Below are 72,089 nucleotides of genomic sequence, written 5' to 3'. Positions count from 1 at the left end.
GAAAACCACATCTCATTATCTATTTACCGTTTTTGTTATAGGCTGATCAACAGTAAAACTGAAAATAGTATATTTGAAGCACTTCCGATTTGAGTAGATAGTTGAGAAAATAACAAACTAGTCTCATAACTTTTGATCCTTTATATTTTGGCCAAAATTGTTTCTGATCCATGAGTTCTTGAGATTTTTGTCTCCCAGACGGACACACATACATACATACACACACGGACATAGTAAATATATAAATGAGTTACTTTTGTAAACCAAACTCATTAGAAATAAATTGCATTTCAATGGTGAACTTACTTTCAGTTACCCTAGTAATATTTCATAACTAACTCTAATACACAATATGGAAAAAGTTTTGGGACGGAAAATTTCCTCAAATGAAGTTCTGCACAAATATATTCTTTTATTCTATTTTCCAAATAAATGTTAAACATCTCCACAATATCACCACTTATTTTAAGAAATTGGAGCGAGGACGTTTAGTGTGGTGGTCCGTATACTTTATTAAAAATTTACCTCTTTGACAAAGAAAAGAAACGAACTATCAGATAACTGCACGAATTATTCTTATTGGAGCTTCAATTGGTTATGAGCAAAGTTTTAATATTGATCTGTTGAACCCGTTTGACTTATTTTTAATAATGTATCTTTCCACAAAAATATACTCTAATACTTTAAAAATTTCCAGTCATCTCTTGGGGAATCTACTTTAAACTCCCCTTAAAAGAACGTACCTGTACATTATTACAAATATCAGTATCTGAAAGAAGTGAGCAGCAATGCAGAATAACACATTATGGTGGATAGTAATCGCCTCAGGGTTCCTTTACTGGCTTTTCTTCAGAGGAATATAATGAGACAAAGGAATAAAGCGTCGGGTAAACTGATTACTGTCTCGAGGTGTTTAACTTAGCAGAGAACAACATTTCGAATATCACTTTATTTGATTACGTTTTGTGTGGCATAATTCGATCCCGGGACCAGGAAACCCAACTTCATTATTTCCTATGTTGATTACCGAATTTACTCTTCCGCATTGTTAGTATACATTTATGAGCACTAATGTTGGAGATATGCGTTAAAAGAACCCTTCACTAATCACGTTGATTTTTCCCTTGTGAGTGCTATTATGCCCCTTCTTGTTTGGGGGAGGGTTATAGTAAGAGAAAGGACTAAACCGGTGGACGAACTAATTACTGTTCTGAGGTATTTAACTTTATACGGAACAACGTTTCGAATATCACTTGATTTGCTTGTTTTTTTATATGGGGGTAATCTGATCCAGGGACACGATTACCCCCTTCATTACTTCTTATGTTTATTACTGAATTTAGTATTCCGACAGTTGTTAATATACAGTACCAATGCCAAATGATAGATACAATCACCAAATATCACTTGATTTCCTTGTTTTTTTAGGGGGGGTAATCTGATCCCGGGACACGATTACCCCCCTCCATTATTTCCTACGTTAATTGATGAATTTCGTGTTCTGACAATTGTTAGTATTGAGGTATATGTACTAATGTCTTAGATGTGCTTTAAGTGAAACCAGCATTAATAGCGTCGATTTTTCCTTTGTGAGTGCTATTTTGCCGCTTTTCTTGTGGGAGGGGTATAATTAGAGAAAGGACTAAAGTGGTGGGGCAACTAGTTAGTGTTGTAAGGTGTTTAACTTAAATATGGTACAATATTTCGAATATCACTTGATTTCCTTGTTTTTTTAGGGGGTGGGTAATCTGATCCCGGGACACGATTACCCCCCTCCATTATTTCCTATGTTAATTGATGAATTTCGTGTTCTGACAATTGTTAATATTGAGGTATATGTACTAATGCCGTAGATACGCTTTAAGTGAAACCAGCATTAATAGCGTAGATTTTTCCTTTGTGAGTGCTATTTTGCCGCTTTTCTTGTGGGAGGGGTATAATTAGAGAAAGGACTAAAGTGGTGGGGCAACTAGTTAGTGTTATAAGGTGTTTAACTTAAATATGGTACAATATTTCGAATATCACTTGATTTCCTTGTTTTTTTTAGGGGGGGTAATCTGATCCCGGGACACGATTACCCCCCTCCATTATTTCCTATGTTAATTGATGAATTTCGTGTTCTTACAATTGTTAGTATCGAGGTATATGTACTAATGCCGTAGATACGCTTTAAGTGAAACCAGCATTAATAGCGTCGATTTTTCCTTTGTGAGTGCTATTTTGCCGCTTTTCTTGTGGGAGGGGTATAATTAGAGAAAGGACTAAATTGGTGGGGCAACTAGTTAGTGTTGTAAGGTGGTTAACTTAAATATGTAACAACATTTCGAATATCACTTGATTTGTTTGTTTTTTTAGGGTGGGTAATCTGATCCCGGGACACGATTACCCCCCTCCATTATTTCCTATGTTAATTGATGAATTTCGTGTTCTGACAATTGTTAGTATTTAGGTATATGTACTAATGCCGTAGATACGCTTTAAGTGAAACCAGCATTAATAGCGTAGATTTTTCCTTTGTGAGTGCTATTTTGCCGCTTTTCTTGTGGGAGGGGTATAATTAGAGAAAGGACTAAAGTGGTGGAGCAAGTAATTAGTGTTGTAAGGTGTTTAACTTAAATATGGAACAACATTTCGAATATCACTTGATTTGTTTGTTTGATTTCCTTGTTTTTTTAGGGGGGGTAATCTGATCCCGGGACACGATTACCCCCCTCCATTATTTCCTATGTTAATTGATGAATTTCGTGTTCTGACAATTGTTAGTATTGAGGTATATGTACTAATGTCTTAGATGTGCTTTAAGTGAAACCAGCATTAATAGCGTCGATTTTTCCTTTGTGAGTGCTATTTTGCCGCTTTTCTTGTGGGAGGGGTATAATTAGAGAAAGGACTAAAGTGGTGGGGCAACTAGTTAGTGTTGTAAGGTGTTTAACTTAAATATGGTACAATATTTCGAATATCACTTGATTTCCTTGTTTTTTTAGGGGGTGGGTAATCTGATCCCGGGACACGATTACCCCCCTCCATTATTTCCTATGTTAATTGATGAATTTCGTGTTCTGACAATTGTTAATATTGAGGTATATGTACTAATGCCGTAGATACGCTTTAAGTGAAACCAGCATTAATAGCGTCGATTTTTCCTTTGTGAGTGCTATTTTGCCGCTTTTCTTGTGGGAGGGGTATAATTAGAGAAAGGACTAAAGTGGTGGGGCAACTAGTTAGTGTTATAAGGTGTTTAACTTAAATATGGTACAATATTTCGAATATCACTTGATTTCCTTGTTTTTTTAGGGGGGGTAATCTGATCCCGGGACACGATTACCCCCCTCCATTATTTCCTATGTTAATTGATGAACTTCGTGTTCTTACAATTGTTAGTATCGAGGTATATGTACTAATGCCGTAGATACGCTTTAAGTGAAACCAGCATTAATAGCGTCGATTTTTCCTTTGTGAGTGCTATTTTGCCGCTTTTCTTGTGGGAGGGGTATAATTAGAGAAAGGACTAAATTGGTGGGGCAACTAGTTAGTGTTGTAAGGTGGTTAACTTAAATATGTAACAACATTTCGAATATCACTTGATTTGTTTGTTTTTTTAGGGTGGGTAATCTGATCCCGGGACACGATTACCCCCCTCCATTATTTCCTATGTTAATTGATGAATTTCGTGTTCTGACAATTGTTAGTATTTAGGTATATGTACTAATGCCGTAGATACGCTTTAAGTGAAACCAGCATTAATAGCGTAGATTTTTCCTTTGTGAGTGCTATTTTGCCGCTTTTCTTGTGGGAGGGGTATAATTAGAGAAAGGACTAAAGTGGTGGAGCAAGTAATTAGTGTTGTAAGGTGTTTAACTTAAATATGGAACAACATTTCGAATATCACTTGATTTGTTTGTTTTTTTAGGGTGGGTAATGTGATCCCGGGACACGATTATCCCCCTCCATTATTTCCTATGTTAATTGCTGAATTTCGTGTTCTGACAATTGTTAGTATTGAGGTATGTGTACTAATGCCGTAGATACGCTTTATGTGAAACCAGCATTAATAGCGTCGATTTTTCCTTTGTGAGTGCTATTTTGCCGCTTTTCTTGTGGGAGGGGTGTAATTAGAGAAAGGACTAAATTGGTGGGGCAACTAGTTAGTGTTGTAAGGTGGTTAACTTAAGTATGGAACAACATTTCGAATATCACTTGATTTGTTTGTTTTTTAGGGGGGTAATCTGATCCCGGGACACGATTACCCCCCTCCATTATTTCCTATGTTAATTGATGAATTTCTTGTTCTTACAATTGTTAGTATTGAGGTATATGTACTACTGCCGTAGATACGCTTTAAGTGAAACCAGCATTAATAGCGTCGATTTTTCCTTTGTGAGTGCTATTTTGCCGCTTTTCTTGTGGGAGGGGTATAATTAGAGAAAGGACTAAAGTGGTGGGGCAACTAGTTAGTGTTGTAAGGTGTTTAACTTAAATATGGAACAACATTTCGAATATCACTTGATTTGTTTGTTTTTTAGGGTGGGTAATCTGATCCCGGGACACGATTACCCCCCTCCATTATTTCCTATGTTAATTGATGAATTTCTTGTTCTTACAATTGTTAGTATTGAGGTATATGTACTACTGCCGTAGATACGCTTTAAGTGAAACCAGCATTAATAGCGTCGATTTTTCCTTTGTGAGTGCTATTTTGCCGCTTTTCTTGTGGGAGGGGTGTAATTAGAGAAAGGACTAAATTGGTGGGGCAACTAGTTAGTGTTGTAAGGTGGTTAACTTAAGTATGGAACAACATTTCGAATATCACTTGATTTGTTTGTTTTTTTAGGGGGGTAATCTGATCCCGGGACACGATTACCCCCCTCCATTATTTCCTATGTTAATTGATGAATTTCTTGTTCTTACAATTGTTAGTATTGAGATATATGTTCTACTGCCGTAGATACGCTTTAAGTGAAACCAGCATTAATAGCGTCGATTTTTCCTTTGTGAGTGCTATTTTGCCGCTTTTCTTGTGGGAGGGGTGTAATTAGAGAAAGGACTAAATTGGTGGGGCAACTAGTTAGTGTTGTAAGGTGTTTAACTTAAATATGTAACAACATTTCGAATATCACTTGATTTGTTTGTTTTTTTAGGGTGGGTAATCTGATCCCGGGACACGATTACCCCCCTCCATTATTTCCTATGTTAATTGATGAATTTCGTGTTCTGACAATTGTTAGTAATCAGGTATATGTACTAATGTCTTTGATGTGCTTTAAGTGAAACCAGCATTAATAGCGTCGATTTTTCCTTTGTGAGTGCTATTTTGCCGCTTATCTTGTGGGAGGGGTATAATTAGAGAAAGGACTAAAGTGGTGGGGCAACTAGTTAGTGTTGTAAGGTGTTTAACTTAAATATGGTACAATATTTCGAATATCACTTGATTTGCTTGTTTTTTTAGGGGGGGTAATCTGATCCCGGGACACGATTACCCCCTCCATTATTTCCTATGTTAATTGCTGAATTTCGTGTTCTCACAATTGTTAGTATTGAGGTATATGTACTAATGTCTTAGATGTGCTTTAAGTGAAACCAGCATTAATAGCGTCGATTTTTCCTTTGTGAGTGCTATTTTGCCGCTTTTCTTGTGGGAGGGGTATAATTAGAGAAAGGACTAAAGTGGTGGGGCAACTAATTAGTGTTGTAAGGTGTTTAACTTAAATATGGTACAATATTTTGAATATCACTTGATTTTCTTGTTTTTTAGGGGGGGGTAATCTGATCCCGGGACACGATTACCCCCCTCCATTATTTCCTATGTTAATTGATGAATTTCGTGTTCTGACAATTGTTAATATTGAGGTATATGTACTAATGCCGTAGATACGCTTTAAGTGAAACCAGCATTAATAGCGTCGATTTTTCCTTTGTGAGTGCTATTTTGCCGCTTTTCTTGTGGGAGGGGTATAATTAGAGAAAGGACTAAAGTGGTGGGGCAACTAATTAGTGTTGTAAGGTGTTTAACTTAAATATGGTACAATATTTCGAATATCACTTGATTTCCTTGTTTTTTTAGGGGGGGGTAATCTGATCCCGGGACACGATTACCCCCCTCCATTATTTCCTATGTTAATTGATGAATTTCGTGTTCTGACAATTGTTAGTATTGAGGTATATGTACTAATGTCTTAGATGTGCTTTAAGTGAAACCAGCATTAATAGCGTCGATTTTTCCTTTGTGAGAGCTATTTTGTCGCTTTTCTTGTGGGAGGGGTATAATTAGAGAAAGGACTAAAGTGGTGGAGCAAGTAATTAGTGTTGTAAGGTGTTTAACTTAAATATGGAACAACATTTCGAATATCACTTGATTTGCTTGTTTTTTTAGGGGGGTAATGTGATCCCGGGACACGATTACCCCCCTCCATTATTTCCTATGTTAATTGATGAATTTCGTGTTCTGACAATTGTTAGTATTGAGGTATATGTACTAATGTCTTAGATGTGCTTTAAGTGAAACCAGCATTAATACCGTCGATTTTTCCTTTGTGAGTGCTATTTTGCCGCTTTTCTTGTGGGAGGGGTATAATTAGAGAAAGGACTAAAGTGGTGGGGCAACTAGTTAGTGTTGTAAGGTGTTTAACTTAAATATGGTACAATATTTCGAATATCACTTGATTTGCTTGTTTTTTTAGGGGGGTAATCTGATCCCGGGACACGATTACCCCCCTCCATTATTTCCTATGTTAATTGATGAATTTCGTGTTCTGACAATTGTTAGTATTGAGGTATATGTACTAATGCCGTAGGTACGCTTTAAGTGAAACCAGCATTAATAGCGTCGATTTTTCCTTTGTGAGTGCTATTTTGCCGCTTTTCTTGTGGGAGGGGTATAATTAGAGAAAGGACTAAAGTGGTGGAGCAACTAGTTGGTGTTGTAAGGTGTTTAACTTAAATATGGTACAATATTTCGAGTATTACTTCATTTTCTTGTGTTTTATTTGGGGGGTAATCTGATCCCGGGGGTAATCTGGTCCCGCGTTATAGCCGGGATATCTTTACCCCCTAGTACAGTTTTACCGGGGGTAAATCTGTCCCGGGGGTAAAATGATACCGTTACAGCGGCGCTTGTGGATTCGACAACATTATACTTAAGTTTGTATAACTTTTTGATTTTGCAAATACGTTGCAACATTGAAAACAATTTCTCTGGCTTGCCCTCTAAGAGGTTTTCCAAAGCACATTGTGGATTTGGACGGACCCGACATGATTTGATTTTCACAGTCAATAATCACGTAATGCGCCTCACACACTCACTACTGCTCAGAAACGCAAACACATGAAAGAAATACACTACTTCAAAAACGGAGAAACACCTCCGAGAACAACAACTTCTTCGACACGAATCAATCGGGTAGATGGGTGCCACACAAATGTCAGCAGTTTTAACAGATCACTGATTCCTCGCCTGAACTTCGATAGTGTGCTTTTCTTTCTCAACCCTTAAGTGTGGTCATTGAACCAAGCACACATTTTGTCTTTTACAGGGCGGAGCACCCTTGATCTATTTAGGAGCTGGATTTTTTTTTTCTGTGACAATGCCGCCCAATGTATTACCAACTGGTCCATTTCTGTTTCAAAGATATAGACTATTCGGCAATGACATCCTGAAGGCAGGTCGCGGAAGGATTGTTGGGGGAGAAATGAAGAGTTCGTTACTTTTGTATTTTGTGTATATGGTGAGATTATGGAAAGAATGCCGCCGTCTTCAGTCGCATTGCCGCACCGTATTGTCGCAAATTATTGGTTTAATAAATTGGAAAAATTCTCTTGCCGGTTCGTACCAATGAAAAAATAATAAAAAAAAGAGAAATGTTCCCTTCAGAAGGCGTGAAGGGATCGCCTCGTTGGAAAGCGTCACTGCTTACAGTGTATCCATGAGGTAGTCTGCACGGGCCCGGCCCGTAAATTAATAATATGAGGCTCGACCAGAGAGAGATATGTTTTAGCATTTGGGCCCGATCCCATGTGATAATCAAATGAGCCCGAAATAAGCCCGAATTACAAAAACTTAACAATTAGGGCAAAATTGTATTTTTTATTTGCAACAATTACATGTTTAATTTTGCAGTTTAAAAGCTTTCATGATTCAGAGACAACAAGGAAATAAAGGTTATCCTTGACATTTATATGAATTCTATTTTTAAAAAAAGTCATTATATAAATTCTCATATAATAGGCCCTATAAACTGACATTGTCTTGAAGAAAAAAACAAGACAGGTTGTTCCCAACGCTCTGGTTCCTTTACAGGTAATTCAGTGTAAGAAGCAGTATTTTCCCTCAGACCAGGTAAGCATATTTATTTCTGTTACTTTTAGTTTCTTTTTTTTTCTCTATTACACAACTTTTCTCACAATTGCACAGTGATTTTTAAGTGTGGGCGTCTCAAGTTACAAATTTAGGTGTGCGTTAAAAGTTCTCCAGAAAATATCGTTGTATTATGCCCGAAAAGGTCCCGAGAAATATGATTGTTTATTTACAAATTTACGGGCCAAGCCCGGCCCTAGGCCTGAGCTCGTGCAGACCTCTACCATGAGGTTGCTTACCTACTAAAAAAAAGTAAGATTCGGACTTTAAACATTCCCAATTATGACAGAGCTACAAGGGGCCGTGGTGGCTCAGTGGTAGAGCGTTCACCTTTGGTGCGTGGGGTCCCTGGTTCGATCCCAGTTCGCGCCAAGTGGGCTTTGTGGTGGACAAACACCGTGTGCGTGGGTTTTCTCGGGGTTCTCCTGTTTACTCTCACTTTCTTCATTCCACCATTTCACTCATTCCGCATCACACCGTCCCCCTTAGCCTCGATGCATAATCGTGGGATGTTAAACTGAATATTTCACTCCATTTTATTATTACAGAGCTATGGTTAGAAGGAAACATCTTTATATAGGCCTATACAGAATGATGATTATGATGACGTGTTCTGCCTGAAGGCAGGTCTTTGACCTGCAGCAGCTCCCTGTGAAAGGTTAACCCATGGTGGTTTGCTATTGCCTTCCATGAGATGAAAATGATGTCCTAAAGACGAGGTCTACAGTTTAAAGTGAGATCCGAACCACTCGTATCCCCATCGAACCTGGGATGCCTTGATTACAAGACGACGAGCTTACACATTTATCCACCGTGAACACCCTGCTTTATAGAATAATAAACTTAAATTTATATTTTTACTGAATTGATTAGTAATGCGCACGACACAAATTTTGAAGTTGTCTCGACTCGAAACTATTTTGTAAAAGTGATATCTCGTCTCGAAAAATGTATGTTTCTATTGCAAGAATTTTGTATCGTCTCGAATCTTTTCGTAAAAATTATGTCTCGTCTCGTCTCGATCGTATACCTAGGGTGATGATTAAATCAAATATTTTAATTGTAACTGTGCCAAATATTTTGATAAGCACTTCTGGAAGAGGAACTAGCTGAAATAAAAGAAATCGCTGAACAAAATTTTCTCTACTAGTTATCATTGTTATCGTTTTTTTTTGCACAAGTATCTTCAGCCTTGGAAGGAGAATAATTATTCATTCTTACTGAGAAGGATGGGGGCGCAAAATGTTAAATATTATAACACTTGAGACATAGTTTGTACTAACAATAGACTGAAAGCAGCTTATTTGTTGTCTTATATTGACAAAAATACTTTTGTCAACTCGTCTCATTGAAGTAAGACAGAAATATTTCCCTTTCAGAAAGATGCGCCCCCGTTCTAGTATTCGCCCCTGGTTCAGTATCGTAATGTTCTAGTAGGCTCGGCTGTCAGGTCAGTCTTTAATGTGGCATCTAGAAAATTAAGTCATTCGCCTTTTGGTTTCTCTTCGTTATAAAGCTTAATAACGAACATACGTGAATATACTACCATAGAATACGAAGAGCTACCACCGCAACGCATTTTCAAAAGCGGGATTAAATGAAATGGACCACTGATATGAGAATTACGAGTCGGTACTCTAACGCTACATGGTAATATTTATTTTAGCAGGTGATATTTGTTGTAACATAAGTTTGCTGAGTTAGTATCACTGGAACTTTCAAAGCTAGACCAGTGGATGGAAGAGTAGTGGGGAGGATGGCGGAATACGAAGTGCTCCGTAGCGATCTGCGCATCTTGGTTTGAAACTTGTCGAGTTATATCTTTGATTTTCCTTATAGCGTATTCCAGGACAAAGTTGAATAATAATGGCAACAACGTATCTCCTTGATTCAGGCCATTCTCGACCTGAAAGCTCGTGGGCAAGAATTTTCCTACCCGGACTTTACTTTAGGATTTGTTTAAACATATCTTAATTAATCCAACTAGCTTTTCCGGTATTCCAAATTCTCTAAGAATGTTGTACAATGTTTCTGCTCTAACTTAGTCATGGGCCTTTCTAAAATCAATAAATAATTGATATACTGGGGTATCATATTTCCATTTCTTTTCGAGCATTTGACAAATGGTAAATGTCTGCTCCATTTCCCCTAAACCCGCGCTGATAATCTAATATAAATAAAATAAAGAGTTTGTTATTGTGTCTGTCTATCTCTCTGTCTGTGTGCGGCATGGAAACCAGACGAGGGGACCGAGAATTACCAAATTTTGGTCAGGGGTACCCTGGTCCAGGACCCAGATCGAAACGAAGATTTTTTTTTTTAAATTTCGTACTAGGAGGTCTCAGGTGGGAGGCGTTTACCGAGACCGGCCTGGGGACTAGGCAAGTTGACCAAGAGTTACCAAATTTTGGTCACGAATACCTTGGTCCAGGCCCCAGATCAAAACGAAGCGATTTTGTTAAAATTCGAACCAACAGGGTCTAAGGAGAACGTTTTCCGGGACATGTAAAAATAGTAGAAAATGTCCGATATTAGTGTCGAATTCATAGTTTTTGCGGTCGCTGAGATTAATGGTGACACTCCTACAGGCGTTGACTTCCATATACAACCCCCATTAGGAGAATGGGTACTCTAATATAAATAAAATACGGAATAGATTTCGTTTGTGTGTTTGTCTGTCTGTGTGCAGCCTGACGATCATACGAGCAGGTGTGCCCACAGGAGGGTTTTATCATGCAAACTGCACCATCCACCAAATTGGAGGGGCAACAAAAATTTTACAGCAGCAGTGAAGTCAATTTTAAAATTATGCACAGCTACGTCTCTAACCTAAAATGCCACAATTCCTCCCTTCTCCTATAGGTGCTCCCCCCTCAGTTTAGCCTGATCACGTAACTGCATTCCTTACAAGGGTCTTCTGCTTAGAGGAAAATAGTAGTGCTACTGCGATTTCGGTTAGTTCTCTCTCTTTGTTTTGGTGCGGAAGCTCAAAACATCAAGGAAAATACCAAAAGGTAAATTATATATACAAGTACAAATGCCTGGAATTCATGTGTGGCGCTGTTATCCAAAGTAACAAGTGGTTAATGCGCATAAAATCAGAGCACGTTTACAAATATAAAAATGGGAAGATTGTAAAACGAGAAATAATTTTGTTCAGAGAGGAAAACAGCAATGAATGAAGACGCAACAAGTAAGTTGAATCGCATATACATCTCTCTACAGTATTAATAACAATCATAACATTAACAATCTGAAAATAATCAATATTAACAATATTAACAATATAATCAATATCATATGATGATAGAACGGACATGCCTTAATAATTATATCAATCAGTTTTATCTCCTTTCTTGTGAATTGAGACAATAATTGATTCTTTCCATTCTTGTGGCAATTCTTCCTTGTCCCAGATGAGGAGAATGAGTATGTGTAGCTGCCTCCTCCGTTTCTACATTGCAGCTATAATTAAGTTAGCCAGAGTTTAGTCTACACCCAGAGATTTGTGTTTCTTTATTTTATATATACCAGGTTATCATAAAATAAGTATCGCTGTTCAGAGAACTCTGGAGACATAACCACTTGACAGAATGCAACCAAACAATGACAGAACAACGCTATGAACTGACAAAACAAAGTATGAAATTCGATATGATTGGACATCTTCATTGTGACATTTTTAATCAAGATATTTTTTTAATTCATGGAGTGGAATTACGTGTGAAACTTATTCCTGCAAAACCAAACTTTTGTCTCATGGCCAGCGAAAGTGGTGTCAATGCAAAAATCAATATTCTAGGTGCATCGTTGCAAGTGAAAAAAGTCAGCATTAGCCTTAGTGTCAAATTGGCACACAATAAAATTGTACAATCTACACCGGCAAGGTATCCTCTGACAAGGGTTCAAATGAAATCATTTACCATCCCGAAGGATATACAATCCAAAGCTATTGATAACCTGTTTATGGGAGCATTGCCAAACCGTATTATTGTAGGATTTACATCGAATGAAGCATCCAGTGGAACTATTACCAGCAATCCATTTGAATTTCAACATCTAAACATTAATTTCTTTACATTGTATGTGGATGGAAAAGCTGTACCTTCAAAACCATTGCAACCCAGCTTTGAAGAAAATCTCTACATTTCATCGTACCACACATTGTTCTCAGGCTCTGGCATACATTTTACCAATACAGTAGAGCGTCGATTATCCGAAGTAATTGGGGGACATGGGTGTTCGGAAAACTGGTTTGTTCGGATAATCGAACTGTACATGTTTATTTGCCAAAAAGAAGTACTGTACAGTAAATTTATTCATAAAAAGAAATGTGCTGATTGTTGAAACACAGCGACTGGCGGCTTGGCCGGTCAGCAGCGCCTTATGAAGGCCCCATTAGAAGCAATGTTCCGCCAGCGGTGGCTCAGTGCGGCGACTACTGTGGAAAACTTGGTTTGGGAGTGAGGGGGATGATGGACGGTAGGGTGGGAGAGTAACAGGTGCGAGCGAGTACACAGTTCGGTTAAGCGGTCGTTCGGTTGACCGACGTTCGGATAATCGACGCTCTACTGTACTGGAAATACAATTTCAAGAGCCGACTACAAGAATGGATATACACTGTTTGTATTTGATCTAACTCCCGATTCTTCTGCTGGATATTGTCACTATTGGAATTTACAACGACATGGAGCCATCTGATTGGTAGTTCATTTCCAAGAGAAATTTGCAGCACCTGCAAACTGTATTGTATATTGGGAGTTTTCCTTACTCCTAGAGATCGACCACCAGTGCAACATTATCCTGGACTTTTAAATTACAAGGTACGTATACGTTATGCATCATTTCCATTCACGATGTTGAATACATTACAATTAGCTAGTGCTTTAAACGGTAGTCCATTATTCAGAAATCATTTTACCTTGGTATTTGCAAGCGATGAGTTGCCCTCACGAATTTCTCTTCCTCTGGCAATCATTGTAAATACAGGTCCATCCACAAAATTAGGACTTCATTCCACCATTTCATTCATTACTCATTATCATCGTCTCCTTTAGCCTAACCGGCATAACCAGGGACGTAAAACTCAAAATTTCATTTCATTTTTCACAAAATTAGGAAGCCATTGGATTGCAATTTATATTGATAATCGCGGTGTTCGAGAATATTTTGACAGCTATGGCCTTCCTCCTTATGTACCATAACATGTTGCATTCTTAAAACTTCATTGTATGTACTATAAATATAATAATAGCCAAATGCAAAGTCTTGGTTCATCCGTATGTGGCTATTATGCTTATTTTTATTTGTGCTGTAAAGCCCAAGGAAAATCTCTGCGTGAAATTCAATACTTATTCACAACAGTACCCATGGTTAATGATCGTAGACTACTACACTATACATTCCAGGTAATTTTATCATATTTATCATTGAGAGTGTATTTGTTTTATCATCATCTATTTTTATACTAATCATCTTTTTCCTCGTTCTTTTTTACAGAATTCACAATACGAAGCTTTGCAAACCGGTGCTATGCTGCAAAACATGGAAACAAATCATTACAATCAAGAAGAGGAGGCAGTCTAATGAAGAAACCCAGCTCAATATACAAACATTGTCAATAAGAAAGAAAAAGAAGAAACCAGAAAAATGAATAAAATACAATTTATGCTTATTTATGTGTTTTTATTGTCCATTCCATATACAACGTTATCAGATTCTCCTAAAGAACTGTGCGATATAAGACGAGAACCCTGGACAAAGTTTCCACCTAATTCCTAGAGAACATTGACCCGTCGTGCATCAAAACAAATCATCGATCACGTGACCGTACTAGCATTTGACACCCTAAGGGTCCTACCAAATTGAAAGGGGATACCCGTCCATACCTTATAACTTCATTAAAGAGGATAAATTGAGTCAATAACCGAACCCGTGGTTGTACTATTTTGTACGCATGAAAGGACCACCAAAATTTATCATGATACATATTGAGGTCCTGCACTATGCTTAAATTGGACAATTTCCAAAATTGAAGGGGTGGACCCCTCTGACAAATTTTAAAAGGGGTGCATCAATATACCCATGTCTTATGATAGGAAATGGACCCCTGTAATCATATAAGGTAATAGGAGCTCATCAAAGGGGATAACTTAGGTCAAAAACCAAACACGTGGTACAACGTATTGCTTACGTTTATATTTTGGCAATTTTGTACGCCTAAAAGGGAACGAGGTGGACCATCCAAATTTATAGTGATCTATATTAGGGTCCTACACTATTATACCAAATGTATAAATTTGGCAATTTCCAAAATTGAAGGGGTGGGCCAAGGTATCCCTCCAAAAATTTTAAAAGGGTGCACAAATGTACCTATGTCTTATGATAGGGAATGGACCCCTGGATTCGCCCATATAAACATATAAGGTAATATGACCTCATCAAAGGGGATAAAATGGGCCAAAAACCAAACACGTGGCTGTACTAAAATTTTGCAATTTTGTACCCATGAAAGAGAACAACATAGACCCCCAATACTCCTAGAGGTACATACAATGTTCCTAGGCTACCACACCAAATTTCCAAAATTTAAGGGGGGTGGTCCTATGTACCCCTGCCAAAATTTAGGGGGTGGGCCATGGTACCCCTGCCAAATTTTAGAAGGGGTGGTCCTAAGTAACTCTAGGTCATTGACCTCGGGCCAAGGTCATTGACCTTTGACCTATGACGTCACAAAGGTCGGGGTCAAAGTCCAAACTTTGATCAGGTGGGGCAAGTACTATTGGCTTAATATAATGAACACAAAATGTTGTTTCTTTTTGTTTTGCTTTTATGTAAATATGTTTATCACTGAGGTCGCAAAATGACCCCAAGGTAATACCCATGTAAGTAGCCAATTATATTTTTTTGTTTGTTTGTTTGTTTGCTTGTTTCTTCTTAAAAAACGAGTAGAATTAGTACCTTACATAATGCTCAATATATTGCAGAAACTACTACATTAACATATTGTTTCCATTATAGATATAATAAAGTAAGTTGCGTGTGCAGCGAAAATAAGATTTTCTTGCAATATTGTGCACTGTTTGTGACCTTGTATCTCTCTTCCTAAAGTTGCTATTTGAAGCGATAGATAACTTGACACCTGATCCATTTTTCAACAGCTTTAAGCATCAAAGTTTCTAGTTTCAAAGGGCTGAATAGCAAGCATGAATAAATAAATCCAGGACACAACTCAAAGTCCTTATTTACTAGTAATTTGATGCCACTGGCCCAAGAGAAGACGTAATCTTCTGCGGTCCGTTCATCTTAGGATGAGAATGAAGCTGCACTTAAAGAAGAAAGAAAAAAAGAAAAAAAGAAAACTTAAGACCGTTGCTTCAAGCAATAATCCCAAGACGACATGACTATTCAGGGTTGTAGTTACATCTGTCATCTGGTGACGATGCCATCGAGTATTACTTTTCTGTTTTCGGTGTCGATAATGTCAGTGATGTTGAAGATGACAATCTGAGTTAAAGTGCAATGCAAATATTGTTTTAAAAAATATATCTATAAATTCCTGTACGAAACACTAATTATTTTTTTTTTCGAGGGGTCGGTCTTTAAGGGTATGCGCTGTGCTATATTTTTTCTCGGTACACAAGGGTTAATGGAAATGCGTCATATGGTGGTCATTGTATTCGACACTAAGATACTTTCGATAAACATTGACACATCTGCGTCACTTTCGATTTCGTATGTCTGTCACACTATAGTGTCCTTAGTTTGTAACGCTAAACGATAAACCCGGGTTCGATTCCCGGCGGGAGCTTATAAGTTTCGGTTCCACGTTAATCACAAGGTCCCGTCTCACACAGCCTAGCTACTGAAAGGAATGTTGAACTCAAAATCAACTTAACTGAATAATGAATTTGGCATTGTAAGTTCTTGTTTAACATGTAGATTCTAAATGTGTAACAATCTGGCGTAACATCTTAGCTATACATAAAACTACTCTCTGTGCCACCCTAGGAGGAATATAAAAAAGGAAATGACGTTCAACGAGACGTCTTACAAGCAACGTTGCTACTTGTTAAGAGTAGAACGCGGCCAATTTAAGAAAATTAAGAAAAAATGAAGAACATAAACCAAACAGTGCAGATGTAAGCAACTCAATAATAATAATAATAATAATAATAATAATAATAATAATAATAATAATAATAATAATAATAATAATAATAATAATAATAATAATAATAATAATAATAGAAGAGCAAGTGTAATTACTTCCCACATGTAATCTAGTCCTAGAGGCAAGAAACACCAAAATCTTTACTTCACACAAGTTCAGTTGGAGAGAGTTCACATGATAAGGGGGAGACGAAGAACTTCACGTCCGGCTTCCTTTGCAATGCGGTCTATTCTGTAGAAGACTTCTATGTTAAAAGCAACTTAATTTAACATTTTTATTGCTTAAAATTTGTTCCAGCTTGAATCACATTCAATCACTCTACAATTTCTTTTTTAGTGCATGATTTTGTAGGGATTTCTCCGTCTTTTACTGCCCCTTTTACGGACACAAGTAAAAGACAAGAAGACTCTCAAAGGGAATAAATTGCTACAGTCAAACATATAAATGTAGTGTTTTAATATATAGAATGTTGGGGGGAGTTTGTGGGAAACTTGAATAAGTAATAGATGATACCAAATGCATTTTGTTTCTTATAATTCCATATCTGAGCACACCTCATTGTGGGTCCAGAAGATTTCGAGGGTGCAAGCTTGCAATATGTTTCGACATTCGCATTAAAGTAAAGTGCCTGAAATGTTCTCTACTGGTTGTCTTTCACAAGGGTATCAACATTAACGTCCTAGTGGTAATACTAAGAAAAAGGAAAAAAAAAGAAAAGAAATTAAATCTGCAAATTTTACGCCCCACGGTTATGCTGGCTAGGCTAAAGGAGACAGTGATGATGAGAAATGAAGAAAGTGGGAGGAAACGAGAGAACCCCGAGGAAACTCACGCACACTGTGTTTGCCCACCATAATGTTCACTTGGTGCTAGCTAGGATCGAACCAAGTGCCCCATGCACCACAGGTGAGCGCTCTACCACTGAGATCACCACGTTTACGCAATATTAAACTAATATGATCAAACCGACCCCTAAAATGTGGAATAGAAAAATAAGGATATTAGAAAAAAATTGAATGAGAAGTGGACAATCTACACAAAATTTGGAATCGACCAGTGAAAATGGCACATTTCTAGCTCTTGTGGTTTACGAGATCTCATTGTCGAAAGGATTGGAGACTAACGTATAAACTTTTCCTAGGAGACAAACATACAAACCTAGCATTTTTAATATATAAATTTAACACATCTAATGCGTAAAATTTCTGCTGTATGAACTCGTACATTAAATTTTGTATATCCGAGTCATGTTGTAACAACGTTTAGCTAGCAATTTTATGGTACGCATTTTGATATTACGTTCCATTAAAAGGTAGTGAACGTGCTGGATTTGAACAAACTATCGTATAAATATTATTCCAGCAAAAATAACAACGATTGCAAATATTTACATTCCACTACATGTGAAGCACGCTTATTGTGTCAACATCATGAAAACGGAATTTCTATTTCTGCATCTCGGAGGGAGATGCAACAAGGTGACATTTGCAATGAAAGTGAGAAAATTGTAACTGCAGATTTTTTTTTTTTTTAATTAGCTTAATTTGAAATAAAGTGTTGTTTGAAGACCTGTTAGCAAAAGAAAGTAAAACTGACGTAGATAAAATATAAGGTGCCGAGTAAGAGTTAAGAATGATATGGATAAACTTTTAGTACAAATTACCATCCAATTTAGAGATTGATTATCATTCTGATCCACAATTCTTTCGTGGGTACCTTCAATCCTCTAAAGCGTATATCCTTGGAGTGCAATCTTCGACCCTATCGTCTGAGCTAAAGCCAAAAAAATCAAAGTATATTATCAGGTGTTCTAAAAATGCCGCCCACGGACCACAGAGCATTACTCTCCAAGTCATAATAAAGCAATATATATATATATATGTGTGTGTGTGTGTGTGTATGTGTGTGTGTGTGTGTGTGTGTGTGTGTCTGTGCGTCTGTATGCAAACGTCGCAAGTGATCTATCGTGACCTTGTCTGAAGACACGATTTGTACTATGTGGCAACGTCGGAAGTAAAGAGCCATAGAGTAAATCTACTAATTTATCAAATAGTTGCATCGATTCTTTCCAGATGGCAGCTAAAGTCGATATTGATTGATACTAGCATCATTTATTAGTGTAGCAGTTGATTCAACTGCTTGTTGTACTCGTAGAATAATGCTAATGGCTCCAAGTTAATCTGCGACGTTGCCACATTGTGAAACTTTGATTCCCCATAGCGGCTGAAGGAAGGAGGCACCAGAGAATAAAACATCATATAATATTTTCGCTTTATTTTGACCTCTAGAATAGTACTCTGTGGTTCGTGGGCCCCATTTTTAGAACACCCGATACAAACTCTTAGAGCCGGCATTACTTTTATTTAGTGACTCACGTTTGACTTATTTATTTTATATAAACGAGGGGCGATCAGGTTGATCCGAGTGCAACATAGAATGAGTGATATATTTTTTTTCCAGCAAATTCTCCTGCAACACTAATGCATTTCTGCATTCCGTACTCCAATGTCTGAATGTCTTTATAAAAGGAAAGAAAGAAATAAAAAAAAAAACTTCCAACTACAAGTATACTCTGGTATAGCATCATGGATTACGTGTTGTTGGTCGCTGTGTCGTTTGCCACGACTCGACTTTCTTCTTGTTTGCCACGGTATTGTTCTTGCTGATTTATCTCATATCATAATCGTGAAGATTTGCACAAAATCGACTCATAAGTTAAATGTTGCAAAATTATTATATTACTAGCATCAATTAACCGCTTCGCTGGGTTAATTTAAGCAAAAATAGTAATATGTTTCGTAAGTCAGTCACTTTTTACTATTATTAAAGCGTCGTTGATATTGATCATTTTCGATGTTTTTTGTGTGTCCCTTCTCCTCACCATGTAGCGGGATACGGCATCGGAAGTGTCATTGTTCATCTCAGTGACCTCAAACACTATAGATTTGACACTAATATCGGTCATTTTCGATCATTTGTAAACGTCTTTCCCCTCCTTAAAGTTACATCGTCAATGTTTCATGACAAAAAATCAACTCATGTTCGAACTTCATCTAGGTTGATCGAGATCGGTCAGCTGGTTATATATATACCCCCCCTACCTCCGCCCCTAAGTTCTATCGTCAAAGTGAATAGATACATAACATCCCTGGTCCGAACCTCATCTAGGTTGAAAATTTGATCTAGATCGGTCAGGTGGTTCAAGAGTGAAGTCATATAGACAGTCACTTTCATCTATATATATATCCGCCTCCCCTCCCCTCCCCTACCTTGAACCGTCAAAGTTAAATAATGAAAATTATCCCAAGCCCGATCGTCATCGATGCTGAAAACTTGATCGAGATCGGTTGCGTGGCTCAAGAGTTATTAAGTTTTATTTTTATCCTTCTTCTTTCTACTTCTCGCTTTCCTTCTATCTCTCTTTCTATGATGGTATGAAGATGACGTTCTTTCTTCTGCGAGAATGTCCAATCCAATTGGAATTTCTACGAAGATTGGTGGCTAGAAGCGTCCTCTTCTCTCCTATCCGTTTTAAAACGTCTTCGTTTATTACTCTTTCTGTCCATTTTATCTTCTCCATCTTCCTCCAACACTACATTTCGAAGCTCTCTAAATATTTTTATAACTTTTGTAATCACCAAGTCTCTGCGCCATAAAGTCCAATGCTCCAAATATACCACTTGACTAATTTCTTTCTTAGTCCAATATTAAGGCTGCTACTTAAGAGTGACCTTACCTTGTCGAATGCTTTTCTGGCTATGACAAGTCTCGAACTGATCTATTTGGTGTAGTACACGTATTTTGTCAAAATACTTTCCAGATATTTGAAATGTCAACATCTTCAAGTTCTCTTTCTTCTATTCTGACACGTAAGAGCGAATTTCCACATGATATTCTCATGTCTTTCGATTTTTCGATGTTGGTTTCCATTCCATATAGTTTCCCAGTGTCAGCTATTTTATCAATCATCTCCTGTAGTCCTTCTTCGGTTCTAGCTATAATAATCGTATCATCTTCATACCTGATGTTGTAAATGATCTGCCCTCCATTCTTGAAATCTCCAATTCCCATTATTGCTTTCTTCATTAACCATTAACTACTCATGTCCGCATATGTGCAACTAATTTGTCGGATTTGAGAAAGACACAGAAAATAGAGGGTTTTCATTTCTTCTTTTCAATGGAATTTGTAAATTGAATTTGCGAATATTAGAAACAAGTCAAAATTAGCAGAGGAGCTATATGAGAATAGCTTTGAGCTTCGTAAGTTAACGTGTGCACTTGTGTTACAATTGACACTTTCTAACTTTTCCTATTCTTGCGACTATCCGAACTATTATATATACACATTTCTTATGTGTATATAGCAGCCACGATGGTTCAGTTGCAGAGCGTTTACATATAATAATAAGTACCCATTCATAAACAAATGCTCCAGTTCATTCGTATATGAAATCACTTCTGATGTTCTTCTAGGCATTCGACTTGTCAATAACTATTCTGAAGTTTAGTTTTTACAATTTTCTATGTTGATACTATAGCAAATGTACTGAGACTATTTTGAGCTACGGCACTCCTTTGAATGTTTAACTATATTATTTAATGTGGTAAAAAAAACTTTCAGTTTCTGAAGTCAACATCGAGTTATTTACTATGATTTTCATTAACTTTGTTGTATACCATTCGCTTTCTACAGGTTCACCACCAATTTCACGACAACATACTAAACGGAATCTCCATTACACTGCAAAGGTCTGCTATCTTGTATATACATTTGAATTGCTAAGTATGCTCTTTTGTGAACTGTTAACAGTATACACGAAACATACAATGTATCAAATTATTGCATAGTTGCACAGGCACCTTTAATTACGAACGCTTTGTCCAAGTAGTTTTGCATTGTTGTCTCAAGACACTTCATGACTTTATTTTGTATTTACGTTCTCTGTTAGATGTTAGACTATATAAGACGAGATTTGCAGTTGAAAAAGGAGATTATTGTAATGTGTTTCGTACTGTCGCACCTGGAATTGAAACCGGAGCCTGTCCACCAAAGACATCCACTAGTCACTATAGAAATGAGGAGGACAGGGCTACATGAAATCAACCAATCCACGGAAAACACCAGAGCTACTAGAATCTTTGGACTCCTAATAGACATACACTATATTCGAACATCCCAAAACCTGATGCAATCAATCAAAATGTGACTTATGTGTTTTCAAGATTATTATGAGTCGGAACAGAAATGACCATGCGAACGAATCGTGATAGAATATTTGACGTACTTACCAGGCAAGCATTCAGAAAATTTTGTTGGATGAGTGCAAAGTTTGTGAGGGGAGTCCAGTGCTATATGAAACTACATCTATGTACGATTGAGCCAATGTAATTCTACACCCGAGAAACAAAGTGTAATTGTTAAGTTCTGCCATCTATACTCTAAGAAAATTTAAGTTAAGTTAAGAGGTTTTGAGGGGGATCTGAACCCGGTAGATTCTCCGTGTGGGTGGGCCCTTGGTGTTCGCACTAGTTAAATTCAGCATAGTTTTAATGTGTTTTTTACAGTTCTCATACTTCTTTGCTTTTCAATCAGATGTCCCAAATATATTATCATACACAATTCAGGTCCACTTTTAATTATTTTCATACAAGACGCGGGAAAAGCAAAACAATGATATTTTCATTTCATAATCTATCAACCATCTATTGTTTTAAATTAGCGTTGAACTTTCGACACAGTTGAGTTTTCACTTCCAGATCAGGAGTAAAAGTGAGGGGGACGTCATCCACCCACTGCCATAAAATATCTATGACGTCCGCCACTTCCAAAAAATACAATGAGCAACGATAGGCAAGGGGGACGGCATGACGTCATGTGTTCCCCTACCTTTCCAGACTCACTTTTACCCCTGCTCCAGATGATAGTTAACTTTGGCTGATATGTTCTAACTTCTTTCTAAACTCTCACAATCCGTGAGTGAATTAGAATTAAAATATATACTGTAGTTTGTAATCCCTCAACAGAATCCTCTGCAAAATAGAGCAATGATAAGGCTTTTCTTCCAAGAAAACTTCTGAAAAATGCTTCCGAATCGAACATGCTTTAGTTTAACTAGTACTGAAAAGGTATTTTAAGAAAAACCAACACTACAAACATATCGAGAGGGTATACGGGAGTATACCGAATATACTCACCTAATTCTTTATAATTCGGCATATATTTACTTAATTTAGAGATGTAATGGATGTATAACGATGGATATAAGCTATAGTTTTGAAAACGGTCTAGTGCAAACCTAACAAAAATTCCAGCAGTACGTAGCTGATGGAAATCATGGAAAAGAAATCATAAATACTAACGAACATATTTAGAAATCAATAATTATACCACCACAGCACACGTTTTCACTTTTGCAACTTTGAAATACACTGAGAGAATATTGTTTCTGCACATAAAATACAATCTCCGAAGTACATTCCAACCCCACTCCGAAAAAAAAAAAAAAACTTTCCGTATTTTGTTCTTCTTTTATAAGTGTTACAGCTGATCGTACATTACTCCAAATACCAATAGTCATCTTCTTCTATTTTGTATGTGTTAAATATGAATGTTGAAATAGAAAAATCAGTTCCAAAATTTCTTTCAGGTTTCCACAATACAGAAGGTGAGAATTTACAATTGCAGCAATGTTACCAAGTAACAGTACGTTTTGATAAGCTACTCGCTATTCTAACAAACATTTAATTTATTTTGACAAGAAAACCGTACCCCAAAGAAAAATCTGAGATTATATATACTTAAAAATAAGTCTTGGAAGTCAATTAAAATGTAATTTTGTTCTGCGTTAACTTAAGAATCTCTGGGGAAGGGTTCTAAACCTCCCATTCCCCTCCGTACGACCTCGGAAAGCCGTGATTTTTTTTTATTTTATTAGATTAGTTTATTTTCATTACAAAAAAATGAGATAAAAAAATGAGATAAAAAAATGAAGATAACTGATTGAAGGAATGAGTTATACACTACTATATTCTTATATTTTAAATTGCAGTTCAGTCTTTGTTTCTGTTTACTGAAAATTAGTCAACAATAGCTGTCAACGCTCCTCGTTCAAATCTTGATTTAAACGTCACGAGACCGCAGTTCCTCTCCTCAGCTACCCGCGCTTCCCTACTTTACCACACTAGTGATGGGTAAATTCCAGGGAAGATATTTTTCGGGAATATTCCCTGGGAAGATTCCCCAAAATGGGAATTTTCCGGGAATTTATGTACAATCACAAAAAATTGCATTTTATTACTATATTCCGATTTCAAAGTTAAATTCGTTTCTATATCACCGTATGCTATTACTGTTGTCCCCAGAGGAGTCTTTAAAATGTATATTCTGAACGGTATTATGTTATTTTATTAATATTTTATTATATTTAGAGAATAACCATAAATGTATATTTATTTGCAATATTTTCTATGCAAGTAAATATGTGGAAAAATGGTATAGTAAGTCCACATACTTTTAAACCGCTAAACAGTTTAAATTTATATGTAAGTGAATTTTCTAAACTTGACCCTACTATTGACATTATAAACATATTAAATTTTTAAATGTTATAAACAAATAAGTTTGGGTAACTGCCAGAAGACTTATGTACCACCATTTTATCAAAATTTGCACATAAATATTTATTTTCACAATATTTGCAAGATTCTGACTTTTTTTTAAAAATTTTGCACGTAACCTTGCCACACAGGACTTTTCCTCCTACCCATTTCTCAAAATTTTCATGTGCTAATTCACATGTAAGAGAAGTTTAAGTACCTCTTCAGAAATTCGAGTCAGAGAGAGGAGACAGAGCGACGTATATTACTAACGATGGTTCGGGGTTTATTAATAGTACTTTATATCTATTTCTACATAATTTCTACATTACTTTACAAAATGATTCCTTTTCATCATTTATAAATGAGTACTTTGCTACTATTTAGTGCAAATGGAAATGGAACGTAAAAAATATTATTATTAGTTATATAAAGTACAGGCAACGAATTTTAAATTTTTTAACCTCCAAATTATTTAAAATCTAGAAGTAAATCATAATAAATGAAAATGAAGTAACTAGTCGTATGGTTCTTATAATTTGGAAGATAAAAGTAAAGAAATGAAAATAAATTCCTTCCCGGGAATTTATATGCCAGGGGAAAAAAAACCGGGAAAATTCCCATTTTTTAATTTCCTTCCCACAGGGAATATTTGTACTGCCCATCAATATACTACACAAGGAGCAGTCTATCACGCTATCTGTTCTCTTGTGAACGTGGTGTGATGATGGAATGCATATACGCTAGGCGTAAAACAAGCTGAGAGTAGAAATGAAACGACGATATAATAATATTCTAAATATTATTAAATATCTTAAGGAGCAACAAACAGCACGCGATATTTGGTGGTTCACATGCTCTTGCGAACTGCACAAGGCGACGCCACTGTATCAACTCGTATATAACGGTACAATACAGGGTGAGTCAAAAGTCCTTGGACACCTGCATAAGTTTGAAAATATACGACAAAAGTAAAAAGTGATGATGGGAACAGAGGTTTGATGAGGGGCCGCATGTATGTCATTCATGGCCGCCATCTTAAAATCCGCCATTTTGGATTCAAGTATTTTTTTTTAATTGGAAGCGGGTGTATGACACATCAAATAACATTAGCTTGAGCTCAGGAATTTAGTGGTGTAATTTGTTTTTTTTTTTTTTTTTTTCATCTTGTACAGTTTAGAAGTTATTAATGTTCAAAGGTGGGAAATTACCTTGAAACTGAATGCTACAACACATGTTCTACGTGTTGTCCATCCCGTGTAATGCACAACTGTAGTCGCCGCAACCACTCTGACTGCACACGGAGGAGAATGTCTCCTGAAATTTGGTCACAGACTTGTTGGATGCGTTCCTCCAGGTGTCTCAAATTACGGATTGTCTCAGCATACACTATCTGCTTAAGGTGTCCACATAGATAAAAATCAAGGGGCGTTAAGTCAGGGGATCTGGGCGGCCACTCCACGGGACCACGGCGACCAATCCACTTTCCTGGTAGTTGTTCATCCAACCATTCACGGACACCATAGTGTGGAGCGGCTCCATCGTGCTGAAAATGAGATGGGAAAATGCCGTCAGCGTTCAGTGTGGCAGGAACACAAGGTCCTGCAGTTAAGGTGTTGTAAATGAAAAATGGCCCAATGATGCGGGTGCCTCATATGCCACACCACACCATCACCTTCGCTGGACTATGTTCTCGACACGAGTCAACCCAGTTCGGATTTGCGTCACACCAGTACCAACAATTGTGTCGATTAACCTCCCCGTTCAAAAGGAAATACGCCTCGTCGGTGAACAGTATGTCCTTGTCAACCGCAGGATCCTGTTCGTGTTGTTCAGTAGCCCACATGCAGAACTCCAACCGGCGATCAGGGTCATACTCGTTCAGTTTATGTTGCATGTGGGGGCGCGGTGGCTCAGTGGTAGAGCGTTCACCTCTGGCGCGTGGGGTCCCGGGTTCAAACCCTGCTCCCGCCAAGTGAACTTTGTGGTGGACAAACACCGTGCGCGTGGGTTTTCTCGGGATTCTCCCGTTTCCTCCCACTTTCTTCATTCCACCATTTCATTCATTTCTCATAATCACCGTCTCCTTTAGCCTAACCGGCATAACCGTGGGACGTAAAACTCAAAGATTTCATTTCATTTTTTTTATGTTGCATGTGCAGCTTGTAAGGATGGCACTGATTGGCGTGCAATATCCGAACAACGAATGATTTCCTTATTGGACATGCTAGGGACTTCTGTCTGGGTGCCGTCTGTTGTAGTCAGCTGCTATTGTTCGGTAGCTGCGTTTCCCTGATATAAGGATGATTTGGATCTTCTGTTCACGTGTCAGACCCGTTTTAGATCACCTGGAACAGAGAGAACTGGGTCAGTATCAAGGTAATTTCCCACCTTTGAACATTAATCACTTTTAAACTGTACAAGATAGGAAAAAAAAAAAACAACAAATTACACCACTAAATTCCTGAGCTCAAACTAGTGTTATTTGATGGGTCATATACCACTTCCCATTTTAAAAAAATGACTTGAATCCAAAGTGGCTGATTTCAAGATGGCGGTCATGAATGACATACACTCCAAAAGTTGCGGCTTCTCATCAAACCTCTGTTCCCATCATCACTTTTTACTTTTCCATCGATTTTCAAACTTATGCTGGTGTCCAAGGACTTTTGATTCACCCTGTATTTAATACAAAATTTAACAAAATTATGATCCGCAATGGTACAACATAATTAGTTTATACGCAAAATATCTGGCACGTAAAAATATTTTATTATACACAAATCTGCCAACCGGTCTTACGTTACGAGTGAGTTAAAGGTTAAACACAGCTCCATTTGAACACAGCTGAATTCGCTTTGATGGAGTTCGCTTAAGATTTGGTAAGCCAATAGTAAACGAAACCATGCCTCAAACCCTTTGGCTCGGTTTGACGTCAGTTTCGTTCGTTTTCTGAAAGGTACGGGTTGAGAACGGTACGGTTCGGTTTGAGAACGGTTCGGCTCGGTTTGGGATCAGTTCGGTTCGATTCGGTTTCGGTTAACAGTTCCAAACCGGTTTAAGTAGCAAACCGAAACCGCGGTTTACGTTTTCAGGAAGCGTCCAACCCTAATCAGGACGAACGGACGAACAGATGGACGGAAGTCGAAAGATCACATTTTTCCGAATTTATGGGCTATGAAACGTGTAAGTTCCTTGAAATTTCGAATTCGATTTTTTTTCACGATCATCAACCTGTATTCTCTCCTGCCCCCGCCAAGCGAACTTTGTGATGGACAAATACCGTGTGCGTGGGTTTTCTCGAGGTTCTCCCGTTTCCTCCCACTTTCTTCATTCCACCATTTCACTCATTTCTCATTATCACCGTCTCCTTTAGCCTAACTGGCATAAACGTGGGACGTTAAACTTAAAGATTTCATTTCATTTTTTTATTCTCTCCTATCATCGCTCGAAAGTAAAGATGATTGGTTTGACATTTTACCTAACATATGCTACATGAGGTTCTTTGGAGAGAATTCAAAACCTCAAAGATTAATTGGGTACCACATGGAACACTGCAAGAAATTTATTGTGAAATATGCATATATTTATTCGTGTATTATTAGGTACGAAATTAGAGTAGGATAAGGTGAAGACATAAGTTACGAAATGAATGTTAAGGAAAATAAAGGAAACAGAAAAAACATGAAAATAACGGGTAATATGTATAGGAAGAAGATTAACGCTTTGGGAAGGATAATATGACAAAAGCCGGAGAAATGAAGAAAAGAGGTAAATGTGATAGCATGCAATAATAAAGAACAATATTAAAATGTGAGTTAGTGTATGGAGAGGTAACATCAGTGGAAATATTATGGCAGTTACAAAGGATACAATCAGTGTGGAATTCAGAATTTGTACGAGAGGGGAGCAATAACTATTTAAGGGGTACATTAAAAGAAAACACTTCCAGATTTGGTCCAGCAAGGCCATTTTTAACTCATTTTTTTTTTCAAAAGAAAAAATCCTTAGTCCCATCAGGAGAATACCGGAATACAAAGAAAAATGTAAGAAGTTACTAAAAATAAAGAAATCTTTCTTTAAAAACCAGTGTGGAAAACCCTCCCATTACACTTCCATGTGAAAGACTTTTTTTTTTCGAATTTTGCCTTCCTCCTTTGCTCTCAAGAAGGCTTCTAAAACAACACATCTGAAAACCTACGCAGTACATATGTGAAGAATGAGTCAGGAGGATGAAGGCTAGTTTGAACCTTGTTCAGGGCTGTTTTATTTTGTTTACCAAGTCCTTACTATAGTGCTTCCTCTCCAACTTTATATATCTGGTCGGTTGCATTAACCAATATATTGCCATTTTCCCCCACCTAACGTTGTAAAGCATTTGTGTGCGTTTGCATCTAATATACAAGTTTTAATTTAATTTCAACTTAATACGAGAACGCGGTTCGTTAATTAGAAGAATTAGGTTGTGCAAAATAAGAAACTAACTTTCTTTAAAAAGCAAAAATCTTTGCTTTTAATTCTCTTTTATTTGAAAAAAAAAAAACAACAACAGAAAAACAAATATTTCAATGGATATGTAATATATATTGTACAGGGGGGCGCATATATATTGATAAAAAAAATATATATGAAACTAAGATTGGATTGTGCAGTCAAGGTATTGGAAGGCAAAATAAAGAAAGTGATAATTCGTAAAAACTTTTAAAAACTTTTAGCGGAATGTAAAACAGCAAGACTATGAGTACAGTATGTGACAAAACCAACAGTACTGAAATCACATACATGCTTCACATTTATTTTTTTGTTTGTTGTGTAACATAATGAAACATAAGAAATATTGTCAAATGGATATAAGCTAAGTGTTATTCATCACATATTGAAAATTTAAGAGGAATCTCGCCTGTTCATCATGTGTTCAACATGCTGACCATTGCGTAGCACAAATTCTTAATAGTGGTCCTGTAGATCGATGAACATATTAGTGAACACAGGTTTGCTGGAACGACAAAACAAATGACCGAATCTTCTCTCTTAACTCCGGTATAGTGATGGGGGGTTATCTGTTTGGAAAATTCCATCCTTCAGCATACAACATATATAAGCATCTGGAGCCGTGAGACCAGGGGAGGAGGGAAGATATGGAAATTATATTCCACGGGTAATCAAGCGATGTCCAATCTCTCGTGGGCAAAAGGGCAAGTGACTCAGTTGCAGTGTGAGCAGTATCTCAGTCTTACTGCATCCATTGTTGTAAAGGCAGATTTTTGGTACGGCAAAAAAAAAAAAAACGCAAATCTTGCAAGAATAGGTCCATAATCAACTGTCGATTGATGTATTGATCAAGGTACACATGACTCTCATCACTGAACCATATATTGCTGACGAATTCTTTATGTTTACATGCCATAGCTCCAGAGCAGTACAGTAGACGTGCGCGCTTTTCTGCTACAGTGAGATGCTGTCCCACACCGTATTAGCAGAAATAATGTTGAGCAATAAACATCTTCTTCCCTGCTGTCAGTAGCATTATTTTCACGCCAACTATCGACACACAAGTAAGCACACACGGCACTCACAGCTCATATCACATTGCATCTGAGCGCCATCCGTACGCGAATTTCAGTACTGTTTGTTTCAGGATTGTATATAAACACTACGTCATTAGGTTGGTATAAATAAAATACTTTTATCACAGCACCATAACACAGGAATGGACTAAGCCCACAAATTCAGTATATGTCCAGAAAACAGTCTGGGGTCCCAGACAGGAAGAGATGTGTTTGTTGTTTGTTTGTCAAATGTATTTCCGGTGACACAGCGTTACAAAATGAGACACCGATCAATGAGGGTACACCTCTTAACCACTATATTGCACTTTGGCTCTTTAAAAATAATGCACAACACTACATAATTCCATAATTCTTTTTACTTAAAACAATAAACTAGTATCTAACAATAAAAAAAAATCCATAATTAGATTATCTTAACGTTTTGCAGATTACTATTTCTAATCAACAACCTAAGAGTTTTGGTTATCCGTAGACAAACATTTATGTCTCCTTATTAAAGATAATCATTCTCAGAAATATTAGAAAAAAATATGAAATGTACAAGGCGTTAAAATAATGTGAAAATGTGGCGGAAAGAAGGAATATTACGATGAAAATTAAAAATAAAAATGGAAAAGTGGTCAGTGAGTAGAACAAAGTCATAGGAAGATATACATAACTTACTGATTACTTGTATGGAGTAGGGGTAAGCTGTGCAGTCTATAAATGCTGAAGAGAAAAATACAGTAAGTGAGGATGATGGAATGTTTACTGTATATCGCGACATGTATAAAAGGCATGCATGTATATCCCAAATTATGAATGGAAAGGAAATCCAGGTTGATAATATTCCAATGAAATTCACTAATAATATGGGTAAAAGTGCAAGGAAAAATGTTTTGACTGCAATACGAAATGGAAGAATGTCTGAAATATTCTTTGAAGATACGAATGAAACTTTTGGCTTATAAATCACACCCACAGAAATGTGAACACTACAGAATCATTTGTATTAGTATCATAACTCATGCTGCAGAAAGTGCTACTTCAATACTAAACAGAAGTCTGTATGTAAGAGCAAATGTTAAAATTAAGGAGAGACAATTTGGTTTAGGAACGATAAGGGTAAAAGTTCGGTTTAGGAAAGAAGGGAAGAGAAGAAACATGCTGTTGGTGTATTCGGAGTGATAGGTGAAATGCTCATTGAAAAGATGTGCACTGTGTGTCTATAAATCTAGAAAGTATTTTAGACCGATTGAATCGGGAACTGTTGAAGGGAGTTCTAAAATTGTAAAGGTGGAATGTAATTGTCAGGACCTCATAAGAGACTTACTCGTGTGTTTGAATCAAAAATTGACTGTTAGACTAGAGGAAGAAATGACAAAATCAAAATGCAAAGGGAGATCGACGGAATTTCCCTCTCGCTTACGCTTTTGAATGTTTATCTAGTCGTAGAAGATATAATGAAGAAAGCTCTGCTTAAGGAAGATGGCATATTGGAAGAAATTGCAGTATCTCGAGAAGGAAATTAAATTATATATTAAAGTGCTAGATTTATGTGTTTGTCCGTAATACTTTTTATAAAATCTCGAAAACCAAAAGTGCAAGAAACGTGCCGTTTTCGCTTATCGATTCCAAATTTTGTGCAGATTGTACAGTTCTAATTGAATAATTAGAAAAGGCGACCGTTATTTCTTTATTACATTTTTTTAGGGTTACACCGGAATGTTTTAAATTTTAAAAATAGTGAATCTTCATATCATACAAGTTATACATTCAAACACCGCAAGGTTGTATTCAGGGGTTGCATTACTCCCAGGAGTTTGTTTCATGGCCAAATTATAATTAAAAACGATGGATAACCATGTTTCTAGGCTAAGACGAAATTTTAATGTTTGGAGTGCTTTGTCCAATGAACACCATATATCATTGCCTTTATAATTAATTGTGTATGTAATGCATTTGCTTAGTACATACTGCATGCAAGAAGAAAGAAAACACTGACTATACATACATTAGAAACTCCAACCGGAATTAGGCTCAAATCTTGCAAACGGTGCGAGATATCGAAAAAAAAAAAAATCTCCCCTTTATAGCATCCTTTGCCAATTTTTATCACGACGTCCTTATCTTTTGTCTATAAAGGGACATGTACAGATGTGAGGAATGACAAGGAGATTCATGCTCATATGTGAATGATGCGCTGTGTAGAGAGCACAGGTTCAGCTAGTAAAATGTTTAAAAAAGTTTGATGATAGCTGCTAATACCATATGGAATAAAAATAAATGGAGGTTTTGGTTTTGCACTCAGAAATGTTAACTATTGCATACACGTCTAAAATTCCATGCATTATTTGTAAATTATTTCTGACGCGTGATCCGTCTTTTCTGGAAAAGAACGCAATTTTGTACGAGAAATATATGCCGTTTCGATTACAAATTCAATATTGGTATTTCGTGAGATATAAATAAACTTTTTGCTCCTACGATTAATATGAGCATTTATATGAATGAGGCATAATTTATATTTTAAATAGAAGTTTATATATAACTACTTCAGTTTAAGTTTGTCATTTAAAAACAAAACTGATAATTAAATATCTAACTAATTAACTGCTGTGCGGCTATTTACCTGACTGGACGACAAGGACATATTGCAGTTGAGTAAACTGCAAAATTAATGAAGTAAACTAGTGATTGTTTCTGTTGTGTTGACTTTAGTTGATAGAGAACCAGAACCACGAATTAATACTACTGGCTCTTGCACAATATAGACTTCTCTGTTTCGGAATTTCGCAACACAGGGCATGACCCTTGTGTGTGTGTGCTCAACTATATATAGGGGAAAATGTTTAAGAAGACCATGCAAAAGGGATGCAATTCAGCATAGAAAGGCAGCTGCAACTGAATTATAGATATTTTATTCCAAACATACTGTACTTCCATATTAGAGACGTGAAGATAACACACCTTAGAATGATGGTATTGCTAAAGTGCTAATATAGCCCAGGAAAACTAGATAGAAAATGAACGAAACACCCCAAAAAATTCTGAGCAAGCTAGGTTCTTATGGAGATACATATTTTCATTTTTGCAGCATATCCTGAAGAATTATCTTGATTGAGCAGTTTTTCTTGAGTTTTATTTCTTCTTAGGTGAAAGTCAGAACTGTATTGTTTGAATCAAAAGATCTAATAGAGCGTATTTCAGGCAAAAAAAAAAAAAAAAAAATCTTGCAGGCGTTTTATCTGGAGAACTACATACAATGTAGCCAAACCCAGATTATCACTTAACTGAGTATGATATGCTTATTCCGTAAAAGAAAAAGGGAAACTTGATTTAGGGGTCGTTCAAAAATTGTTCACCCCTGATCCAAAAACTAATTATTGGGCAACAAGAGTTGGTGGCCAATTATTGTCCTATTGTCCTAATTCTTGGACAGAACAACGTAAAGTAACATAAAATCAATTTTTTAATTTTTTCTGGAAGCGTACAAAATTGAAATTATTTTAAGTTTAAAGTGCTAAGGCATAAAATATAATAATTTTCATTTAGTTAGTTTTTCGCTGGTCATAGATCTGCGTCGGATACTGAATCTAGAAAGTAACTGCACCATCTTTACTTTTTTTTTTTAAATATAAAAATATTTTTGCTAAAACTGTTACCTTAAGTGTCCATAATTATGACGTTGAGCTATACGGTACTCAATGTTCGACCCATAAATATGGGTTCACAAACTAAACAAAATTTTGTCAACAGTAAAATAATTTCGAATTTGTACGCTTCCAAAAAAAGGGGGAATTGGACTTTACGTTACTTTATGTTGTTGTATCCAACAATTAGGACAATAATGGGCCACTAATTTTTGTTGGTCAATAATTAGTTTTTGTAAGCTTTCCGTAAGAAAAATAAACACTATATAAGTCAAGCTCTCCTCAACACACAACCAAATTCACAAACATGATTATATAATAATTGTTTTTAACATTTTACAATTTTTTAAACACAAAATTATGTGCAATAATACTTCTCTAGTTTTCTTTTATTTTTCCATTAACACAAATAATAATATGGAAAATTAAAAAAAATAACATTTAAATAAATTAAAAATCAATTACAAAATGCATCAGAGGTTTAAATTTAAACCAAGTTGATTTCACTGAATTACACTTTTTTATTTTTTTTTCTTCCCCAGCTGTGAGTTGGACAATAGCAAGTATTCACTTGACAACGCAATGTTGACAGTTTTAATGATGCACTACCCCAACATTTACTATTCGATTAATAATTCAATTTTACTAACAGCTTTGGAGGGAAATATGGTCGGTGAAATGTTACATTTTACCGCTACAAATTGTTAGACAATACCACTTATCAATATTTGCATCGTTCAACAGTTTATCGTGTATCATGAATTAGTTTAAAGTTTTCAAGAGCGATTCAATATAAGGGACCACCCAATGTATGCTCTTTTAGACTTTTGTAACAATGCTCATAAATAAAACAGTCTATGATTATAAATAAGCAACCTTCAAAAGACAGAAATCTTTATATGTATTATATGAGTGAATTGCATCACTCACCTATGTTCTTCGGTTTGAGCCAATCAATGTTTGCACAAATATCATTTAGGATAAATATGATTTCAGGAGGACATCATTCTTCTTTTTTTTTTCATACCTGTCCACCAGCTGTTACTTCCAGCTCGAGTCAGTTCCGTCCCTCTGATCTTATCTGATCTTGTCCCAAGCAGTAAGACTAATACGTTCCGACATCATAATACATCATACATCATCCGACAGGAGACATCATAATCAAAACATGAAATCATATGTATCCACCATTTAGTTACTCTGCCAAATAATTATGTTACGTTGGTTGAGGAAAGTATTCAATTGTACAACTTGAAAGAAAAATATTGTCATTACTCTCAATTTGTTGTTAGCAATATGGCAGGTTATGATCGTACTATAGAATTTTGACAATATATGTTCTTAAAACTGTAAATAACTTATAACAGTATAACAAGAAGAATAACCTAATGCTATTTCAAATTAGAGACCGTACACTGCTTGGAAAGTACATTTAGTATAGATAGTGATATGCAAAGGTACATCCAACCAACGTGCAGCAGATGATTCCTCGAAAGGCAGTACCCCCCTCCAAAATAAAAAAAAATAAAAAAATAAAAGAGTATCAATATGTGAGTGACAACACACTTTCGTTGATATGACAACGAGTAACATTTAATTAACGAAATCCTGCAAATTACACAAGCCTCTTGGGAGGAGTCAGACATAGTACCGCAATGTTATTAAAATAAATGTGCGAAAGGATCACCATCTGCACGGGGACAAGTACAAACACGACAATCATCTATGCATAGATGCACACTGCCACCTAGCGACCGTATCTTCTACACCTTGTATCTCTGGAACAGTGTTGTATCACATACATTGTGAAGTATATACTCAGGGACAGAAAAAAATATCTGAGTTTTAATCTAGAAAATCCAGAGAGGCGATATTTAGTAGGATTATATATCATGTACAAGATTTACTGTACTAGGTTACGTACAGGTTTGCTGCTTAGCTAGGACCAATTTATACAGTAAAAACAAAAAATGAATCCGTAATTATAATAGCGTGGAAAAATTTCATATTCGGATACTAATGAAGGGGCAATAGTGAAAAAAAAATCCATAGTTAATTATCAGTTAGTGCAAAAGGCTTAAAGTCAAAAAAGATACGTCCATTATTACCGATTATTGTTTTAACGCTCAAGTTTTAAACATTGCATTTATTATATTTCTACCAGCATGAAGTCACTATTGTTATAACTAGAAAACAGATGTTAGGCAAAATGTCTATTCTTTAATATTATATATATGAACAAAAATATCATTTTAAAGTCTATATGGGGGATTATAGTTTCAATTTAAGCCAATTTCATTTTGCCTATTTTGCCTATTTCGCCCCTTCCTTCCTAAATATTTGCTTTAGTGTCTAATGTTGCCTATTCTGTTAATTTTCTTCAAAACAAGACTTTATTGAGAATATAATTTAGTGTTTCAAGAAAGGATTCTACCTCTTCCGAGAAATATAAGTGCTGTATAGAATGTATTTACCAAATATACATGAAATACATGTAAAACTTCGTTTTTCTATATACAGTAGAAGAAGACGTTAACAAACAGGCATGTTTCAACATTCTTTGAACATTATCTATTTCTTGAATTTATTTTTTAATTGTTTATCTTCATTATTTGGAGTTATTTTAGTGCCTATTTTACTGCTTATTTTTTTTAAAATAAGTGCCTATTTGCCTGCCTATTTTCCAGGTTTTTAAATGCCTAAACATCCTGTCTATAATTATAACAAATATTTGCATTAATATTTATTAGAAAGTGTTTTACGATTTTTTATTTTAGGTTATCACAGTAATCCTATTGGTGGTATGCATATTATGCTAGTTATATATTAAAATTCATAAGTGATATGATTTATGAAAATAGGCCTATAACACATTTTAAATAATGCACGTACATTATACCGGGACTTTGTGCTTACAAATATCTCATAGATCTGTATGTTTTTGCTTGGATAAATAGTTTGAACGGAGATTGAATGCAAAAACACTAGAAGCGATTCTCCATGACAGAAGCACTAAATCAGAATCATGCACTTTTTTTGATAAGGATATATGATCCCAAGCTATAAATATACATGTCCATGTGCCAACATGCTTCATAGTAAAAGCGAATAAGACGAAAGGTAAACATGTACGTGACAAGTTGAGTTTGCTCAATTTGTTTGAAGATGATAAGTCTTGGAACAAATGGACGTGTCACGAACTTCGTGAAAGTGTGTATTCTCTGAAAAACGTGCGACTGAAAGTAGTTCAATAGATTTAATTGAAATCATCGAAGCATCGACTGCGAGGGAGAAACTGTAAGAGCCTGATGAAGCTGACCTTTTACCATATCGTTCTCATCAAAAAAAAAAAAAAAAAAAAAGTATTATTCCCACGATTTTCAATTCAGCTTAAATGTAAAACTGCCTGAGAAAAAAAACAATACACCTACACAATTAAATACTTGTTACAACTGCAGCAGGTGCAGCGCAGAATTTATCAATACAATTTCGTTTTCACTAAAAATGGAATAAAGTATGTATATAGTAAGGAAGCGACAGTTACAAATTAAAATGTAATTTGCACTTAATTATTATTTGCGAAAAGAAACAAAAGAAGAAGAAGAAAGGAAAAAATGTGATCGATAAAAAATATTTTAGTTTTACGTCCCACGAAATGATGTATAGGATGCAGGAAATAATGATGAGAATGAATGAAATGGTGGGAAGGAGAAAGTGGAAGAACGCCGAGGAAACCCATGCACACGTTGTTTGTCCACTATATCGAACCTAGTATCGAACCTAGAAACCCTGCTCCAGAAGTGGGGCCGTGGTGGCTCAGTGATAGAGCGTTCACCTCTGGTGCTTGGGGTCCCAGGTTCAATCCCATCTCCCGCCAAGTGAACTTTGTGGTGGACAAACACCGTGTGCATAGGTTTCATCAGGGTTCTCCCGTTTCTTCCCACTTTTTAAATTCCACCATTTCATTCATTACTCATCATCGCCATCTCCTTTAGCCTCACCACACCAGCATAACTGCGGGACGTAAAACTCAAAGCTTTCATTTCCTTTTCCTGCTCCAGAAGTGAACCCTCTACCACTGATCCCCCTCCCATATTGTGATTAAGAACTTGAAAATATATTTTTATTCTCAGAATCGTTCGAAAGTATTAAAAACGAGTTCAATATGACTCGATTTAAAAGGCTAAGTTCACAGAACAAATATATATATATATATATATATATATATATATATATATATATATATATATATATATATATATATATATATATATAGTTGAAGTTATTACGGGACGTTTTACCGCCCCCGAAAACTATTAATTCCAGACAAACCTCAGTCCTCTTTGACATTTAATTTTCCGCTTTCCCCCATCGTCTGCCGAGATGGGATAGAAGTTAGACTTAAACAGTATTGGAAGAGTTAATATACATTTCTGCGACCCCGAAAACTATGAATTACACACTTGTATAAGTAGTTTTGCACCATTTTTACATGCAACACCTTCCCACTGTCCTAGAAGTGCTAATAAGGATTGAACACAAATTACATGGTATATATAGTGTCATTTTTCATCTCAGATTCCACAAAAACTATGAATTTCATACTAATATATATATATATATATATATATATTAGTTGTTTTTACATCTTCCCTACTTCTTATGCCCATTTGGACACTAGAGTGTTTTACCCTCCACTGGGGACTAAACTCGGACTTAGAGGGCATTGAAACTATCACTAATGTATTCCACACTAATATCGTTCATTTTGAATTATATTTAAGCCACAATTCCCCCATCAGGGGTACTAATGGAGGCTGAATTTGGATTTGAACGGCAACACGAGAATTGCTATTCATCTCAGAGACCCAAAACTATGGACTCTACACTAATATCTGTCATTTTCGATTAGTTTGTACGCTACCCCTAAACCTCTTCCCCTAGGCCTATGCTAGGGGTCTTGGTCTTACTGGAGGCTGACGTTGAATATAAAGGGCGTCGGAACTGTCACAATTAACTTTGTTACCCGAAAAACTATGGATTCGACACTAACATTAGTCATTTGGTCACTGGCGGATCCACGGGGAGGGCGGAGGGGGCGACCGCCCCCTCCAAAGGGTTTTTTGAACTTTCAGCATTTATCATTGGGAAATAAAACATGGTCTTTTGCCCGACCGATCCAATATGTGTGACAAGCGTAGCAGAGTCTAATCAAAATGTGTGGTACTTAATAGTACTTAATACAGACATATTTGAATTGTGAATACGTTTCTCCCTATTTCCTTGGGGCGGTCATCATATGCCCCAAAGGAGCGAGAATATGATTCATTCGTTGGACAAACAGCTGTAAGAAGGAGGGTAAGACGGCTCACTCTTTGAACTAAAAACGTATATTTTAAAATTGTGTCCTAGAAAAAGGATATGGGAATGGAATTCGGGTCCTGAAACTTCAAGTACCTTTACCTTGAATAAAGAGAAATGTAGAATCTTCAGCGCTCCTTACCGGGAAGCTCTCTGAAACTGAGACTTTTCAGTTGGTTGATTGATTAATATGTATTTACGTCGTTTGCCAAAAGCGATGCTTTACAGAACGAGGATTAGAGTTTAAAGTTGGATCTGAACCACTGTAGTGCGTTCGATGCTCACTCACCGGGAATCAAACTACAAAACCCCTTGCATCAAAGATCAAAGGTACGTTCGCTAGCTACTAGATCAACAAAGAGAGCCGTGACTTTTTGGTTCAACACGGAAACATTAGGAAGGGACCAGGGATTTATTATGACTTCAAATGGCATTTCATATTTTCTTGAGAAATAACACAAGTTTGTTATTGTAATTCATACATAAAAGACGAAATCCTGAGTGAGTAACTTCGTACAGGCCAAACCACTTAAGCTAGAAACTTGAAATTAGGACAGTATATAAGATTTGTTACGTAGGGTATTACTAAGGAAGGATATTTTTTTTTTTAAATTCGAGGAAAGGAAGGCAGAATGGGGTGGAAATTACTTTAATAAGATGGCCATCTCTTCGAATCCGTTACGACTAGAGACTTGAAATTTGGCATTTGGATTTCTCATTTAAGATAATTTGACACGCGTTTCAACTTTTTTTTTTTTTTTGATATTATAGTAAAACGGAGAAAAAAGAGATGGAAAGAAAAAGTGGCGGCGATTGCAAATATTATAATAAGATATCAATATCTAAGAATCTTTGAAGGTTACAAACATGAAATTTCGTATATGGACTTTCCACTTAAAATAATTCAATACGTATAGCAGCATTTTTTATATTTTACCTAGAAGGGAAGAAAAGGGGTGGGATTATTATTATTATTATTATTATTATTATTATTATTATTATTATTATTATTATTATTATTATTATTATTATTATTATAAGATGCCATATCTCGGGATCCCTTGCGGCTAGAAACATGAAAGTTGGTAGTTTGATTTTTCATTTAAAATAATTCAATATTTATTTGAACGTTTTTTTTTTCACTTAACGTAGAAGAGAAGGAAAAAAGGTGGGGCTGGTTCATTAAAATGCCTTACGAGGTGTTTGAATTTCGTGACACAGTCTTAGCTCAATCCAATTCTATATGAAAGGCAGAAGGAAGAACGCGAAATATTGTGCCACAGCACAACGTAGGAACATGTGCTACGGCCGTATGTCGACCAGATTGGCAATCTGGGGCGAGCCCTACCTAGACGAAGGCTAGTATAATATACCTAGGTAATTTTATTGTTGTTGTAAGCATAACTATAATTATACTATGTTTCGTGGACCCCACACAATTATAGAAATAGATTAATTTTGTATTAATTTTTCTAACTGCTGTCCCGCAAGTAACTCAAAATATAAATGATTACAGCAAATTGTACACTCTTTCGTTAAAATGAATGATATCGTCAATACAGTATTTTCTTTTGTGCAAGTACTGTGCCAGACAGTGCATCTCATATGTTGCGGTGACTGTGTGTGAGTGAATCATGACACCGTCACGTCTCCGAAACGGAAGTACGTATTTAATTTAAATCTACAGAAAAAAATACTCCCATTACAAAAAAAAAAAAAAAAAAAAAATCGGGTCCCAAAGTGGAATCTGTGAATCTTTTTTTTTCCCCAACCCCTTCCAGCCCCGGATTCATATGAGTCTTATTCTTGCAAATTAAATACTGGTCACCTTGAAGCTACGCTCATCTTCGACAAAGCGAACCGCCCCTCCCAAACGATCCTTCTGGATCCGCTAGTGCATTTGGTAGGGGACAGGAGCTTGAAGAGTAACTATGCTACCAGTTTCATTTTAAGAGTTAGGTGCATATTTTCATCTCCCCCTATTTTTCGCAATAATTTTTAACTCATTTCTCCTTTATGACTGAAGACTCGCTCAAAGTAGATATGAAATAAGTTTGTAAATTTATTTCAAAGTGTTGAGCCATTTTCTGAAACGACAGTTAACGCTTTGAGTGCGAAAGGAAAAATGGAATAGAAAATGTCTGTTTCCTCTGAAAATAGTACTTTTTATTAAAGATCCTCGGTCGTGTGCCCGCTCATTTTTTTAATGGGGAAGTTATATGTCCAGTTTTATTAGCAAACACCATGTATATATGTAGTACTCTATTCTGGGCAAACGTTTTGAATCCGCTGTACCTCCCTTAGCATATGTGTTTTAAAATACTCATGTCTTATGCATTGTTCTCGTAGCAAAGGAATTTTTTTTTTCCAAATCTCACTTTTCTGTATATATTAATACGTATCTTGAATTTCCAGTGAACCATTTTCATTCTTACAATATAGGCTAATCATACATATTGTCTCCCTCTTCTAGAAGTGGAATTTTCGAAAATGCTGAAATATATACTGTCTTATTTTAGTTAAGGATTTATTTACCGAGTGAAGTAGCTCAGGTGGTAGAACGTTGGCCTTGCATTCGGGAAGTCGTGAGTTCTGTTCCCGCTGCAGACCATCCTGACTGCGGTTTCCCAGGATTTCCCTCAGTCCTACGAAGGCAAATGTCCGGATGGTACCTACTAAACAGGGCAATACCTTCCCAAATTCTTTCCATTGTTCTTGTTGTTGTTAGATATCCAGTGCAAAATGGTCTCTGAACTGTATCTGCTGATTGTTAAATAAATAAATAAATAAATAAATAAACAGAATTTTACATCTTCAACTTAAGCGAATTCTCAGACTAGACGCTTTCTTAGTAAAGAAAGGTAAATTTGAATGTTATAGAATCGACTCCAGTTTACCCTTTTACTAGCGAAATTTTCAAAAATACTGAAATAGAAACATGATCATTACGAAAAAAAAAATGATAATAAACAATTGGAAGCATTCGAAATGTGGGTGTGCAGAAAAAATATGGGATGAGTTAGTTATAACGAGCGTAAAACAAATGAGAGTTTCTTAGAAATGGTGAGGGAGAAAATAACAGTTTTAGTTACTATTAAGAACAGGAATAGGTACTGGCTGAGCATTGACGGTTAAGGAGCTGTATCATGAAGAACGTGCTGGAAGGTCTGATGCCACGAAAGAGAAACATGGGCAAAGGAGGTTACAATTGATGGATGATATCAAAACAGAAAATCGTACGTGAAGACTAAGAGGTTGGTAGAAGGTCGTGCAGCATGGTAGTTTTTCAGTTGCGGCAAATGATTTTCCAATAATGGCAATATACCTATCATTATATTATTATTATTATTATTATTATTATTATTATTATTATTATTATTATTATTATTATTATTATTTTATATAAGACTTACCGAATATCTCATCTCCAAGTTAACCAAATCCCCATATTCGGCATGTTGTAAATAAATAAATAAATAAATAATATTAAGGAAATTATCCCCCTTCCCCGTACAAGCGATTACTTTAATGCCACAGTAATTCTACCTAAAAATTGTTTATAATAGCAACATAGAATAGAATAGAATATTTTATTAGTCATTAGACAACATAGTTGTAATAGACTTCGTCAAGAATAGTATTTAAGTTGTAAAAGTTATTGCAATGAAAATTATAACGAAATACTTTAGTTTGTATAATATTTACCTGTACCGTGGGCAAAAAGTGCTCATAAATATGTAATATACTTAGTAGAATGTTCATTTTAAATTAACAGAAAAGAAGAATGTTTTTGATATATGTAAGAGATTATTATGGGATAGTTGTGGCTATGTACAGGTTATGTGTTGACCTAGTCAAGTGAATTTATGTATTTTACGGTCTTAAAAAGAATATTTAAGACATATCAAGCAATAAAGGTGAGACTAATGATCTTTGAATATCTGAGTTGATTCTTGCATAAAGAAAAGTTATTATCGCTTCGTAACATATATTTTACCAGACGGACCAGGTTGACGACGCTTTTCTATAGAGTCGTTATAAAAATTTGGTGCCGGAACCCGGGACCCTTAAAAATTCAGTTCCCGAATAAGGAAAGTAGGGCTGAATTTACTTGGATATTACCATTTATGAATACGAACTTAACCGTATTACGAAGCGGTAAGGTCATCAAAAGAAAAATGGATAGTGAAATAGTGCAACAGGAATCTAATACCAGTAATCCAGGTGAAATGAGTGCAACACCAAGTTTGTCATCTGAGGATCGACTTTTGTTAGCTGTGCAGCGACAAATTATGCAAATGACGACTGAGATAAAACAAACCATGGAACAGAAGCTCAATGAATCTAACACAAACATGGAACAGAAGTTCTATGAAGCTAACCAGACCATGGAACAGAAGTTCTATGAAGCTAACCAGACCATGGAACAGAAGATAGAACTGAAGTTCTATGAAGCTAACCAGACCATGGAAAAGAAGATAGAACTGAAATTTAATGAAGCTAGCAAGCAGTATGAAGAATTAAGTAAACGAATAGAACGGATAGAACTGAAATCAGACGATACGAAACAAACAATCGTCCAGGTGATGAACGACATATCCTCGCAGTTTGAAGAGAAGTTAAAAAGGTTAGCCGATGAGTGTCAAGAAAAGCACGATCATCAAAATCATGAAATCTGTGCTGTAAAAAAGGATTTAACGTTAATAGAATCTTCCGTTAAACATCAAAAGATCCAGTTGGCTACTATGCAGGAAGAAATTAAAACGTTACAGGCTAGAGACAGCATTTATCGCAATAATCTGGGCAGTGATCGCTTCGAGTTTCCCCAATCACCGGATATAAATACGCCTTCGCCGGAATCTGAGGAGGATATTATATTAGAGGAAAATTGTCCGAAGATCACTGATGAACGAAATATAAATGGTATCATGACACAGCCCGCTACGGACCGGAACAACCACACCACAAGAACAAGGAGTGAGAAAAGAAAGGTAAAGTTAAGTGTCAAGATGAGCGAAATCAAAGCCATGAGTAAATTTAGTGGTAAGTGCAATGAAAATGCTAGTTCTTTCTTAGAGAAGTTCCAAGACGAATGCAGTATAATGTCTATCGACCGATCACAATACATGAAATTAATACCCCATGTATTACTCCCACCTTGTTCCTTATGGTTTAAGGCAATACGTGATCACATTAGTACATATGAGGAATTTAAAACGGCATTGATCGCGAATTACGAAAATGACTTTTTGCTGGCAAACAGAGATGCCACTCTTAGAAATCAACATTTCAATCCTCGATTGCACAAATCTATTGTAGAGTTTGTTATAAATGTCTATAATGAATTAAAGGTTGTTAATCCCTTGCAATCGGAATCAAGAATAATTGCATCGATTCGCAATTTGCTTCCATTTAAATTACAGCAGATCTTATTTTCCACACAGTGTATGAGTTTCAGTCATTTATTAATGCTTGTACAATGCTACGAAACTCAATACCATGCTATGAATCTAACACAATCAGGAATGGGTAAAAATAAGAATAATTCAGATCATTTGGTCCCTGTTCGGAATTTGAATATCCGAAGTGTAAATAATAATGAACCGAACCTAAGACGAGTATACTCTAGCAATCAAAATGAACAAAATAGACAAGGTTATGTAGGGAATCCGCCTAACCTAATTAATCGTAATAATTCCTATGTTAGACCATATAGTCAAAATAGGTTTAAAAATAGACGAAATGTATGGAGAAATTCCACCAACGCAGCGAACTACGTGGATAGAAGTAATGGAAGGATAAGAGATGGCACTTCACATCAAGATCCAGGTATTGAAGTAATTTCTGTACAAAACAATAATACAGGACATAATCATGATTGTGCTGTACAGTGTACCCTATTGGAACCCTACTCGAGTATGAATTTAAACTAATTGCGGCTGATATGGTAGGGGTTAAACCCATGTCAGCTGTAGGTTCTCATGAGCATTTATCTAAAAATTTAAGCGATAATTTCTATGAACATTTATCTTCGAAGCCTACTCCGTATACAAAGGAAAAATGGATGCATCTAGTTAAAGAGTTAGTAGCACCCAACATTCTTGATCAAATAAATAAGAATGAAAAATAACAATAATAATGAAAAATGTGTTTATTTAATAACAAAAAGGTGTCTTTTGTTTCTGTAAAATAAATTTATTTACTTCCATTTGATTATTCAAACGTAGGTTATGTTTAATTTTTATTCTTTCTTATTAATGTGAAGAATCATAATTCAATTTATAATTAGTTAAAGGCAAAAAAAAAAATTACTTTATATCAGATTGATTTTGTGTTTAATTGTCAAAGATTATGTTAAGAATAAGATCCATTCTATAAAATCAATTATTCAATAACTACCTTGAATGAAATTCTTCTTTATTTATGACATCTTAGTGCTACTATGTATACATTACAATTGCAACATCTAACTTATTTGTTATACAATGCGCCCGAAAAGAATAAATATTATTTGTCACATCATCGTTTGTAATAATGATCGAAACTAGTAATCTTGATAATTTGTGTTTCACCCTCGTTAATTATATTTCTAAGCGACGATGTTTTTAATGATAAAGAATAAATAATAATGTAATAAAAGAGAAATATTAATGAAATCAAAGATTTATTGTAAATGTATTTATGTGAATGATAATAACTAATATTATATATATATATGAGGGTTAACCAAAAAATAATGAAGATATATACGAGGTGTGATCAAAATATAAAGAACATATGTAATATACGAACATTAATCTAATCAGACCAGTGGTTCTTGAATATAAAAGCCAAGCCTACTCATGACTTTTATATTCAGTCCCTTTGTCGGGCGACATTTTCTATAACGAAATACTTTAGTTTGTATAATATTTACCTGTACCGTGGGCAAAAAGTGCTCATAAATATGTAATATACTTAGTAGAATGTTCATTTTAAATTAACAGAAAAGAAGAATGTTTTTGATATATGTAAGAGATTATTATGGGATAGTTGTGGCTATGTACAGGTTATGTGTTGACCTAGTCAAGTGAATTTATGTATTTTACGGTCTTAAAAAGAATATTTAAGACATATCAAGCAATAAAGGTGAGACTAATGATCTTTGAATATCTGAGTTGATTCTTGCATAAAGAAAAGTTATTATCGCTTCGTAACATATATTTTACCAGACGGACCAGGTTGACGACGCTTTTCTATAGAGTCGTTATAAAATGAAATGAAATTTTTGAGATTTACGTCCCACGATTGTACCGGTGAGGCTAAAGGAGACGGTGATGATGAGTTATGAATGAAATGGTGGAATGAAGAAACTAGGAGGAAAAGTTATTGCAGTGTGAAAAAAATACTCTATTACTAACTGACAGCTAAAAACTAATTAAAACTATTACTAACAGTTAAACTGTAACTCTTACGCATTACAATTTGCAATTTTTTTATACTTCACATTTACATTAATGGTACTATCACCAGGGTGTAGCCAAGGGGGGGCCCATCGGGGCCACCCCCCCAAATGGTTTCCTGCCCCCCAAATGACCAGCTTTTAAACCATCATAGTAAAATTATCTCGCTTCATTCATTTAAAAGTAACAAAGTTTATTGACAATTAATAATTTATGGTAAAATAGTATGGAGAAATATTGTTTTTCCATACCGATCGAAAAATAGTATAGTATCTCTTCCTTACACCGATCGAAAAATAGGATACTTTTTTGTGACAGCAGATTACACAATTTACTGCGATTTATATTTGACAGATTGAAGACAAACGTTTTAACAAGGTACTACAAATACATCCATAAAACAAAGGTACTAAACTGTTGATTTGTAAGTACAGTATATTTTTGTATGCTTTAACAAGTGTTTCAAAAGGCATAGAGGATGGAAAATTTGGTGAGAAACAATGTTTTTATTCAATTTGGATTTAATTCGCTCTCTCTTTTATTTCTACTCAGTGTAATAAAATAATTATGTTTTTTTTTTTTTTTTTTTTTTTTAGTCACGAATAATAAATAAATATTTTTGTCGGGAAACGGTAAAGAAATTAAGTGAAATTTCAAAGAAAATCAACCTTTTGTATATAGGTTCTGTATACAAGGTCTTAAAATTAAATATAAAGGTAACCAATAAAAGTTTTGTTGCCTTTTCACCCACCACCTTCGGACATCGATATGTCACCTAACCTGGAAGATCAAAAATAGTCCCCATCAGCATCGACGACCTTCTGAAAACATTCTGGAAGGCCATGGAATCCATCGTGGTAGAGCTTGGTGGGCCGTGAAACGAAGAAAGTATCAGGTGCATTTTTGGACTTTTACTAGGGATTTGAACTGGCTTGCTCTAAGGTGATTGTCCAAAGAATGGAACAGGTGATAATCGGACGGTGCAATACGCGGGGAATATAGTGGTTGCAATATTGTTTCCCATCCAAGGCGGAAAATGGTGTCCTGAGTCATCCTAGCCACGTGGGACTTAGCGTTGTCCCGTAAACGAGGACCTATTTGCAATTCAGAAGTGATGGCTCCAGAGTTTTGAGTTTTTGTTGAGCACAGTTCAACTGCTGACACTACACAGTTGCATTGATACTCTGACCAGCTGGTAGCAGTTCCCGATGCACGATGCATCAAACACACAGAAGGACCTTCTTCTGGTAAAGTGCTGTTTCGGCTGTTTTGAAATCCGTTCATGGGATGCTAACAAATGATGACGGCGCCGTGGAGCTTCGTATAGGACATACTTTTTATCACATGTCAACGCTCAGTTCAGAAATGGCTTCGAAACAGTAAATAAACACAGGCGACTGCCGCGTTGCCCTCTGGCCCGGAGTCAAAATATGTGAGACCCATCGACCCAACTTGTAGTGCTTCACAAGTTGATGGATGTACTGCCGAATGGTTTCTCCACACACTGAATTGTAGTCCCAGTTCCTCTTTGTTCATGTGTTGGTCTTCTGGCACGTGGTGTTTTCGGGTGTTTCATCATCGCCCTTAAGCTTGTTAAACTATCGCTGCTACATGTCGCGCGTCGTCACGACACCCTCACCAAAGGCCTGGCGTATCTTCTGTCCCGTTTGACCTCCTTCTGTCCCGTTTACAGCGGCGTTTGACCTCTATTTGAAGTCGTTCAGCATACATGCTCTTATGACGCTCTTTGGATGTCCCATGTATCTTCTGTCTTTACGCAAATTCACGGTATGTCTGAATTGCCACAACCAGGTAGTATGTTGGATATACCCACACCAACAACTGAAGTTCGCCTTATCTCCACTCGCATTCAACTCACTGTGTGAGGGTCAATTGAACACAGACCTCCACGAAAAGGGACAGAACTTTCTTGGTTACCTTTATAGTTATGCACAAAAGTATAGCGTTTGGTCCCGGGTAGTAGTTCTTGATGAAGCATAATAAAAACTATCTTGAATATAATTTATGGATAATAATAATAATAATAATAATAATAATAATAATAATAATAATAATAATAATAATAATAATAATAATAAGAAGAAGAAGAAGAAGAAGAAGAAGAAGAAGAAGCTAAATAGTGTTTTTAGTTTTCCAGAAGGAAACCAAAATTTTCCTTTCTTTCAGGCTTCAAAATCATTAGCAGCAGCACATTTTTTTTTGGCTTTGTACATTGTAGCTGCCCCCCCCCCCCTAAAAACGACGGGTCCCCCCTACACAAACCTGCTGGCTACACCCCTGACTATCACATAGCAACAAAAAAAGCACATTATTTTCATTATTATAGGGTTAAAGCCCATTGTTACATCTCTAAAATTCGGGTAAAGTTCCGTAGTAGCAGTAGCGATAGTAGTAGTAGATTAAGTAATGACAGTTTAGTTGAGTAGTGCTACCACTTTTGAATCCTTTAAGGAGGTACGCCGTCTACGGAACTTTACCTTCAGAGTTTTAATAGCTGACCCATTTTATAGATTACAATTGAAGGGTAAGGGGAAAAAACAAGGAATGTCACAAAACTGCATTTTCGAGATAACGGCGTTTTAATATTGAAAACCGCGTATAAAGAATAGGATTATGAAAACTTTTGCCACCTTTTACATGAACATTTCTACATCTACGCATGCATGGCATAGATAGTCAAATAGTGCCAAGAGTCACCAACAGATAGGACAAAGCACTCGAAACAGCACATAAATGGACATTCCTTGTTTTTTCCCCGTACCCTTCAATTGCATTCCTCAAATTTCGTAATATTATATGTACATACAATTATATATTAACATATTACTAATGTGTATGGAAAACTACTTGTTTTCCAAATTACGTACATGCAAAGGTAACAAATTGAATAGTTTCATTCAATTATCTTTAAAGCTTTGTTGCGTCTTGCATAATCTGACAGACGGGGTTTCTAAATTTTCTTTGTGCCTTGCATTATAATCATGTACGTTAGATCGCAAATTAAAACTAGTTTGGTTTATCTTAATATACATTAAAATACAATAATTATTTATTGAGGGAACTGTCATGATTCGGTATTCTTTGTCGGTATTCTTTGAAAATATTCCTACAGATGTGGTGTTACAAGTGTTGCTATTTACAAAGTTGACTGAACCACGGCCAATCTCCCGAGCCTCTGAATCTGCTGTGACATTACTTGCGACCCCCACTAGATGTGACTTCCGATTCACATAGAAGTTTGTGAACACAACTGATTGAATTACTTTGTGTGCGTGTGTGTGTGTTTGTTTGTGTGCACAACGAAGACCTTGTTGAAGAACGTTTTATAGTACGCGGCACACGAACTGCCAGGTGACCTTCAGCGTTCCTCTCACGTTGACCAACCCGAATTCAGCGACGTTGCCAGCGCAATGAAGTGGAAGACTGCTTCCGCCGAAACTAAGACATAAATGTGACGTTTGTGATTTAAAGCAGTAACCAAGAGTTGTAGAATATATTTTTTTTCTGAGCATATTGGTGAAACAACCATGTTTCTAGCTTGGTGTGTGTGTGTGTGTGTGTTACGGGTGTACGGCTGACGCAGACTATAATAGTGTTCTTTCATGAGTTTTCTCCTTGTGTCGTTGTATATTTACAATTCTTCATAGAATGTTGTGTAAAAAAATCAAGGAAATGAGCTAACTTTAACAGATGCTTCATGCGCATTAGAAGTCATATTGTATGTCTAAATTGAAAGCGACTGCAATGACACACATCTCACATTAACAACGCTGAGAGGCATGGTTGGAAATTTCTAGAATCGCAAAAATTGGACTGAATCATCTATTAAATTAGTTCATCTTCTCTCTAATATTTTGTTATTAGAGAATAAACAAAAGTTTAATGCTAATAATAACGTACGATAGATAGCGTCTGTGGCACAAATAATCTTATAAATATATGCAATGTTCGGCAAAAATACCTGTTATAAATGCATATTAGTTTCCACTGGTATTTATAAGCAAACTGAATCTTACTATAATAGCAAATACTTTTTTTTTTGTCTTGGGTAACGCTAATTCCTAATCGTGTACAATCGCCGTTCCGCTACGTTCGCTAGGACAGAGCAATATTAAATAAAAAAGCTTCGCTACCAGTTCACATGGAGCGCACTACCATTAACACTTACTATTAAATGGAAATAAGGTTGGTAATTACGCATATCAAATCCACAAGTATGAATTCCAGGTTAACCAGAATGTAATTTAGTAACTAAGCAACTTTAGCACAATATATACAGTAAATACAGTTATTTATTCAACAAAACCCACTTTAAGCTATTAATTAATTAATTGTATCTAAGAATCAAAACTGGCTATTTGAATTCACGAAACGTTATATCTTATCTATGAAAATTGTCCGTGCAAACATAGGTGTACCAAAGCATAATTACATATTACAGTGTATCGAAAAAACTTTTTTTTTTCGAAATCTTGTTACCCTTCGTTACCATTTTTGGCCAAATGTGGTTAATAAAACACATAAAAAAATTCAAAACGATACCTCATTTTTTTGAAGTGCCGCCATCGGCTTGATTTTTAAAAAAATGATCAAATCGTAGATTTTTTAAGACACTAAATGAAATATTATAACTTTACACTATGTTCCATTTTCGTAGTAGTAATTGTTCTCCAGGTACTCCCACTATAATGTAAAAATATTGCAAGACTCTACTTCACTTTTTTTTTTTTTTTGAGTTGCCAACATTCGTCTGAACTGTGGGGGAGGGGGATGTCAATGATCTTGTGTATTAATGTATATTTGTAAAAAAAAAAAAAAAAATCGCAAAAATATTTAAATATGTTAGTGATTTCTCTGTCAAGCATCAGACACAATGGAATCCAAAACCAATAAAATGAAATGTATTCAAGTCTTCATAGCTGTGGAAAACGTATAATATTTTAAAAGTTGCAGAAAACTCGCTGAGATACAACATTGTAGTTCCTGCAGCACTTAGCTCATTTCTAAGTAAACTTATCACATTGGAAATAACCCAGAACTCACCAGGATGAGGTGGCTGCAGTTCGAGTTCCACCCTCCCTCCCACTCCTGGACTTATCTTTAATTTTGTATTTGCAGATTATATTACTGGTTCTCAAATGATATCTAATATTTACGTTCAGTTACTCATTTTTAATTTGCATTATGATTTCTTTGTGAACTGTGGCATCCGCTCCCGAGATTTTGAAGTTGCCAAAATAAGTTCATGGTTAGCGTCTGCACCCCGCACAGAACTAACTTCTTCTGTCACTAATTTTATCGTGCGTTCTACTAATTGAGTGGCAAGAAAAACTTGTTACTTATTCACTTGCAACTGTGGCAAGTTTTATGTTATGTTGTAGCTCATCTTTGCTTAGGTGTTGCGTTAGTAGTGGCTCCGTCAAGACACACTCAGACCAGTTTATCATATTAATGTAGGTTTTCGCGTCTAATTTGACCTCAGCAACTTTGAATACTCTCACACTGGTAGATAATGATAATGTTCTTGTTTTCAAAATTGTTCTTCGACCGATCCTTCTTGTGTTCACATCTGTGTCCGATATCATTGCCCGAAGTAAATTCTCGATATAACTACACCATGCATTTAGTATTTATTATCACTGGATCTATCATTGATTTAGTGTTTGAATCCATAGATCTAGAAAATAACATAAAGTTCCATAAATGTTTAGCTCCTCTTGTACACGATGGTTCACTTTTAAAATAGAACCATACAGAAGCATAGATATTCATTATGTAGGAAACCATAATCTTGAGCTTTTTTGATGGATTTTCCTTTCCGATGTAAAAGGGTAAGATTCCACTAGCAGTTGTCACCCACCTCGCCTGATGTAGATTTCCTTGGTCCTTGTTTAAAGTTTGTTCAGCTTGTTTTAAATGTTAATTTCATTTGTTTTTTTTTTGTTCTTTTATACCGCTTCATAAGCCATTTTGATTTAATTTTAGCTATTCCTCCTATTATCATTTTCATTTTCGCTCTTTGGTCAAGAGGAAATGACATATCTACTTTGGTATTTGTCAGTCTTTTTCACATTTACAGGGAATTAGTGGATCAACACATTTTCGCCAAACACTATCAAATAAGGTTTCTGTGGCAAATTTGTGAAATTGTGCTATTTTAGCATTACATATAGAGTTGCATTTTTTTCACTGATTTTAGGAGCTGACGAACTTTCTCGTGATATTGAAGAATTAAGACAACAATTCGTTGTTGACTTGAAGTAGCTTTTGCACATATAGATAACTTCTCCCAAACTTGAATTTTTCTAGGCCTGTGGTTCTTTTCTAGAACCGGAACTGTTCTTTGTTCCCTTTTCCCATAGGAATTGTTTCAGCACACTTTCTATTGCAGGCAGTTGAACACAACTAAACTCCTCTGGAGACCCAATAGCATAGTGAATAAAGTTGCTTGTGTCCTCTGACCGTAATCGAATCGTATTCTCTAATTCGATGTTGATACAAGCAAAACAATTCCGCACTCACAAACATAAATGGAAAAAGCCACAGGCTTGTAGACAATAGGATCAAGCAAGAAAACAGTATCACGCTTCAACGCTACCAAACTAGCAAAAGCACAGCACTCAAATGTGATAATTCACCTCAAACTGATTGTTATGTCTGAGCAACGCAAGTCCATTTGTTTCGATAATTGAGTTGCAGGGAAGGCAGATGTCACACACAAACATTATAAATTTATCGATTTTCCCCTCATGTGGCACCTGATAAACAAGAATTAACGATTTTAAATGCCTTTCCTCATTATATTTGAACTATTTGGAAAACAATTATTCCAAAGGGAAATACTATATAAAGTAATAAATATTTCATTTAGTGTTTTAAAAATTACGATTTCATATTCTTTTTTCCGAATTTCAAGCCAATGGCGGCACCTCAAAAAATTGAGGTATCGATTTGATTTTTTTTCTGTTATATTAAACACATTGGCCAAAAATGGCCGCTAAGGGTAACACGATTTCGAAAAAAAAAGTATTTTCGACAAACCCTATTACATGTGCTCCGCCATTTGAACAAGATATGCTCTTAATGTCTTCAAAAATAATATACAATTATATATCTTTACGGTGCACATTAATAATAGCTGCACCAATACAAACTAATCATATACACCAGTATATCCCGCTTTATGGAAATTATATATAATGATTTTATAAAATAACGTAACGTTCTTCGGTATAGGTTTACTTTACGGTAGTCTTCGTCGTTATGCATAGGTTGTATACAAAGTAATGGCAACGCTGTTCACCCATCAGAGAGTTGTGTCTCAGCACTACAAGAGTTCCGTAGCTGATAAGAAACGTTGATACGATAAATAGGAAGTGTGACGAGTGGTAACGACTGTGTGTTATTCAGTTGAAAGCAGTCGTGTTGTAAAGTACAAGAGGAAAGCGGAAGCGTCATAACAAAGTGTTTGAGAAAGACTAACAAATAGCGTGGATCAAAATTAAAGCGAAAAGAAACTCACCCTCAGGACCAAACTCCCCTTATGATTTTTTTTTTTCTGTGAGGAATGATTTACAAAATATTATAGAATTATTAATCAAATATTTATGTTTTGGAAATTTGAACAAAATTTAATGTCATTTTTCAGAAAATCATCTAAAAATAACGCTCCAAGAATAAACTACACCTCGTAGATTTCTTGAGGACAAATGAATTGTACCATGTGATCAGGTTATTAACGATATATTTATTTGTAAATTACTAACAAAATCGCTAAATCATTTTAGAAACTCACCCGAAAGAAAAATTGAACCAATCCCTAGGACAAAAAAAAAAATCGTAGATATTTAAAGGAAAAGTTACTTATGCCATACTGTCAGGTTATTACCATAACATTTATTTATGAAACATGATTATTTTTTTTTTTTAATCGTCAGGAAAACCTAACAATTAAGAACAAACTACCCGTACTCCTTCTCGATTTTCCTCACAGAAATAACTTATAGCACAGTACGGGTTCTTAATGAAATATTGCTTTATGACAGAAAAAAAATTGAAAAAAAAGCGTTTTTGATAAAATCGCCATTTTTTTTTTAATTCTCACTCTTCAGTAAACTACCCTTATTTCTTAAGGGTAAAAAGAAAATTGAAAAAGCAAAAAAAAAAAAAATCCTTCTTGAGAATCATATGAAACCGTTAATTTTAAAGTTTGTGTGATATACGTTGAACGGTATGGCCTGAAAGGCTCAAGGCGTGTACACATTAACGAATAGACGAACAGACGGGCATATGTTGAAAAATCACGTTTTCGATATCTATGGGCCATGAATCGTATACATTCGTTGAAATCTCGAATTCGATTTTTTTTTTTCGATCACCACATTTTTCTCCTTCCGTAGTTCTAAAGTAAAAATATGTGACATTTTGTGAATGCCTACATGAAGTCCTCTATCTGTGTTTAATTTCTCAGTAATGTCTCTCTCAACTCTACGATTTCACTTTAAAAAGAAAAAAAAATCATTCGGGAGATTATGAAAATAAAACGTTAAAAATGTAATGAAATATTCCAAAGTTAACCCAGAATGACAAGTAATCAGAAGTTAGTGTATTTATAAATTCTGAAGAAAAGAAAATAGTCATACTTAAATTAAGTTGAATGTTTTGTTCCACAATCAACATAACCCTCACGGAAAAATTTCAACATCATACAAATCAAGCTACAAGAAGGTCAAAACTTAGCTGGGAGGAATCTCTTTCTAAGCATAATTCTCCTTTATTTGGTTATCGGCGAAAGAGGGTTCCGCCAAATATGAATTCCTGTTTTGACGAGCATGGCCGACAACCCAGCTGTGCGATCATCTTGTAGCTTAAAACGTCCCGCAAAATATGAATCGGCGGAAGAGGAAGACGTGTCTGGTTATGATGTAAACACTTCATACAGTGACTCAAAGTAAAACTCACAGATCAGCAGAATGTCTTTTTATTTTAAGACGGAAAGGAACTTTACCTAATTTGGCTCTGAGTTTGAACCAAGTGGGTAAAAAAAGAAAGAAAAAAAAAACGAAGGAAGGCAATAATTTATGTCATGCCCTGAAATACGATGGAGGATTACTATTAAGTATCAAATCGTGTATAACTTTCATATACTCGTGAGTTTTATACATCACCAGCAGAAAGTAGAAAGGTTCTAAGCACCAAACTGCAAATTTCTCAGGAAAGCATAAAAACAAAAGAAATACCTAAATCCGATTCTTTCATTCTTCTATAGAATTCAGTTTTCACTGCAGACCTTTCATATTGTCTCCTTCCACTTGTTTCCTTTCTGTCAACATTAAACACGAAATGGGAAGTCAGGACATGGGAAAGATTTTTCAGTTCCTGATAAAACCACTCTAAAGTTCAAAGTTTTCATTTTTACTAATTTACTCAGGTAATGCTAATGAAAACGTACAGCGGGGGACACTTCTAAATGGTACACCTTAGCCGTAAATCTCCATATGGCTGTACCATTTAGAAGTGTCCCCCGCTGTACAAGCATACGGAATTTCTAGTTTGTATTCCAATTCTAACTACCTAAAACATGAAATTATAAGTCCACCCGTTTAATTAACATGGGGAAATTTTTTATCCCTCTTTTGACCCCATAAAACTTAAAAATATTCACTTTTGACAATTTTCCCCTTGTTTTCATAAAAAGCATTTGTTCTGTAGATTAAAATCAAGAATGAATTAATCTATACTCTTGGGAACGTACTCTTGTCAATATATATAAACTATTATTGGTGAAAGACTATGCTACTATTCTCAACCAAATTGTTACGGAGAATTTGGACAATATGGAAAGCCAGCTAGCAATATTCGTGAGGATAATGGCTCAAAAGTACAAGATACTCCACTGGTAGATGCATAATTGCTCAAAAGTAATCAAAACTTCCCTACAGCGATTTTATTGGATAATAACGTAAATTTGATACTGAAATGTGTGTCTGTAATTTAGAGAAAGACAACCAAAACTATTCCATCCACAGGGGTGAGCTAGTACTGTTATAAAATTACCTTAGTTTACTGGGCAAAATGTTTTTGAAAGCTCCAGGCTATATTTAACAATGGAGGATAACAAAGAAAGATTTTAATTATATAATGTAGCATATGTTTCTTTCTTTTCTTTCCTTCTTTTTTTAATAATTACACATTTCATTTAGAGGGTTGATTAACTTTTATGTAGCGTTCTGTTAGCAGAGAAGCGTTGATGGAATGTCTTATTTAATTCATGCAATGTATGTGATTTGAACTTACTAATGTAACTACAGGAAAGGTATGAACTATCACACTAAACTTTATCGCTCCCATTTCTTCAGTTAAACCGTCGGTGGCGTATTCAGTATTTTGTTTTGGGGCTCTATGCACAACAATTGAACGAGCACTTATATGGTGTTGTTTTTTTTTTCCTTTCGGGTGCCGACAAATTTTAATGAAGTTCATTTTTTTCCCTTTAATATTTGTATAATGACACTTCGAGGTATGAGGAATAAAAACATTGAGTGAGAGTGGGGAGGGAGCAGAAATAACTACAAAGTAACATAATACCTATTATCAAGAAGGAAATGAACGGGAGGAGGTATGAAATTCGTTGGCGGCACATTTTATAAATGAAAATAACCTATCTTTAAAATTAAATACAGATCCCGCAATAAGGAAAAGAAATGTAGGTCATTTTTAGGAAAAGGCGAAATTTAAATGAAATAATCAAAGAATAAAACAGTTATGAACAGTGCAATGATCTTAATAGTATTACTGTATATTTAATTCAAGAATATTTTGTTTATATATAATTGTTGACAACTAATTTAATAACTTTATATTTCTTAAAACAGTTCCTTGTGAACACTATGGTGATTAGGGCCTCTACTAAGATACCTACTTCCTTAGTTTTGGTGTTACTGACAACGGCAGACTTGAGTCACAACTAATAACGGTCGAAAGTATGATAGGAGAAACAAAAGAGAATAACAACTAAGAAAAAGAAACAGAAGAGTAGAATTGATGAAAGAAAGGAAAAGAAGAACTCAGTTTTTACATGGAATGCAATTTTACAGATACGGTATTATTTCTGAACAAAGAGCATAAGCAAATGAAAGTCTTAGAAACGGTAGGAAGGAATATTGTTGTACGTGAAATGCAAAAAAAAAACTAACAAATTTATTTCGGAGGGGGAGGGGGCTTGAACCCGATAGCCCCTAAATACGCCACGCCACAGTAAATCATATTATGCTGTGATTAGTACTGAAACATTTCCTTATGAAATATATATAACATGATAGTCTCTTGGAATTGCTCAATAGTACGTCAACTACTCCTTCTGGACATTTTGTAAGCAATAACTGTTGTTATATTGTAAGATTATGAATATAAATTGTATTTGTGACATATGAAGACAATAGTGTGAGCCGTTTACGTGCAAGTCACTGAAAGAAGAATTAATCACCAAGAGGGAAATAAGTATCCCTTGTGAATATTTCTTAGATAAATAATTTACATTCCAGTGTAGGGCTGTTGATGAAATACTGGTATGCGAAAACAAATAACAAAATTATTAGAGCCGTTTCCATAAAATTAAAGTTCTCCATCTGCACCCTCCAGTAAGCTACTCTTATTTTTGCAAATAGTAAGATACTTAAAAAAAAAAAAAAAAAACCTTGGAGGATCCTATAAAAACATTAAATTGGTTCGGATGTGATGAAGGGTTTGGCCTCTTGGAATGTTTAGATTATTATTATTTTTACAATCGCAATAATTTAATCCCTCCTATAAACGCTCGAAAGTAACATTTTCTCACTTGCAATTTAGGCTTTGATTTTTTTCTTGAAATACTTATTTACTTGGTGTACAAATTTTACTTAGAAACTATTTATTTTGCCAGGAAATGTGGGGAAAGAATCTATGTATAGAAATCATCCATATCAAGAAAGGAAACATATCCACTTTAATAATGTCGCGTGTATGCTGGATATTTTGCTCATGGAAACGATGATCGTTGTATGGATGACCGACCTCAAGTTATCGCCTGATCCAATGCGGAAAATACATCTTTTAACGATGTCCTTATATTGTCTAAGCTTTAGTATAAGAACCAAGAGTTCCTTCACACAATTCAAACAGAAATGGACCCAGAAGAGCGTCTAATCTCTTTCCAACTACCTCCTGTCCATTTAGAAAAGACTTCTAAAATATCTTTCTTCTTTTATAACGGAAGGTAATGGCATCTGATAACTTTCAAGAAGTATCTGCTTTCGTCTCACACAGTTGGATGTCCACTTTGACGGAAAAACGAAAGACATAAATTGAACGTTCAGAACCTCTTTCATTCTCATAACTTTTTCTTTTCCTCATATGAAGGGCTCGGAAGCCCACATATTCTTTACATCTTTGCTATGGGTTGTCATTACATGGTAAGCCGTAAAATGTCTGATAAATCACAGGTCAGTAGCAAATTGCGGAATTATCAAGCATTCGATCCAACCTTTGAATTGCTAGTTACGTGCTCTTGTAATATTGTTATTGAACACCATAGCTACTGGCCATATAAAATCCTGTCTCAGGACGTAATACAAAGTTTTATCGATGGAAAAATTGAACGCCACTTCATTTAAAGATTTCGTTTACACATTTTATCATTATCGTTAATTTTTGTCTTCGTTATGTGCTTAAGAGGACGGGCCAGTTATCAACAACACAGTTTCGATTTTATTTATTTATTTATTTTATTTTTTAACAAATAAAAAATAAATGGCTATTGAATGTGATGATCGCGGAGCAAATATACTTTCGTTGGTTTTCACATCTTCTTCTTCTTCTTCTTCTTCTTCTTCTTCTTCTTCTTCTTATTGTTATTATTATTATTATTATTATTATTATTATTATTATTATTATTATTATTATTAATTCAAATTCTTAATTATTGAGATGTTTTGCAGAAATATGACCAACCTATTTGATGGTTCATAACTCGGGAACGAAATGTATGTCTGGGAAAATATATTGCATACATACTAAGCAAGTCAATTTCTATATTTGTAACTAATTGTATATATAAATCTCCATTCATGTTCTACAGATCGCATACGTACATCCTATCACTGTGTAAAAATCAATTGAGGACGAAAAGGCTAATTATCACTAAAAAAAAAAAAAAAAAAAAAAAAACAGCTTCCGTTATGGCCGCTCCATTAATCTGAGATAGATATGAAGTACAATCCGATTTTTCCCCCGACAAACAATAGTGTGATCCATGCACTACAGCTGAATATGTATGTGAATTTCTAAATTAGAAAATTAAAATAGTTTCACAGTGCTCATTTTCTAACTTTCATTTTAACCATTCAAAGGACAGAAAACACAGATAAATATCTCAATGTTACGAAACAATTAGAGTGTTATTTGCGAACCCTCACCAGAACCTGAAACAACTGTAAATAGATGCAGTGCCAGAAAAGTGTGCACATCTGAATACCCATGTTTTAGGTAATCACTCTGTTTCACTGGTAAACTGGGTTCGTAAACTGGGATCTGGCATTTTGAAATGTGAGGTACTTTAATCCCATTTAAGCTTTCTATTTATTGGATTAAATGTCGAAGTGCTGACGGTCTTTCTGTTGTCGATTCTGCGGTCAATTTCCATTAATATACTGTGTATTTCATAATGGATTGGTTTGTACTATCAGAGCTTAAAATGTATCAACAGAGAAACATTATGTTTTCTAGGAAATATGTTTTACTGAATTCTAAGTAAAACCAAAAGAGAATCGCTCTGTCATCGAGTAATTGATTGATCTTTTTTTTTTCTGCAAAGAAGCTCATTTCGGTAATAGATTGTAATAATAGGTGTATCTAATTCTGCTATACTCTTTTTTTTCTTTTTTTTCTTTTTCGCACGCATGCATGCATCACATTTCTATGATGCTTTTGGCAATATTCACCCAAATTATATTGGTAAAGTAAATGCTTTTCAATACGGCGTTCTATATTTCGGCACACTCTATAATACGGCACCGGCCGAGAGGCAAGAATGTTGAATTAAATAAATAGTCAATGTTTGAATTTCACCGTGTACTCTATTGAAAAATACTTGTAAACAAGAAAAATAATTTAATTCCAACAGTTCCATAATCCTTTCCCAAGATAATGTTGTTACAAGTGGCATGGTTATTCACGTTTCTTCTCGAAAAGAAGGAAGTTAAATAGCCATGTTAGAAACAGTTGGGAGTATGCTATGTACGAGGGAAGTTCAATAATTATTGTTCCCGGCATATTTAAAGTACTTGAGCTGGGATGGCTGATGGGGGATATTGTAGCCTAATGACTTAGATGCCTATATGCTAAATTTCAGAACCATAGCTGCTATATTAATATTCTTTTCTTTTCGTTTCAGGTGTGGAAGGTGACACCTAGCTTGAAAAATTGAGAAAACCGAACAATGAGCTGTCATCAAGTACCTCCAAAAAAGGGGTTAAGCCCAAAGGAGATTCATGAGGACATGATCAGTGTGTATATATGAGTAACACCCCTGTATATATGAATGAGGTCAACAGACCAGCGGCTAAGCGCCATCATGGTTGGCGCGAAGCGTAAGAAAATTTTGAAAAATAAATACTGCTTTTCCTTGATTTTAAGCACTTTTTATTAGTTTTTCCTTCCATTTCCTATATCGCACATGCATTTTCCTAACATAAGTAACATTATAGGACCAATTCCTAAAGCAGGAAGAGGATTTAAGTCCATAGTAGTAATATTTCAAGTCTCTTTTTTCTTTCCTTCTTTTCTTTTCTTTCTCCTCACGAATTTTGCGGCCCCTTGCTTCGGCGCCCGGGGCCGCCATCCCGCTCGTCCTCCACCCACTTACGGCACGGCACTGAGAAGGAACTACGGGATTAAAAATAAGGTAGGAAAGGCAACACATTTGTATGAAAATGAGGTGAAACACATACCGGTCTTTGCTTCCACCCAGCAGACGTATTGTTTGGAACGAAGAAATTTGACTTTCGGAATCTTGCACTTGGGTTCACAGCGGAAGCGACGAAATGACTTGACTCATCCATTGTAGCTTTCTCCCACCGAACAACACTCCCAGAAACCCACTGTGATACCATTCCCAAAACACACTTTTGTTTAGTTCTCCTTACTCGATGAGCCCTGTAAATAAAAAGTCTTACTGCAAAACAGAATTGAAATAAGCTTTCGTTGTCCTCTGGATTAATATCATATAATCACCTTGTGTTTCAAAGCGAAAGATCTACTCACACAGAAAACAGACACGGTTGCACAATATATTCACTCTGGTATCAAAATCAACTTCCCTTTGATATTTTGCTATTAGAAAACAAAAATCTTAAATTTGTCAAATTTACATACTATACATAGTAAAATGTTTATAATAACAGTTACTGACTTGTTCTTGTTTTATTAATATCAATTTTTATTAACCTCCCAATCTGCCTGTTGTCTTGCATACGCTCTTGTGTCAAATGTTTTTTTTTTTTTTTTTTTTTTTTTTTGCGTGTGTGTGTGTGTCCAATGCTCTACCTGCCACTGAAGCACTTCTGTCTGTCTTTGTTTAATTTTTCACCTTTATTCTGCTTTTGTTAGTGGTACAATTTCCCGATTTTTTATTAAAGATTCTTCAAAATGTTTAGGAATATAAAATGAACAAAAGTGAAGTGTGATCACTTGCAACAAGTATAGAAGTTTCAAACGAATATATCAATTTATTTCAAGATAGCAAACTACACAAAATTTATGCCACGTCTATAAAAGAACTGAGAAAATTAAACTAAATAAGACAATTGAACAAAACGGCATTCTCCAAATTGCCAACTAGGTATTTTAATTTGCCAATTTATTAGGAAATTTGTAACTTTGGGGGGAGGCTCCCCCTTACCCCTCTTAATGATGCCTCTGCTTCCGATGCATCATTAATAAGATAAAGCAGTTCTATGGTTGGTGTACACCCCATTCTTCACGAGTCATTACAGTCCCTATATCCAGAATACAGAAGAAAACATGTACTGGCCATCTTCTACTTGGAGGTTTTAGTGTGTATTTATTTGTTGTTTGGTCAATTACATCGACACTATATTTCGTTTCATTATAAAAGTGGATAGTCGCTGATTTCCTCTTAGTAACACTTTTCTCCCATTTGCACTTATACTGCGAGTGTATTTCCTGACATCTTTATATACATTTGTAACGCATGTATAGTTTTCTTTCTGATTCGAACACACTTTGGGAAGTTCTTGTCTATCCCGAGTAACGCTGAATTGCGTCCATCAAGTTACTTCACATGATAACTCTTAAACGAAAGATAGTTTTTTGATTTTTTTTCTTGCACATGTGTACAAACTTCGAAAGGTGATTCATGACATCAAAAGAAGACAAAAAGTCCTGTTGCATATTATCTAGTTCTGCGTCGTGTACGAGTGATAAGAGTGCCGACTTGGAATCAACATTCGAAAAATGAGACGAAATCTTAAAGTCCCACGGTTGTGCCGGTTAGGCTAAAGGAGACGGTGATGATGAAAGATGAATGAAATGGTGGAATGAAGAAAGTTGGTGGAAAAGGGAAAACCCACGAGCACGGCGTTTGTTAACCACAAAATCGACAATCGAATCCTGACAATTGGAACGGAACAGAAAGATATGCACACACTGCGGGAAGTGATCCGTGACATCAAAACTAGTTAAATGTGGCTGTGCACATAAGCAAAATTGTGTATTAGGCAGTTGAACCGACAGAGATTGTTCGTGCACATCTTTCTCTTCCGTTTCAATTATCAGGATTCGATTGTTATTCCAAGTTGACAGCCGTGTCACTCGTAAACGACGCGGAATTCGACAACATGCAACAGACTTTATGTCTTCTTTTGATATCATGAATCACCTCCCGGCGTTTGTGCACATCTTTGAAGTTCACCCTGTGTATCCTGGTCTAATTACACCTGGATCATTAAACAAACTTACCAAATTTAAAAACACTATTAAAGAGATTTAGAAGAGTAATACGGAAGCTAATACGTTTAATTCATTCGAGCAAAATCTATTACAAATCAAATTTTATATTCTTAGATTGTCGTACTGTCAAAGTTAATATTGCTCGTGTTTTTTCCTATCAACAGGCTGTACAAAGCAAATAAAAATGCATATGTTTTTTTTTTCTCGTATCAGTTAGCACTTGATTCTTGAGTGGCTACTACTACTTAAAAAACAAAAAAAAAAAAAAATGTGGGTAAGATTTGTTAAAATGACACGTACTCACGTTCATTTTGTGAACGAAACATTACTGAACCAGCTGCCCCTTGGTACCATTTGAAGAATGGGAACATGTATAGCAGAGAAAAACGGTGCAACGTTCTGAAACAATGAAATTATTACAAAATAATACAACTTCTGATTGTATACACATCGTTTTATTTTTACCTTCTGTAAACTTTTTTTCGTAAAACTGCTGTGAAAATTCATCAAATTGATTGTGCTAGAATGCTATACTGAATATCACTGAGCATTACTAACACAGGCATCTAATATCTGCAATGCAATACGAAACGCGGGTAATATATATATATATATATATATATATATATATATATATATATATATATATATATATATATATATATATATATATTAATCTGTTCTGTGTATATTACAGGAAGTCTCTTTCCTAGTACTCTTAATTCTTATGAAAGTCATGGCGTTTTATGAAGCCAAATGCGTAGTTGGCGAAACTGTCACAATATACTGCTTTAATAATTAAATCGTTTGCTTTGCTCAACGATTAGATATGATTGTATACCTCCTTTTGGGTCTTCGTCAGTGATGCCAACCCGAAACATTATGAAATCGCATGTCGAGAGGCTAGAAGTCTCATTTCACGTATGAATTTCCCACGTTATAATATTTAAAAGTATGCTATAACATTAAAAATTAAATTTCTCTCTGTTAGTCACTTTTTACAATATCTAAATGAATAAGCCGTAAATTTCGATCTTCTCGAAAAATTCCATATATGCTGCTTTTTATCCCTTTCCAAGAAAATAAGGTCAAAAACTCCCACGATATGGGATTTTTCCCACGGGTTGGCATCACTGGTCTTCGTTTGGAGACGCGAATTGCATTATGTGGCAACGTCGCAGATAAAGAACCATAGAAGATCGACCACTCTATCAGATATTTACATCAGTTACTTCCAGGTGGCAGTTGAAGTCGATATACGCTGACAGTAGCTCCACTTATTAGCGTAATAATCGATGTAACTGCTTGATGAATTCACAGACTAAGGCTAGTGGTTGCAAGTTAATATGTGACGTTGCCACATACTCACTGGCACAAATACCGGGGGATGAGGGGGACATGTCCCCCAATCTTGGAACTAGGGGTACTGTCCCCCAATAATCAGATTTGATTTTTTTTTGGGGGGGGGAGAAATGTGATGATTTATGTCTGATTGCCACAAAGGAAAGTGAGATGAAATAGATGTATCTTGCTGTATAATATACAACAGGCTTACCTCAGAAATCAGATTCATCTACCATAATATGAGTCTCATCTCCCCCCGCCCCAAAATAAGCCTCGAATCTGCCCGCCTCTCAATGTTGAAGACAACTTTGTTTTATTTATCCTCCACAACATTGTTTCTCAACTTCATGAATATTTGAAGATCACTCGAAAAAAAAAAAAAACATGGGGACGGTCTTCCCCTCCCCCTCGACCAAGGTTGAAGACAGATTTGACTCGCTGCACATACTGAAATTTTGATTCCCTATAGCCGAGAAGGAGGCCCTATACGGTATTTCATTATGTAGGATTTTCTCTTTATATTAGCATGAAGAATAGTGTTCTGCTGTTCATGGACGCCATTTTTAGAACACCCGATATATATATATATATATATATATATATATATATATATATATATATATATATATATAATTGTGTGTGTGTACATTAAGCTAACTGATTTTGATGGTTATTGCAATGGCATTTCCTCTTTTAAGCCATGGAAATTATGCATAAATAGCAAATAATCCACCACAATTCTTGGAAATATTTTTAGATATAAATCACGTATTTTTTTCTTTTCCAATGGTAACATATGATGAGAACCATGCGTTGTACTCACATAATTGTCATTACCTTTAATTTTATTATGAATTCATTATTTCAGACCAGACAGCTTAGAGCGACTGACAATATATTTGTTTCCAGAGGGAAATAAATTGGGCTCTCTAATTTCAAAGCTGGTACGTGAAAACGCGCTGTAGGAAACATTTTGCTATATTGTGCATTTCACCCAATTGCATTAATTATCAGAGCCCGCAGGAATTGCGTTTCCAGTTGTCAGGAGCACACTGCACTCAGAACGCAAAACGAAAAGAGGAAAAAAAAAATCCCTTCGTAGTCCAAAAAGAAATAACACGCACATATTCATATAATACCCTAGAATAATGGATGCAAATGTCAAAGATAGGTTCGTTTCAATAACTAATTCAATGTATTGATCTCAATAGAGCTCGAGGGCAATTGTAAGAATTATTCAATTGTACTTTTCAAATTATACTATTAAATTATCGCCTAAAAATCTATTGAGAATTTAAATTTATATTGCTGTATTATGTAAACTTTACATTATCGTAATGAGGAAGACGCTGTTTTACATTCTATGAAACACGTTACGTATTTAATGTTTTATGGTTTCTTTATACTGGGATAGAAAGTTGAATCTCTAACTAGAACGAAAAATGTTGCGAAAGAAGCACATTCTACAAAATAAAGTATTAGAAGTGTTAAGTAAAGAAGTATTAGCTTATCTATTCTGCTTTTACCTAGATAAAACATCGTACATCGTTTTATGTAACTGAATACATATAATGGAATTTATGCATACGTTTATAATGGAGTCAATAGTGTTGCCAATTATTCATAGCCCAGAGGTCATGGAACTTATATCCTTAAAAGTTATATATCTAATGTTTTCTTTTTTATTGTCGTGAGAGTTGAGTTGATTTTAGTTTAGCGTCCCGTTCAGCAGCGAGGCTATATGAGACGTGGACCTACTGATTAACGTGGAATCCGAACCACATGAGCTCCCGCCGGGAATCGAACGCGGATCTCCCACGCCAAAGGCGCGTACGCTAACCGCTTAGCCACGAAGGAGCTCCTTATTGTCGTGAGACTAGCTGAAAGTAATCACGTCTAGACTGAAATAGGTAACCTAATTAGGTTTTGTTGTAATAAATGAGGTGAAATTTGTAGCTTTACGACCTACACTTATTCCCTGTAGGCTAAAGAGACAGATGATTAATGATTATAAAATAATGAAGGAATAGGAGTTGGAAGATAACGGGAAGAATCCCGAGAAAACCCCCGGAAACGATGTTCTTCACCACAAACTTGCATGGCCGGGAAACGAACCAATGACCACTCACACAAAGAGTGAGAACTCGAAAACATTTATTGTTTTACTAGAGTTTATACGGTGGCTCAGAGGTGGAGCGCTCACTTCCTATACATGGGCGCTCTGGATCCATCCTCGGCGAAGTAAGTTTGTGACGGATAACATTGTGTACATGGGTTTTCTCGGGGTTCTCTCGTTTTGTGCACATGCTCACTAGTCAGTAACAAAAATAACCAAATTACTCAATTGTTCCCCCATCTCATTGGTATAGACTTTCGAATTTGTAAAGATGATAAGATTTTTAAACTAAATTTCGTTGTCTATAGGTGATGTCAGACATAATATGACAGTGTTGTCAGAGGTATTGAGTTTACGTGAAATTTCTTGCGCTTACACAGGTTTGAAAGAAAATAAAATAGACAAGTTGAACCTAACAAATGCTTTTAATAGCAGTCATGTGCCTTCTTGGATTTTTTTTTTCAATAAATGTAAAACTTCTAACATATGCAAAGATAACCTTAAACATTAAATAATATTTTTAGAAAAAGTCACAAACCGTAATGAGTCTTCACGTCTGTTCCAAAATCATTAACATGAATACGTCTACATTGTTTATCTTTATCCTTTACAACATTTCAATACTTTTATTTTTTTTAAATATAAATCTTCAGTTTATCCAGTATTGAAGCTAATGCCTTATTTGTGTTGCAGTTTTTTTTTTTCTGACGTGTTCCATTTTATTCTTCAAATCACAAAAACAAATTTAACCCCTTGAATCTCAGCCCTGTAGATAGAGTACATTCTAAGCGGAGAGCATTAGACAACAAATATTGAAAGCAAATCATCAACGACATTGGTTGTTAATACAATAATTGCTTTAAAATTTTTAGTCTAGTCTTATGGTTGAACACATTGGAACATAACCTGACGAATTATAACCCCGCTCTTTCTCCATATTTACTGCTTTTGTGATACAAAATACCCTAGAACAAAAGCACAGGTCTCATGAACAGCAGGAGTTCGTACTCTTACCAACAGATGGCATAACGATTGTAGACAACAACAATGACATCAACACGTACACTTCGGTCCTTCCCGACTGGAATCATTCATACATTTCCGTGCCCATTACCATGCAAGACTATATCCTCTTCAGCCGTTAGAACCAGCTACATACGGGCCGTACGTAGTGCTAATCACGATTAACAGTTTTATATAATAACAAAGAAAATGGAAAATTGGTTAAATATACAGCTTTTTAGTGCTCTTATATACTAGAACCTCTTTAAAGTAGTGGTGGCTAGAAGAGTCCTCTTCTCTACTATTCGTTCTAAGATGTCTTTGTTTGTTACTCTTTCTGTACATTTTGTCTTCTCCATCTTCCTCCAACACCACATTTCGAAGCTCTCTAAATATTTCTTCTCAAACTTCCGTAATGTCCAAGTCTTTGAACCATAAAATCAGTCTAATGCTCCATATATAGCACTTGACCAGTTTCTTCCTTAGTCCAATATTAAGGCTGCTGATTAAGAGTGACCTTTTCTTGTTGAATGTTTCTTTGGCTATGGCAATTCTCGATCTGATCTCTCTGGTGCAATACGTGTCTTTTGTCAAAATACTTCCCAGATATTTGAGATGATACCTCTTTAAGTATTCTTTGTTCTACTCTGACCCGTAAGGGCACATTTCCACGGGATATTCTCACGACTTTCGATTTTTCGATGTTGATTTCCATTCTATATAGTTTCCCAGTGTCAACTATTTTGTAAATCATCTCCTGTACTCTTTCTTTGGTTCTAGCTATGATAACCGTATCATCTTCATACCTGATCTTGTTAATGATCTGCCCTCCAATCTTGAAATCTAAAATTCCTGTTAATGCTTCCTTCATTAACCATTCACTATAAATGTTGAATAATTGGGACTACATACTACATCCTTGTCTGACTTCTCTTCCAATCTCCACACTATTGTTTTTTTTTTTTTCATTCAAGCGCATCTTGACTTGCTGTCCCACGTACAGGTTGCGAATGAGCCGTCAGTCTCTCCAGTTGACCCATATTTCTTTAAGCATTTGCAAAAGTTTCGTCCAATTGACCTGGTCAAAAGCTTTTTATCAATCTATGGAGCACAAACAAAACTCTTCATTTATGTCCAGAACTCGTTCTGAGATAATTCGCATCAACCAAATGACATCTCTGGTGCCTTTTCCTTTCCGGAAGCCGAACTGATCTTCCTAAAACATCCCTTCTACCATATTTTCCACCACTCTGTTCAGTATGCGCGTAATTGTCTTCCTAATGTGTGAAATAAGGCTAATGGTTCTATGATCGCTACACTTCTTTGCTCCCTTTCTCTTGGGTAAAGCAATCATTGTAACATCAAGAAAATCATTTGGTCATTCTCCACTCAGGTAGATCTTGTTAATAAGGGAAGTTAGTACTTTCAATGTATTGTCTCCTAATCCCTTGAGCAAATCTGCTGGTATATCGTCGTCTCCAGTGGTCTTCCTCCTTCGCATGTCCTTGATGGTTTGTACTACTTCACTTTTCAATATACTGGGTCCCTTTTCATCATCATCCACCTCTTTCTCTGCTTCAAATGCAATATCTGTGGGGCGGTTCCTCTGGTCATATAAATCCTCTATGTATTCCTTCCAATGTGTTTATGTGATCTTCGATTTCCAATGTGCTTATGCATTTGTTAGCTTTCCCTCGTAATTCTTGTGCTTTCTGATACATCAGATCATGTCTGCCGCGACGTTGAAGTCCCATGCATTATTTCTTCACGCATATGTCCCATGCATTTTCTTTGGTTTGGTTCGTCTCTCTTCTCAATTCATTATTCAGACTTCTGCATTCCTTAATGCCCGTATTTTTCGCCCTTCTGCGTTCTTCCGTCTTCTTAAGCATCGCTTCAGTTACCCTGGTTTTCTCGGTACTTTTTCCATCTTGCCAATGTTGTTGTGGAGTGTGCCAAGTAGAATCTGTTTAACTTTTCCCCAACTACTTTCTACATTGTCTCCCATATCGCCAATCACACAGAATTTTTCTTCAATCTCTTCTTCCACATCACTCTCCATATCTCTTAGTTGCTCCAAGTTCCATTTTCGATTTCTCTTCCCACTTTTCTTGATTGTCTTTAACCAGGTTTGCACTTCCGCCACTAGAAGGTTGTGATCCGAATCGACATCCACTCCCATTAGTGTCTTCACGTCTTGTGCACTATTCCTGAAACGTTGCTTCACAAGAATGTAATAGATTTGGTAGCGTTTCTTATCTCCTGGACTTTTCCATCCCATGAGCTAATGAGCGCACTGGACCCTGGACCAGCCCCTGGACCATAATCTTGATCCTGTCAAGAGGCACGCCTGACCATAGTCCCTGAGCAGCGACCATGGGTCCTGAAGTAGGGTCATACAAACACGCATTAGCTAGAACCAAGGTACCTATGACTCATTCACGCCAAAACCGCACTACATACCATGGGTACTGAAACAGGGACCCAGGGAGCACGAAAGTAAGGTCCCGACAGTCCATGGAGTGGCCTCACGCTCATTCACCAACCAAACCAAAAAAGTTCAAGACAGTTCGGTCCACCAGGAAACTCATGGCAACCATATTCTGGGATCGACGAGGTGTACTGCTCATTGATTTTATGGCCCGTGGAGACACAATTAATGCTAATGCGTATTGTGAAACAGTAAAGAAATTACGGCGGGCAATACAAAATCGACGGCGAGGTCTGTTGTCTACAGGCAGCAATTCAAGTGGAAAACCTTCGACCATCCACCGTATAGCCCGGACTTGGCCCCTTGAGATTTTCATCTCTTTACGAAGCTTAAAGACTTTCTGGCGGGAAAAAGATTTGACAGCGATGAAGAACTTAAACGAGGCATGACTACGTATCTCAATACGCTGGCGGCGGAGGACTATGACGCTGAAATACAAAAACTCGTCACACGGTATGACAAATGCTTCAATTTGCTTGGTGATTATGTGGAAAAGTAGTGTAAAATAGGCTCTTTCCAATAAAAATGTGTATATTTGTTAATACGTACTACTGTCTCTTTATTGCACAAACGGGTACCACTTTCCGGATGGCCCTCGTACTTTGCATGCAAGAGTTGATATATATAATTTGTGAGTTTTCTTGAAATAGATTCAGCAGTTTTTTTTTTCCTAAGCTATTAACGACCAAATATGCACATGCACATCCCTACATTTCAAACTCAATACAACTAAGTAACATCTAATATTAAATTTCCTATCTATTGCTCGGAGCCAATTTATTGACTTCACTGAACCGCACACATTACATTCATACACTTTACTTATTATGAGTTGCGCATTGTTAATATCACCCTTTAGTATCAAATCCATATCATATACTGACATCCTATACTGTGTATACTATGTTTTGTTGATTCAGTTTCAAATTACTAGTGCTGAGACGTAATGGTTTCTGCAAAAAACGACGCTTCTTGGAATCTTGAAGAATGACTTCTACATAATCTATCTATCTATTAAAATGCTACAACAACAATTAAAAGCACCTGAGCTCCAACCTATAACTTTAGCTTTCAAATCTTTCATTTACTGTTATGTGTGATTTCACGTTTAACAGACACAAACATTTTAAATATTTGTACTTTAAATAGTTTAAATTAGTTAACTATATATTTTTCATAAAGTTTATAATATAAAAGTATTGTTCAAAGCCTTTGTATTTTAATAAGCATTCTCTAAAATCAATGCGCGTGAATTCTGCTTCCGGTCAATCCTTTCGACAATGAGATCTCGGAAACTACAGGCTCTAGAAAGATCACGTTTTCACTGATCGATTTGAAATTTTGCGTAGATTGTCCAGATCTAATTGAATATTAAAAAAATGGCAATTTTTCTTTATTACATTTTTTAAGGGTACACTGGAAGCTTTGAAATAATAATAAAAAAAAAACAAAAACTAAAGCATCATATCCTATGCGTTATACATTCCAACACCGCATTGTTGTATGTTCGGGTTGCATATGTCTCAGTCGTTTGTTTCATGGACAAATAATAATGAAAAAAGTAAGGATAACCATTTCTCACGTCTAATATAAATATTTATTGTTTGGAGTGTTTCGCCCAATGAACACCATATATAACTGACATTATAATTAATTGTGTGTGTAATATATTTGCTTATTACATACTGCATGTAGGAAGAAAGAAAACACTTGGTCATACATGAATTAGAAACTCCAACCGGAAGTAGGCTCAAATCTTGCAAACGGTGCGAGATATTGAGAAAGAATAATAAAAAAAAATCTCCTCTTTATGATACCCCTTGGCGATTTTTTTTATGAAGACGTCTTTCACTTGTGTATGTGAAGGGACATGTACATATGTTGTGAGGAATGAGAGGAGATTTATGCTCATATGCGAATGATGCGGTTCAGCTAGTCTATATATTAAAATGACAGGTTTATATGTTTGTCTCCAATCATTTCGA

The sequence above is a fragment of the Thermobia domestica genome, chromosome 6 (genome assembly GCF_964235325.1).
Source record: "Thermobia domestica chromosome 6, izTheDome1.hap1.1, whole genome shotgun sequence".
In the NCBI taxonomy this organism is placed as follows: Eukaryota; Metazoa; Arthropoda; class Insecta; order Zygentoma; family Lepismatidae; genus Thermobia; species Thermobia domestica.
The sequence above is the reverse complement of the archived record's forward strand: the minus strand, read 5'-3'. Positions refer to the sequence as shown.